The sequence below is a fragment of the Pomacea canaliculata genome, linkage group LG5 (genome assembly GCF_003073045.1).
Source record: "Pomacea canaliculata isolate SZHN2017 linkage group LG5, ASM307304v1, whole genome shotgun sequence".
In the NCBI taxonomy this organism is placed as follows: domain Eukaryota; kingdom Metazoa; phylum Mollusca; class Gastropoda; order Architaenioglossa; family Ampullariidae; genus Pomacea; species Pomacea canaliculata.
In genome coordinates this window covers 33,631,814-33,692,761 of record NC_037594.1, presented here as the reverse complement: position 1 = coordinate 33,692,761, position 60,948 = coordinate 33,631,814, and the positions used below count along the sequence as shown (strand labels likewise).

Genomic DNA, 60,948 nt, shown 5'->3' with positions numbered 1-60,948 from the left:
ATCATTTTGACAGACTTCAAAGAATTCAAAATAGCTCTTCACTTCATCTGAGATCGGCTAGGTCTGAACATATAGTGTTCACCATTTGCTTTCTTCGCTGGATGACCGTTGCTGACCTTATATATATATAAACTATCCACGTTGGACACATTCTGCTGTTTCTGGCACTGGCCATTGGTACCCTTTGAGGTCCTCGGCTGTTCGTTCTTCTTACGGCAAGTTTCTTGTAGTCCCATTAACTAAGGCAAAGACGATATTGGGGACCAGCTGGTAATAAAGTACCCGTCACTTACTCTTAGACCTAATACCACCCTTTCTTGTTCTTCAGGTGTGCTCGTGTAATGTGCATGTATGCTTTCTCTATACAGTGTCTGTTGTGTGTGTGAGAGACAGGACTTTAAATGTTTTATATGATATTGTTTTAATCAGTTCACGTTGTATTAGTGTATTTGAACATTTCCAATGAAACTAGTTGTTTAGTGTTAACGAAAGTGATTTTCATGGTGAAATACACATACATACAACTGACCGACTTAGGGATTGAGTCCGTGGACACTAGATCTTTTACTTCGCTTGGATTTCAACTGACAACTGCAGGTGCTGAGATGTTTTCAGTCAACGCATCCAGGAAAACAAGACGGCGAAGATCCACCATGCCAACAAACGACCACACGCCACACTCAAACACACACGCACACGCACGCCTAGACACTTGAAAGATAAAAGTCGAACTCGTTTTCTTAATGTGAAGTGCGTCCATTACGTTTATCTCTCTTGTGGAAAGACGCAACCCTGGAGACGCTTGGCGCCCTTTGTTGTGGCGGAACAATAATTTAGGGCCTCTTGTTGCGGAGAGCTCCAACCAGGTGGGTCACTCGACGCATTTCAAAGTCTGAGAATCTTCGAGATGTGAGGGCAGACAGATGAAACTGGTTTGTCTGTCCGCTCCCCTCGTCTGGACGTCGACCGGGAGGGCAGATCACCGACCTATCCGACCCGCTTGCACCCCTCCCTCGCCCCTCTCCTGCTGCGCACAAGTGAGGGCTGGTCTGTTTGTGCCAAGTCCTTAAGGAGCAGAGTCACTTTTCGACGATAATGCAAGCTGAAGACGTAATTTACTGGATGGACCTAGCAAAAACCTTCTCGCCATGCCGCAGACACCTATCTCTGTTGCGACTTGGTGATTTCCGTAACAGCCCCTTCCCCTCCGCTCACTCTACCTGCCAGTCGTCCCCTTTGTTGCTGTTTCTGGCTTGAGCTCATTGTGAGAGGTGAGGTGTCGCTCAAAGTCTGGAGCCAGCGCTGCTTTCTCCAGGCCTTTATGGTGCCCAGCATAAAATTTAATGTGTGGTCTAACATTCTGGCTATGTCAAAGAAGCATTTAACTGATTGTAGGACAACTGTATTAAATGTTCAGGCTCTAAAAAGACGAAAACAACTAGGACTACACCAAACGAACTAATGAAGACTTTCGAAACATACCAAAGTAGGAGAATTAGGGGCAGATTTATAAAAGAATGGAGAAAAATTATTGTCTGAGGAGGATTGGGGAGGACGAATACTAAAGTATGGTCCTATCAAACTCGCTTTAGGTTTTTCGGAAGAATGTTAACAAACAGTGGAAATGACTGTACCTGGTGGGAGGAGAGGGTAATTGTAAGCATCGTTACTATGGCAGGCTCGCTCTGATACACGCGCCACCTATCGGCTACAACCAAACGATGGTCTAAGAAAATACCTCGTTTTCTCCTATCCACAAATCATTCTTTTCTTGAATTTAAGGAGAAAAATAGTCAAAAACCCAGCTTTAGTATATATCCTACCACGATGTAGTGGGTTGGGATTTCGAGGAAAAGTCGTGAGCTGTCACTGGATAGTTTGATCGTCTGCCAACAACAAACTGACATGTTTTGAAGTTACTGTTGTTCTTGATAGCAAAGAAAGTTTTTATAGCAAAATTTATGTATTCTTTGTATTTACAATTGTTATTAAATTGCATCATAGTTTCGATCTTGCTTAAGGCCAACAAAAATCGTGAAACATTTCACTAGTTTAAAACAACAGTTAGTAATGACTACAGGATCAAAAATGCTCTATTTAATACTAAATACTAATTCGAATTTTGCACTTTACCTAAAGTAGTAACCTTATAGCGATGGTAGACACCATGCACCCTCGTGTGTGACAGATAATAACAACGCATAGAAGCTCGCGCGCACACACACACACATCACACACAGGCTACAGAGGCACTGCGCAGTTTCCGCTTCTAAGAAGAACTTCAGGATAAATTTATTTTGAAACGAAATTCTGTAACTATATATTCCTTTACATTTAGAGTATACTGATATGGAGGCGCACATTTTAAATTTGATTTTGAGGGGAAAAGTTTCAGACAGGAAGGATCAGGTAAAATAAAGACAGGGGAGAAAAGTAAAGGAGGCATATTCAGTGTCAGAGAGAGAGAGACAACCGACAATAAAATGCTCTACCAACCGTCTAGATGCAGACTTAAATTCTCAGCATAGTCAGTTTGAAAAAAATTATTGAAATTCAAGATCATTGCAGTAAACAGTTAAGAAATCAATGACGCCATTTTGGACCGCACCTCGGAACCTGCAACAAGACGACTGATCAGTAAGAGTTTGTCGATATTTGATATTTCACAATAATGAAACCTCGAAAGAGCATGAAGACTGTGGGGTGGGGAAACGAATACACTGAGGACATGTACAGGGTCTGCTTTTTTCCTCCCTTCGTCTCTAGCAATGACACGTCGTCGTCACCGTGACAATGCGCACGTGCAATGTGTTCGCGCATGCTCAGTGCGGACTATCGGCCATGTTGGCCTGACGTCTTTGGAAACGGTCTCGGAAAGCGCGGTTGGTCTGGTTTCCGGTGAGGAGCACCATGCGGCCCCAGACTTGGACAGGTCTACTTGTCTAGACGAAAGTTTATTTTAGACTCCACTCTTTGAGTCGACGCCAAGCTATGGCTACGGTTTCTACATTAGCTGCTCGACTGCTTGTTCGCGCGCTGCATCGAGGGATTTTAAGAAGAAAGTTTTTGAGGTCTGCGAGTGCATTGCCTACCTGAGCAGTGCCTGCAGGGTTTCGTGTGATTTTTTTTTTTTTGCATGTACACGTGTTTGAGCGCTTGTATGCAGAGGTAAGGTAGTTTACATTTTAAAAGCTACACACGATTATGGTTATTTTCTTACCTCAAGTAACATTAAATCTATTTCTGACATCGGTTCGGCTTTGACCTTCGGAACCAGACTTGAAAATGAAGCGATGTCTTGAGAATACGAAGTTAAGCTCTGACCCCCTCATCCACACACACACACAGTGAAAAACAAACAAAACATCCTAATACACGTGCGTTTTTTTTTTCAAAGGAGACTCAGTCTCGACGATCACGCGAATTAGCGGACAAATGTTCACTCAGGTAACATCTGATGTTGGTGGGCATGCTATGCACAAACGTCCATTTATGGAGGAAGAAACACGTTTTTCGCTTTATATTTTGCCCGTGCATTATTTAAAGGTGATAACACGTGTTTCCTATTGCAGCTTCCACTACCTCTTATGTTTCTTTGTGCTTCAGGGTGGTGATGTCTGGCTCTAGCAACATGTTAAAGGTCACAACCAATGAACTGTATCAAACAACAAGGACTGCATACCCTCCAGCACCAAGTCACGGGTCGCTGATTCACGTGGTGATTCTGTTGAGTCTCTGAGACAGTTGAAACCCATCTTAGGAGACAAATCCGGAGAAACGTTTGACTAAGTTTGACAAAGTTTATACATCTATGTACATACAACAGTCATGTAAACTTATTGCCAAGTTTGTAAACGGGTGAGAACTCGAACTTCTACTGAATAGGCCTGAGCCCATTTCAAGGTAAAAGTGAACGACAACAACTATTATCATTAACATCGTCATCATTATGATCCTTATAAAAAGTGGAATGTAAAAACTAAATTTAACTCGGATAGCACAATCACGTAAGATATACATCAACATTTTACATTAGAGAATCAACAGTAGCACAGAGAAATGTACTGAAATGTAAATGAACTCAGCGAGAGAGAAAACCACCCCGATATTTTTAATCTTCAAAGGTGATAAAAGAGAAATACTTTGTGTGCATAGGCTTATTAAGCATATTTGTTATGGCAAGAGACATTGTATTAAACTGAGCAATAAGCAGATAGGTCTTTGAGCATATTCACTCAGTCGTACAGGCAGAGTAGCAGAAGAAAGGAAAACGACACAGGTATACTTGCACCATAGTCAAATTTTACCCAGACTTCAAAACATTGCACCCTCCTTCTCTCTTCCACACCAACAACCACCAAAATACTACACTGAAGTGGAAGGGATCCGGAATCACTCAAAAATCGGTTAACATAACCCATTCACCGCCTTATTGCAATGGTTGGTGCGTCGCGGGGGCTGCCTCCCATTGCCAGCGGCCGATAACTCCAAAAGTGAAGGGGGAGGGAGGAATCAAAGCGACTCGCCGGGGGACGCGAGCAGAGGGTCTTCATCAACGGGGGGACGGACCACTCCACGGTGATAGTAGCTACGCATCACCCGTCCTGGGTGGTCGACCCTCGGAAAGCCGTTCACAAAAACTACGCGGAAGGCGAATATCTTGGACAGGGAGAGAGGATGGAGCCACCATCGACATCGCTGTCGGCGGCAACTCCTCGCCCCATTCATTCACAGCGACTCCCCGCGCGCAGTCTACTCACGATGACGTCACACACCTTTGGCGGGGAGGGAAAGCGCACCTTGCCAGCTGGAAGCAAGAGTTCTAGCCGCTTAATGTCTTATTTGACTAATGTGTTTTTTCTCCTATCCTACAGAGAGTCAAAATAAAAACTAATTATATATATTTTTATTTTAAGAATGTGTGCATTATTTTTAGATGTATTTTTTTGAAAAATAGTAAGCTTTACAATTTTATGGTTAGGATGTAACGACGATAAAATTTGACCTTTCATAAAATCAGAGACAACATTTCTAAATTTCACGACCTGCAGAGTTTCGTTCAGTCAGAGCAAGATACAATCTACTGAAGTCTTTTTCCACACCAAAAACAGAGCAACGCTCAGAGTTGCTTGGGAGTTTGACTGAGTATGATTCATCATCGTTTATGAGTAATGAATTTTAAATAAGTTTTCTTTAAACAACTACGTAATCTAGACTGGCCTTAATTCTAAGTGTTCAACTCACTGAGGGTCCCTGTTGCAGGTAATGCAAAAGCATTGAGCATAATCTAACGAGGCACTGACAAGTATTCCAGCCAAATTTTTGTAACGTACAAAATGAAGCTTTGACTTCTTTCCAAAGCCAACTTGAGAATGAACATGGTCAAAACACTTGAACCTCGCAAACAGAAAAGATTTTTAAAAACTGAGTTTTGCTCTTATGTCTGAATATGGTGTCTTAAAATAAATCAAAACCACTCATTTAAGAATTAATGGGATTAGCCTTTAAAGTTAAATAAAATGAGCTTTACTTCTGACTTAACATTTCCTTACGTAAAAGTGTGTGAACGAATATGTGTGTGTGTGTGATCAGAATACTTTACGAGAAAAGTTTAAATTTAGTAAATTTTTCCCACTGACAGTATCAATTCTACTCAAGCAATGACGGTGCTTATCAGGATCAGACAATGCGAGGATGAATCTGAGACACTTTACTCGCCATGCTGATGGTGTCTTCGGATCACAACGTGTGCTAGTCTAAGGTTACTCGATGACATTTTTCATGACATACCTGGTTACATCATACACCGACAGAAGCATACTGCAGACTATTCCAGTATCCTTCTTGACGTCATTGAAAAGTGATTCTTTACCATTGTCACTCTTCCACTTTTTTTTTTAAAGAAACAAAGTGTTGCACTAGAAAGCAGATGTTTGATGATCTCTAAACTTACCTAAATTAGAAGCAAAACTGGAAAATATTTCTGTATCGGACTAAAGCTATAAAATCCTTGTAATGTTTCTGTATGGCGCAACAGGATGCAGATCTCAGAGTAACGGATGTCAAGCAGCATGTTTGATGGAGTAGCTGAAAGCCGCGCAACGATGCGTTGTCTTTCATCTATTTTCTTCATGTCTTGCAGCTGCCAGATCATCGACCATCGTGTGGGTGTTGTTTCCAGACAAGAAACTCTTGTAGAAGAGGTTTGTTTGCCGAGGACAGGAAATGGCATCAAAGTTCTTGGTTCCCTTGTTACACTCCACGCAGAGCATCAACATTTATAAAATTCAGAAGTTGATAACATACTTATCTATAATGATGTTTTGTCAACGCGTTGCTTGATACAGATATAACTACTTCTTCCATTTAGAAGGTTTGCATTTCTTAGAGCAAATAGGTTTCCGTTAGACATAAACGTAGTGCTCAGAAATATAGCGAAGACTCCAGAACAAGCTAGCATAACTACGAGCATATATACCTATAGTTAAGGGTGGAATTATTCTTATTGACATTTAGCAGACAATACAATAGGATAACTACTTATAAAGTGATGAATATTGAAGTCCATATCTCTCAAATAATCTCTGTTTCTCTCTTTCGCTCACTTTCTCTAAGCACAAATCCGCATCCTGACTGTTCATTCTATTCATAAATAGAAGACGAGTTATGTTTCTTGTTCCACTGACCAGTATAAGACGACTTACTAGAGATATATATATATATGGAATTATTTACAGTTCTGTTGTACCACCATTTCAGTACATCTGTTTGTTTATTATACTATATTACGACCAGAAAGATTATGTATGCTGGTGCTAATGGTCTGTTTATGGTGCTTTATAGACATATATATATATACGGTTGCTTTTATTGTATAACCCTGTACCAATAGGCCTTGCAATAAATAATTCAATTCTCTCTCAATTGATATATATATATACTCTTTCTTTATATAGATACAAAGAGAGGAAGAATTGAATCTCTGTGTGTGTGTGTTCGCGTTCGCCTGTTTTGATGTAGGGAAAGACGCAGAAAAGATGTCCTCACAGAAAGTGAAATGGCAAACAAACTCGGTCACCCCTAACTATTCCCAACCCACTGGACACCTACACAATTATTTTCCAGGCAGTTGCTCCTACATCCCTCCATAAAATTATGTCCCCTGCCGGAAATAGGGTTAGGGGGCACTCCTACTGTAACTTTACATGCCTCGTGGTCAGTCGGCTGTGAAGCGTAGTACGTGCGGCAGCCATTTTCCGTGGACGTTCTTGATCTTCTCACACTTGAGCAGTCAACAAACGAAGGAAACAAAGTGTAATTTGTTTACAACAGCACTTCCGAAACGTCGACATTTCCCGAGAGTGGTCGATTAGATCAGGGTAGCAGATATAAGCTGCGTGTCCCTTTTCACCAAATTCCCCAGTGCATGGGGAAAGTGGTTTTCTGGCTCTCTGCCATGCATTACAAAATTAATAAGAGTCTGAAAAAAATATACATTAAAAATGCGCACACATCAAGCACGAAAACTTGGCTATCCAAAGGAAGCGGAAAACATGTTTCTCAGCAAAGAAAGAAAGAACGAAAAAATAAAAACCTAATATTCGAAAAATCATACGAGCTGGAAGAAAATTGTATCAGACAAGATTCCTGATCGTCTAGGAAGACATGGGTCATCCTTTCAAGAAACCGTGGCAGACGACATCGAGGGGCTGACGGAGGAGTTTACCTCGCTGAGTAGAAGTAGTCGCACACGAGGCTCTGTACTCATTAACACCTGCACATCCATGCTGCACGTGGTACACTGCTGGTGTCGACCTGACATCAGGTCAGGGATGAACAAGATTAATCTGGCATACTGGCATCTGCCAGAGTGTGAAGGAAAGAAAGGAAGAAAAATAAATGGAGAACGAGTAATAATTAAAGGATATTATAACAGCCGGAAATGTTTCTCAAAATATTTTATTTTTGCTGTGTCGCAATTATGGATGGTAATATGAGAAAGCAAAATTAACATTTTCGTATTGAAGACGGCGTGCAGTGCTTGGCTCGATCTTATTTCTTTTTCCCTTACTGTGATAATTTATTGTAAGCGTAGTTAATGATTTTCTGAGTTTACTGAGGTTATTTTCATTTGTGCCTTAGGAAATGTTTTAAAGTCGTCCTTCATTTTCTCCGTGTGCCTGTTCGCTGTCTGTCCGGATTTTCAATCGGTTTTTGTGGATGTTACGGCAGTGGTTGTACGGGATGGTGAAGTGTTCTACCTACAAGTGGCCAATAAATGATGTAAGCTTTACAAATATTGTTGAAGTTTCAAAGAAGTATCCTCTCCTCGCAATGCAAGTGTGTGCGCTTGGCTGTCCATTGAAGACTTTTCCACAAACAGATGGCGTACAGTGTACCACGACATCACTCTGACTAGTTTCGCGCTCTGTTCACAGTCGTAGCGAGCACACTAGGTCTACGCCATTCAGACATATAGCTTCACACACACACACCCCACACAAATATTATACTCTCTCTTGCTATTTGATGATGGCGATGATGTAAACCACAAAAACAAAGAGGGGGGCCAGAAGAGAAAGGGAGAAAGAGTCTTACAGTTAAGACAAAAATTTGAGACTTGACAAAGTTAAGATAACTATTTCAGGCTTAACAAATTAAAGATACAAATTTCAGACTTCGCAATGTTAAGACCTTTTTATTCATGTCGTACATGAGCGGTTTGGCGCGAAACTTTTGGCTTTACAGGTCCAGCTTTACTCGGAGACAATATCTTACTGTAGGAGGTACCGACGAAAGAGATGTCAGCAGGCCAGCCTTGAAAGCTTGGTCACTGTACAGCCAATGCATTCCAGACTGTGGGAGCCAGAGAAGCAAAAGGAGTGGCTCTCAGACACGTCTCGCCTTGTACAAGAAACATTCAGGAGGTCCGCATGAGTAGACCGCAGCAACCAACTTGGCTGTTAGGGCTTTAGCATCTCAGACAGGCATTCTGGGCCAGATCACTTCCTCCTTCAGCTCTTTGATTCCTCTGTCCACCCCGCTACGTCACTAGACGAGCCCATCCCCACCGGTGAAGAGAAAGTGCCGAACTTTCCGCCACAGGTGTAAAATAAAAACAACATTATGGGAGCAAGAGGCGAGGGTTCAGGTACACGTTGCACAGGATGCTGATGCAAGGCCCGGAGTAGATTAGGCAATGATTTCCATCAGAGTGTGCGGGTCTGGTCTCCAGCATCGCATCAGTAACCAATAGGATGTGGCAGTCGAGAGTGTTCGTAGTCGTTATGATAAGAGAATAGGTGTGGACGGTTTTTGCCGATTGCTGCTCTCTCTCTCCCATTGATAACTGCCTCAATTGCCTCCAGACGTCAGCAAAGCACGCAAATCTTAGAAACTCTCTTTCTTCATATGCTTAGATTTTCACGCATACGATAGGGTTCTCAAAGACAGACAGACAGAGGGCTTCTGCTAAGGCTAAATTCTTTGGGGTCCCAGGGACCCCTTCTTCAGATTTTTAAGGGGTCCCTGTTCTTCGCCCAAATTTGAAGAGGACCCCATTGACGAAAATTGAAGGGGTCCTCCGAACTTTTAATGCATACTGTACGCAATTTTTTGCGTAAGCAGAAGCCCTGAGACAGACAGACAGACAGACAGACAGACAAGTATCTATGTGTTGAGTATCGTTCATATATCTACGTAAGCAGAAAGACGATTTAAATGTTCGAGAAAATGAAAAATACTTCGACTTTAGTTATATTTTCATGCCAGCCTTGACGCCAATTATCAATGTCTTTGCTTAAACACTTGAGCACCACCCACGTCCTGATCTTCCAACACATACCCAAAACCATATAAAATAACTAAACACATTATATACCCATGTCCTTTTGTTATGTAGATGCACATTTAACATGTTACATTTTGGATTCGATCTGATTGCATTCGTAGGACCTGACGCTAGTAATGAATACAGTGAAATATAAATATTGGTATATTTTTCATTCGAAGGACCTGGATCCAGAAATAAATATATTGAGTATAAATATTGATACCAAGAAAGTCTCTCACCGTTTCTTCATATCTTTTAGAATCAAGCTTCCTCGACTTAACATTTAAAAATAAAAAACGTTTAAGGCAAATAAAGGAACACTTCTGTGATGCTCAAATCTGTCCCCCAGCTCTGAACCCAAACGCCACAATATGAGTACATAATTATGCTTAGTTTTAAAGATATAATTCTTCAAACATCTGCATTCTCGCCTGCCACTAGGCAATAGGAAGAAAGTTACTCTCCTACACTGGAGAGCTCCGTTGTATAGTTGTAACAGCAGGTCAGCAAATCTATATATATATATCTGTCTTCTAGGATCGCTAAGCTATCATGTTCAAGAAACAATCTTTTCCCGTGAAAATGAAACGGCTGATTTTGGAATACATCCCTACAGATGTAAACTTTATACAGAAGCTTTGATTGAAGTTAAAAAAAGGTGCAAACAGAAGACTGGTGAGTAGATCTCCAGATCAAAAATTAAAGGGTGACAATCAAGTGATTGCAGTCTACGTTGTAGTATTGCTTGTCTGTTACTAAGTGGATGCATTTGAGTTAATATTTTCCATGAGTATTATTGTTAACAATACAAACATATTTAAAATGTGCGTTTGCCTAAGGTAAACTCTTTTTCTAAAATCTTTTTCGTTAGATGGCTATTTTCCAGCATTGCATTTTTACTTTATAGTAACAACTTACTCCTGATAAAGACGTTTTAATATTACAATATAATAATATTTAAATTGTTTATGAACATCTATTGATTTAAAAACTTATTCTCTATTTCATTTACTTATTTATATGCATGCAAAATTTACTGTTTAACTTAATCGCACGTGTTCCCGTTTAAGCTTCTCATACGTTTGTCCCCCTCAATCAATTCTTTGTAGTATGCGCTTTGAACCCGCCTTTAATAGTGGGGAAAAAGTGTTATGCAAATAATAATAATAATAATAAGAAGAAGAAGAAGAAGTAGTAGTAGTATAATTAACCTGCGGTGCATACCTACCAACGTTCTCCTTACTTTACACTGATGATCAAACAACTCTCTTCATAACGATGTCAAACTGTTTTCAGGGCCTGATTAAACTTAAAAATTGTGATATCAGTATCAATATCAGCAGGGCATTAGGTTTCTTAAAATAAGCTTGAATAACATCTGACTTAATAAATTTCTTGAATGAAATTCATCTTTCTTGAAACTACGCAAATTTCTCTCTAAAACAAGTTGGCAGTTCAGCCAGCCATTGCCCGCACACTAGTACTCAGAGTAATGCCATAACTCCATAGACACGTCTCACTCACTATCTGAATGCCTGTGTATGTGTGTACTGGTACCTGTATGTTTTTGTTCTGCTTTTATTTGCATTTATATGTGTGGCCGTGCGCATGGCTTATGCATATTATATGTTTGTTTGTGTGTGTGTGTGCTATTAAGACAGATATTCCGCCCACAGTCACGTTTACACGTACCGCTAAGTTCCGGAGACAAGTGAGCGACCGCCTCATCCCCAAGCTCGCGCCCACTTACACCGTCGATGAGTTGGATGACCCCAGCGGGCTGGTACACTGTATGCATGAATTAGCCATCAGAAAACACTCCGGGATGCTGTTGGGACGAATCTCCGCGGCTTTGGGACGCTCTAGGGGACCCTGTAGGCGTTAGGAACGTTAAAAGCTACAGTTTGCTCGGTGCTGAGTTTGGCCCCGAGTAGGGTGATCGCGTGCAGAAATGCATGAGAGAACAAGCGAGTAGGGGCAAGCCACTGCTTGGCTTGTTACCATGTCGCACTGAAGCGTTGATAAGAGCAATTGGCTTGCCGGGCTCTACCCGGCGTCACCGCCAGGTTACCCGCACGTCTGCCGACACCCACGCAGCCATTCTCCGTCTTACGTCATGACAATCAGCAGGGGCAGTTCAACAGGAGAGGTCTTGCGGTTTCGCCTGACTATTTTTAAAATAAAGCGCCGGCTTGCAATAATAATATAAATAAGAAGAACTAATAATAATAATAATAAAAAAAAAAAGGGTTAATAATAATTATTAGTGATTTATTTTTATATTATTATTGCAATAGGGCACATTAACAATAGCTAAGCAAAACTGCAAGACCCCGTCTTTAGAAATGGTCATCAGCTTTAAATACGCATTTTCAGAGCAGAAGCAACCGATAGGTAATTTCATTTAACAAACAAATTAATGGAAAATGAAAATTTTAGGCTTTGGACAGGTTGGATGCTCTTGGTTTTTTTTATAGTTTTTTGCTTGTTTTTTTTTTTTTTTTTTTTTTTTTTTTTTTTGCGATCGCAGATTTGGGTACTACGAGTTCCATAGTTTCATCAGATGTGACATGCTGACAAGACTTAGGGACTGGATGGCTGTTGCTTTTTATACTTCATTAACGAAGCAAAACAAAATCGTTCGTCTTGTATACAAACAAACAGCTAGTGAGAACAACGATGTGATTACATGATTACTATATCCGTCATCAGAGCGTTATTATTAACGTTTATTTATGTAATGATTGTTGGTGTTAGTCATAATCTTAAAGCGTTAACTACAACTGACTTTCCATGATGATGATGATGATTGATTGATGGCGATTGATGATTTATTGATTGATTGATGACGACGACGATGATGATGATTTTAAACTAATCAATCCTACGTTTTATTTACCTGAATGCTGCTTAAGAATCATATCAAAGGGTTAATAAGCCCTGTCCTACAAAGAGTCTTCAGACTCAAGAAAAGAGTTTCGGTTACATTAATGACGGACTTGAATTTCGCTTACTTTGGGCAAAGAGATCAGTAGCTGTCTTTGCAGCGACGCACAGCCCACGTCCTGGAAAGCTGGCTTTAAAAGAAATATGCCAGAAATGTATCTGTGTCTTGCTGGTATCTAGTCGTAGCAAAGTAAAGAACATTGCTTAAAGGCGTTGACCACCACCACCACCTCCACCACCACTGCCACCACCACCACCCACCACAACCACCACCACCACTAATAAAATTTTCCCCTGACAGCATCATGACAACAGGCAAACAGCTTGATATAATTTCGTTCCTTCTTTTAGAACCAGGTCTGATCTCTGGCCGACAGTGCAATAAAGGCATCCTGACTTGTTTTAGCTGACAAGCAGGTGGCAAACTATTTTCAAATTGCGCGTACTCGATGACCTCACTTCCTGCCCGAGTCCCCACGTCCGCAGTAACATAACCTCCTCCCCCTCAGTTCTCGCAACCGGTACCACTCGGCAGACCAGAGCACTGCCTATCTCCCACTTTGGTTCGCAAAATGTTTTCATTGAAAGATCTGTTGGAAGAAATAAACATATGTAAACATATACCCAACGGAAACTGAGACGCCTGCTGGTATAAGTGCCACTTTTGTACGTGTACCTATACAGATATTCCCCCTTGTCCGTTTTCTCGAGCAAAGACAAGTTGTTTTGTTTCTAAAGCTTTTTCACGTTCAGACAGACACACACCACTCACAGGCAACTGTTCAAGTGCGGCGCTAACACTAAGGGGAGATATTACTGTACGAAGAGGTTGCACTTTTCGAAAAAGATACAGGAGAATAAAATACAAATTTGACAAAGTCATAATCCCAAATAAACAAACCAACACATAAATAGAATTAAATAGAATTAAATAGAATTAAATTTAATTAATTTGTAGAATGAATTGACCCTGATGGAGAAGGGCTCATTGCTTCGTGCATGAAGACTACAAATACCTATGTATGAAAAATAACATTTAAAGGGTTAAAGTGAACGGGTCGATACGTGACAGATTAATTCACTGATGAATTAGTTAATTAAAAGAATTCACTGATATTCCATTACACCATAACTTTGTTTGAAGGGGAGTTTAGACGTTTGTTTGTCGGCATGCTGCCTCGAAAAACGCAGTGAGGTCAGAACAAATCTACTCTTTGTGAACTTAAACTTTTACCCCAACTACAGTAACTGTGACACTTAATGAACAGGTAGTTGTTTACTACTCGCATGCGTTACATTAATAGTCATTAAAGGTTTACAGTCTTGTAATGAGTGCATTCAGACTGGAGTCTCACTGACTGCCACACTAAATGTATCTCAGAACTTTCAGAAACTTTGTTGTACCACGATCGTCTCGTCCAGTAAACCACACCAGCCATGCGCCATTACGAGAACACATTTCCAGCAAAGATGTGTTGAAATTATTCACATTTAATTACCTTCCATGTCTGACTGCAGACTACAGACAGAAAAGTGGATGTAAGTGTCGACACATGGAGGACAGTGGTGCAATAAATAATATTGAAATAAGTGCATCACCGTAGTACTATTACGAGAAACAAAATAAAACTTAAATGGCGAATTCATACAAGTCCCCGTGATAAAATCATTCATAGAAACAAAACAAAAATTGCCATTTTACACGCTGATACAGAGAGGGAGGGAATGTCACCAAAAATAAAAAGGAAACATTTTAAAAAGCTTGTCTTCAGTTTACTTTACTCGCCAACATGAAATGTTTGTCATTCCGCTACATACAATGTAACAGCATTCTACAGCACCATAACTTCTAATTGTTTTCTCTCTGTTAATAAAGATATATATATATGTACTACAAAAACTTGACTTCTAATTTCTCTCTCGATAAATAATATAGTATATATATATTTCTCCTAACAACCTTTCCCATAATGCCAGTCCTTTGTCACACCCTTCCTTTTGTATTATCATGTTACTCTCAGTCCTTGTTCTTGTTCTTGTTATTTGGTTCATCTCTGTGTTTTCTGTATTTGATTTTATTCTTCGTTAGTATGGTCGTTTATTCTTTTATAGCTCATATGTTATTTGTTTGTGTTCCTGTCCCTCGTGTGCTGTCGATGTTTCGTTTTTGTTCTTAGGCACTAAGAGCATGCTCCTTAGGAGTGTGAGTATGCGCTTTATAAATTTTGCAATTATCATTATATCCTCTTGATGCATTTGGTTCAAGAATTCTATATATATATTGGAGTTCTTTTATAATGAAGTTTTGGATGTTCTGTTTTATTTGTTTAAAGTGATACTTTGTAGTATAGGCACTAATATTTTTTCCGAACTTTATTTTGCAAGACAAACTTTGTATGCAATGGGATGCATGCAGAGCTAAAAATAGGAACAAAATATTCACAATTTTACAAGCATCACTGCAGCTTATTTAACATAATGGTAATGTAATAGTCTCGATATGCAATGTTGAAGATGGATAAGAATATTGCTTTATGAGCCCTTGGTGTTCGAAGATGTGTTTGAGGTAATAAAATATGTTTACCACGTTCGAAAAATTGCATTACGTACAGATCTGAAATGGTTTATTAGGAGAAAGTGTAAGGAAAGCTGAAAGACCACAAGATGCGAAATGTGCCAGCTGCAGTCTCGGTGGTCTTGACGAACTGAGCTCGAGCGTCCGTCCAAGCGCCATGATCGTGTTTGCAATACAGGCGACAAAAGAATTCACAGACGAGACACAAAATAACACTTCGTCTGTCGACGCTGGTGGAATTTGTTCCCCTTCCTCCAAACCACTACCTCCCTCCTCCAACATTCTCTCTTGTTAAGTGTTCAGCCTGATGGAAAAATCATTCAGGACACACACACACGCGCGCGCACGCACTCACGCACACACGCACATTAAGACCCTCCAGAAAGAGGCCATTTCGACAGACTAAACCCTAGACTTAATCTTTCTTTCCCAAAATAGTTAGACAAACAAGTTAAGTTCAAAGTGAGGGGGAACGTAAACACCTCATGTGCATGCGCGCGCACGCACACTCACACGCACTCGGTCGCAGGCACGCATGAGCTCGCAGGCGCCGCGCGTTGTCACGTGAGGGGAAAGTTTCCACTGCCTTTCCCCATCGCCACCCGGCGAGTGTCTCACCGCCTGCAGAGAAGTGGTGAATGAGTGGTATGAATGGTTTTGCAGCTTCAAAACTCCTGTTTCGAACGAACGAACGCGCACTCGCGCGCACGCACACACACACGCAGAGTCACACACACACACACACACACACACACACACACACACACAGAGACTTAATGCCCACATGTACACGCACGCACACACACACACACACACAGAGACTTAAAGCCCACATGTACACGCACGCACACACACACACACACACGTACACGAGACTACTCACACCACGCGTTGTGGTATGTGTGCGTGCGTGTGTGTGTGTGCGCGCGCGCTTGGGAACTGGCGATGCGCATCAAGCAGGAACCCAGACAGATAAATTCACGCACCGCCACCCCGTGTCTTGAGTGCTTTAAAAAGAAGGCAAGAGGGCCGCCACACCACTGATCCAGTTGCTTTGTGCAAGCGAAGGAGGACGAGAGCTGACGTCTGCCGACGTCAATGGTCAGCCACTGACTTCCCTGTCCCTGACGACACGTCCATGCGACAGCACATCCGACATTCCAAAACTCTTCTCCGAATTCTTCACTTCAAACCTGTGTGGAAGTAACAGCAAAAACTATGGACTTTACTGTCGTTAAAAAAATTATATTCGAACACAACGTTTGTTGATAAAAATTGTAAATAACAAGAAACCATTTCAGAAGAGAAAAAAATGCTGCAATAAGACAAGGGATAAAAAGAAGACAATTATTTGTGAACTCTAACAGAGGAAAAGATTGATTTCTTCGTTTTCCACTTGTGGAAACGGAGTTTAGGGTTACAATTAAAAGGAGAGAAAAAGTATAATCAGTTTTCACAACGATGTTGGACCGAAGAGTAGTCGTAGCAGGCGGAGCATCAGGACACGCTGTTGGAATTTTGCTGATGGTATTGTGGGCCCTGCGCTATGGCAACGCCCAAGTGGAGAGCACATCCTACAGCGACGGCAGCAACGACATGAGCAGTATGATGACACCATCGGTGACGCCGTCGACAATGGAAGGAGTCCTGTTGACGACTACGGCGAGAGAAGATCGTTTTCTTCAGCGTCGGAGGTATGTAACAGACGATAAGCAAATGTAGAAAAACAAACAAACAAGAATGAGTGAATGTTCAGAATAATAGTAATTATTTCAATGCAGTCGTGTTGTGGCGTTGTTTTCTAACGATTATACTGTCGTTTAGCTCAATAATTTTATCTTCCGTTGTTTGTGCTCCATCTTGTAAATATGTTCTGGTCTCTTTTAATACTGTCAGTACATGCTGTAGAACATGCGCAGGACGTACTCCCACAGATTGATAATCATTAACACGGAAAGTCGAAAAAAATGTCGATGACCCAGAGTTTTAGAAAACTTCCTCCATGTTACAGAGAAAATTTAATTTGCCAGGACGGCAAAGGCTCGCTGGTAGCAAAGTTTGCGAAACTTCAGGGTTATGCATACTTTCTGAAACCCAACTTGGTGTTCTGTGAAGAAGAAATAACAAATATACAGTAGTATCACAAGGACAGCAAATCATAACAAACCGTATCAGAGAGAAACATGCACGCGCCATATTTATATACACTATGTATATAAAAGAGAGAGAAAAATTAGTGCATGTGGGGCATGTAAAACAAAGAAATAGAAGGGTAAGATCGGGAAAGAAGAAAATAAATTTAATCACTCACTCTGCCTTGTGAGCTCAGGTCTTTGACTATATCTTGGAGACAGGAAAGCAACATGAAGGAATGAGATCTAAGGATAGACATAGGTTCCGCCAACAAATGCATCCACATCTTCTTCCAAACTCAGGTCTCGGCGCAGAAGAAGAAGTAATTAAATATGTATTTCGTAATACTGTCGAGTGGCATGAGATATATTTGTGACAGCATTGTTATTTACGAGGACGCCGACCACCTGCACACCTCCCCGAGAGAACTGCGCAGATTGAAGAGCAGGTGAAAGCAAAGCCTCCCACAGCATCCTGCTGAGAATGCAGAGCGAATGAGTGCGGCAGGGAGGTTACAGGGGACAGAGCTGTTAGTCGCAGCATTCGGATGCCACGTGTCTGTCAAAGAAGTGCAGACATTGTCAGTGTGTGACATAAGAGTTAGTATTTCTCTCTACATTGTGTTGAGACATGCTGGCCAGAGGGCAAGCGCACTTTATGAGTATTACTCTAATGCATATTTTGGAAACAGTATCGACTGGTGTTTGTTTTCAATTCTCATTTCATCAGAGGAGTCAATGATAACAAACTGATAATAACACACTGGATACTTAACAAGTAAGAGCAAGAATAAATAGCAATAAAGAAAAAATGAAAAAGAACGAAACAAAGAAAATACAGAATATTGGTGGAATTTGGGATTTGATAAAGGCTATACTTTATAGTTTTGGCTAAAGTTAGAGAAGAACTATAATAAAATGATAAGTATTTGATAAGAGGGAGTTTTCGTTAGTTTATAATTCTTTCAATAAACACCCATAGTGTAGTAAACTAGTTAAATGGCTGAAAGTTTTACAAGAAATAGTCAGAAGATACGACACATGTATTTTGCTCTGTTTGTAGGCAAGTTCTTGTGTTTTCCTTATGATGGCGTGGAGTCTATATCCTCAATATTCCATCTACGCCAAGGAGATATAATCCTCTACCCACAATTACAATTACAGCAAGAATATTTTATTACTACCAGCAGTTCTGTTGTAGCTGCTCTCGTTACACTTGTGGTGATGACGGAGAAACAAACACAGATACAGCAAAATAAACTACAAGGCTCCAAGCAAGCGGCGTCCCTCTTTGAAGTAAATATCACCCAGTGTGGTACAGAGGTCACCGAGGGCGTAACCCCTTTCAGCCACAACAAGCATTTATCCAGAGACGACCGAAACCGCGAAGCATGCCGGGAAGTCTGGGTTAGTGATGGGATGTCTATTCACCGCTCTATGTAGGTCAAGCGAGTTCTCAAACGTGGTATAATAGTGGGTGGTCTGCGCGACCAGACAACAAACCTTCAGTGAAGTCAAAGCATATGAATGGCTGCGGCTTTTTAGATTTCCTTTAGATATAATTCCCACAGCGCCTTCCCCAGCCCTTCTCTTTGGAAAGTTGTCTGTCAGTCAGAAACTTTTAGAAATGTTCTAGCGTGTTGCCAGCGCTACTGTACGCTCGACTGCGCCCACATTATTTGCCGAGATGGGGGTCCTGCTAACAGGATGTGTAAGGTCAACTAACAGGCGTAGTTCACGAGACCCTCAACGCTATTTCATCATCTCTTCTTCCGACCCCTCCCCTTCTCTTCACTGTTTACTGTGGTTACCGTGAACTGGAACAGCGAACTTCAGAAACAAGTTGTAGGGATGTGTTGGGTGCAGGTCTGCTGGCAATAATAACAACAGCTACTACTACTAGTGCGCCTTTTCACACCTTCGTGACGGGCTCAAATCGCTTCAAAACTACCAAAAGAACATGGGCAAATCCAAACTCTCGTCATGAAGAGGAAAATGTGGCAACGAATCACAAGGACCATAGATAAGAAAATTTTAAAATTGCAGAAACAAGAAATTATAATTGCAGAAAAATGGAGATAAGTAATCCATAAGGCGAAAAGAAAAACAACTTCGGACAAGATGTCCCAGACAATATACTGCAAAGCCTGTTCGTGGAAGAAGTGGTCTACACGTGGCAAGGACTTGGGGCAGCCATAAAGCAATGAAAAACAGAGGTGTGTGGCGCTTTAGAAAGCACGAGGTAGCAGAAGACACCAAAGTCAACGTAGATCGAGGGAGGAGAAGAGAAAGGGAAAGAGAGAAGGAGAAAGCAGTCCCTTTAAGCCGGGTAACGAGAAGGGACATCACTTTCATGTGCCTCTGTTTAAGAGGCTACAGTGTCATTGTTTAGGAAAAGTCTCTTATAAAACTGTGTACCAATAACACTAAAACAAAGAAATAAACTATATTTTCACAAGTCTTTGCGTTTCACAAGTAAAATTTAAATGCCCAGAGTTCAAAGAGCCGATTGGCTGATCCTAACGGGATGGTTAGGGTTAAAATGTTGGCACTAAACTTATAATCTAAGTTTATTAAAAGATTAAACGATGGTTAAAATCGATTGAACGATGCAATAAGATGTCGAGGACGATTGGCTGATGCAATCATAACACTATCTACTGGCTGATGCTCACGACTAACTAGCTCGACTGGCTGACTCTTTTGGCATGTGACAATGCCTACCGGAAAATGCCAAAAAGACCGCCAGAGAGATGAGGTGGTCGAGAGTGAAGCCTGTAGCTAGTGTAGCAGGACTGGATGATACCTAGAGTGGACTTGACATTACAAAGAACGATGAAAAGGAGAATCTGAGATGGGTTATCGGAGGGAAGTGTGTGGCTTGTTGGGGGACGTTGGTATTAACAAGCCGAAGATGGAGAAAAGGACAGCTCTTTAGAAATGACAAGGATTTTTGGCGAGAAATCAAAGTACCGCTTGCACAATGATACAGTGAATCGCTTATGAGATTGTGGAGTAAACAATCTTTGCCGATTGAATCCGTACAAGTAAAAAAAAAAAAACTACACGAGAAAAAGTCAAAAGTAAAATCATGCCGTTTTCTTTCGAGTGAATTTTCTTGTCGTGGGTGTGCGTTCTTCAAATATTTTGTAAAATGAGAAATGCTAAAAGGGGTTTAATTTGCATCTGAACAACTTTCTAAAGCCCACACAGCTCTACACCGTGGTTCTGCGCAGCTACACTCCAATGTGTTGCACCAGGATCTTAAAGTGCTGTCAAAACTCCTAAAAATCATCATTTCCATTTTTACAACGTTCCGCTCGATAAAATATTTTTCCGTAAAAGTGCAACCACACGATTATCATCGTAATATGTTAGCCTCATAATCGTGCTGATGACTTCACCACCTCGTGAGTTAGAGCATGTGTTACAGCTTTTTTTCCTTTCTGAGGAGGGGAGTAGACTCTGCAATATGCCGACATATGAACACAGACATAAAACACACAAAAAAACCAGACTATATTTATTTTCCGATGTCGACTTGACCGCTTAGACAGAAAGAGAGACAGAAAGATAGACAGAGCTTTTTCTTTGGTTAGGCAGTGAGAAATAACAGCTTTAACTTCCTTTTGCAAACGCAGCTAACTTCTTGAACAACATGAGGGTCCACTAAAGTTTCCAGAGAAACTTAGAGACACAAAGAAACTCAGATCATCTTAGGAGATAGCTGCTGTGAGCTGACAACAACCACAAACACACACACGAAGGAAGAGAGAGGTTTTCGTGGTTAATTACATGACCTCAGCAGTTGTATGAACCGGAAGTGGGTCTTAATGTTCTGCTCTCTCAATGAGTCGACTTGAAAGACTCCCACGCCAACCCATCCTTTAAAATATACGATGCGGCTAGAGTTTGGTGCGGCCAAATTGCTCCCATTCCTGGCGAAAAAGAAGCTTAGCAGCAAGGGGAGAGTGCCATTACGAAACTGCAAGAGGCGCGGAAGTAAGCATGAATTATCGCCTTTTCTCGCTTCTAGACGCAAAAGCATCAACGGATATGCCTCTGTTTATCACATATGGCAGACTAGCACTCAAATGCTGAACATGGACTTGACACACTTTGCTGCTTTCTCTATGTGGTTTGGTTACAACCAATAGTTTGCAGATCCCAGATTAGAACATCTGAAGCACCAGGCAAAGTCTCGAAAAGCAGGAGTAAAAAAAAACTATTTACAAATATAGTTCTTATTGTAAACGGATGATTACAGTCATCAAAACTAATCATGCTTTCAGTGTCGATACAGCAAGATTTGTAAAGAAACTCCATCTCCTCCGTGGAAGTTTTGTAGTCTTCAGGGAATTGCTTTGGAAACACTACACAGGAAAATGTGGAGACGATCATCTTTAAATTTAGACACAGCGAATACTTGGATAAGTTCATGGATCTGTTGGGTGCCTAATGCTAAATATACACAACACAAAACAACCGACATGTTTTCCACGTATATCAGAATGATTATTACGCAAAGCACGAGCCACTTAGCGGTACAACGAAGGCAATATATTTTCTTGTCCTCGTTTCGTGAACGCACTGTATGGGGGCATCGGTGTGTGAGGTCTGCATCAGTCGCACAGGTACGGAAAAAAGCCAGGTAGAAGCGTTGTACAGCGGCCAACCCTTTGGAAAAAAGAAATGTGTGGGGGAGGAGGATAGGAAGAGGGAGGGCACTTGAATGCTACAAGTGGTCGGAGAAGGGGAGCTGGGCCTAGATTGCACGATAATTGACATTCTGGCGGTTTTTCGTCCGTTTGGGACCAGACATTAAGAGAAGCCAGCGACATGACTTCTCACAGTGTAGCCGTCTAGACTGTGTTCTAGAGAACATCGTCAATCAACGCCTTGATGCTCCTTTAGCAGGTCTTCAATTTGCTCTCTCTCTCCTCTTGACCTTCTGAAAAATTTGATAATGACCTGATTCGCGGACATGTCCGTTAGTTCATGAATGAGGAAGTACGAAGTCTTACCAGTGAAAGATAACACAACAAATGTTTGTAGGTATGTGTGCGCGCGTGTGTAGAGTCATTATCAGAGAAACGAAATGAAGACCTGAATCATGCGAATAGGCAACGAGAGTAACGGAAAAGAGAGAACAACAAAATATGCAGTAAATTGAATCGAAGACTAGAATAATACAAAAAAAAAAAAGACTTAATCAGGGACTAATGTAGGGTTGTGGGGAAGTTGGAATCTGATTATGTGGCAGACAAACAGGCAGACATGTTAACGGATGGATAATGGAAGAAGGATGGTGCGATAGCGGAGAGAAGAAGAGAAAGTTTGTTTTTTCTCCACTTAGCTCTCCAAACTTCTCTCGTTTTTCTGCCATTTGCTCGTCATAAATCTTTTTTTTTTTTTTGCCCACACACAAGCGCAGCTGATTATTGTTAAAGAATGTACAGTGTTAACGCAACCCAGCTGTTTGGGACAATTTTTTTTCCTTTCTTATCTCTGGCAAACCATCAGTGCCGGTCTGCATGTGAAGCCTTAAGTCGGGCTCGAAGTTAAGCTAAGTTTTTCGCTTTCACTTCCAAAAATCGCATTTGGCAGGTGAACATGTGAGGCCTTAGGGCGCCTGATGAACTTTGCTATCGACTTTGTACCTGAGGCTGGCGATTTAAGACTTGTTTTTAGGACTTCGCATGCACTCGAGCCCAGAAGAGAAGGCTTAATGGGAAAAGGATCAAATGCCTCTCATGACGAGTTACTGTAGGTTAAACAAACACAACCAAGCAGGCGTGAAAAGCAAAACTATCATTAAAGCTTGCTTTTACAGTGTTTGGTTACTGTCTTGTTTGGCTTTGGGATAAACGCATAGTTTAACAGAGGATAATGTTCACAGATTTGGATAATCTTGTATTTTGAAGGTAAGGTATTCAAAGCAGACACTAACTTTAGGTGGCCATGTGCTGCTGCCAACGTGTTAATCTGTGTTAGTGAGTTCACGGCTTGCTCACATGTCGATAATAAACACTCTAGCTGTCTGAAACTTTCTCAACATTTTGTCATAAAACCTCAATTAAAACAGATTTTTCACTTCCCTTTGCAAGATTTATTTCTCCGCGCAACCCCTTGCCATACACGAAATGATTCAAGAAGAGGAGAACACCAGCGAACTACGCAGCTGGCGTGCAAAGACGTGGTCGCATGTTGCTGACAACATCAGAAAAAAACATTTTCATCATTTTTAAGAGCTTGCTTACCGAATTTCGAGTGAATTTCTGCTTCAGACAGTACTTTATTTAACTCCTCACATCCAGTCTAAGCTGACTCGTGTACTTTGATGAACTCTACAGATCCAGTCTTAGTTTCAGCCAGGTCTTTCTTTAACTCTTCAGATGCCAGCTTAGGTCTTTCTTTAATCACTCGTATGCCGTCTAAGCTTTAACCTGTCCGTTAGTAACCTCCTCCGGTCACGTCTAAGCTAAAGCTTTGACTTTATGTAACTTTTCAGAGACCGTCTGAGCAGACTGGAAGCTATACGTCTGAAGATTCTCGAGGAACTGAGAATTCCGGAGAACATCACACTGAGCCCCAATCGCACTAATGTTAGCGATGTCTTGGAGAGTTTTCCCAATCTAACAGTATTAGAGCCGACAACGGAACAGCACCACTGTTACTCAGCATCATGTAAGTGCAAAGTCTGTCTAAAAAGGTCTGAACCAGTTATAAAAATAAAACAATCAAAGTTTGAGGTTTGAAGTGATAAAACAGCATGACATCGGATAAGGACCTTTCCTAAAATTTCTAACGTTTTCTAACGTTCGGTGGTCTGGAAATTTGCTGTATTCTCGCATTCATGCATCAGACCCCAGAAATTAGGCGAAACCGAATAATAGTTGGTTGACCTTTAGTATCATTCATCTCACCCGTTTGACCCTTATCAGACTTCCTTTCATCTTGATTTAATTTCCATGGCTAAAATTGTTCATATGCTTTAAGTCAATACGTGAAGAGTTATATGTCACACCTGTTTAAAAGTAAACGTGTCTGCTACGGACATCTGCACACAGGTCACCCTCCACAGTCAGTCAACAGCACTCTGTGGAATGACCCCAACAACCTGGGACTCCGCCTCTACATCCCAGTGCCCCGAGAACCAGACACTGAAGCCGATGCCCTCTCGGCGACATTGCAACTGTTCCTGAAACCCAACCCACGTAAGTTCCTCAGGTTTTCCTTCACGTTCGTGGTGTTTAATCTTACTAAGCCTACTTTAAGCCTACTAAGCCTCACAGTTGTGAACAACCTCTTAAAAGTAATTTATTTATTATATAATACCTAATTAATTTATTTTGTTTAAAGAAGGTGTAAGTATACTGAGCATTAGAATTAAAAAGCGTCAGTAATAAAGGCGTCCTCTTGTTGATAATAAACGCTCTGGTCGTCATCACCATCACTAGATTGCTAGATCGCATCCACTTCTTTGGTTCGAAAAGGAAACCACGGGACATCACTGTAATATTTTGATGTGCGTTTGTAGTGTCCGCAAACTGCCCCTGCTTGGAAGGTGGAGAAGAGGAGGAAGAAGGACAGTCTACTCCCAATCTGTTGGTGTCTGTCTACAAGTTCACCAGGCCACTCATCACACGGAGACGTGGCAGAAGTAAGCAAAGACACGATCTACACTGTAGATGAAGACGGGTACAGGTTCGGTTCTCAGTCCGTGTAGATTTTTTTCTATTCCAAGAAAGTGACCAAGACTGCACAAGGCAGTCAGTGCAGGTAGATCAGGCCGGCATTACCTTATTTCAGATCGCCTACCCTCATATTCCGTACATGATTGCTGATGATTGAGCAGCGTCTTACTCATCATTAAAAGACAGTTGAAAAACAAAGTCAGACATGGGGAACTGCACTACCAATATCAGAAAATCACTGGCAGAACCCTTCCATTGTAAATAGTCTTAAGAACCCACCATCACCAAAAGGCAAATGAGTTTTCACCCTCCCATTTATTATAAAGATGATGATGATGGTGTAGAGGCGCACCTCTATTAAGTTCTCATGCACCCGGCACATGAGAACCGAAGACAATTTATCAGTGTGTGTGTGTGAGAGTGAGAGAGAGAGAGATGGTGTTTGCGGTGGCTTCTGAAATGATAAATCACAGCTTCCTTTCTTTACCATAGACTCTACATAGGGAGTAGTTAGGCACAGGACAAATGATATTAAGGTTGGGAACTAAAAGCAGAGTTAAGATTCGACCAGACTCTCCTCCTTTGTTTGAACTTTATTTGAACTCGAGGCTAACATTGGCTTCTTTATCTTCCCGTTGACAGTTGTAAACAGACGGAGACTTCTGGACGCACGAATCGCACGTTCTGCTGGCAGCGTCTGGGTGAGCCTCAACATCATCAGCGCCCTGCGAGATTGGCGCCGCAACCGCCGGAACTTCGGGTTAGAGGTCACCGTCAAGATGGACAACGACCGAGAAATTGATGCCAAGCAGCTCTTTGTGCAAGCCAGCTGCAACGCCGGCAGAGGTGTGTGGGTGTGGGTGTGGGGTGGATGTCAGCGTGGGTGTGACTGGGTGCACGACTCCCAACGCATCGAAGTAGAGGAGATGGACACCTCTCTCTCTCTTTCTCTCTCTCTCCCCTTCACACTAACTTGTTTCTGAGATAAATGGGGTAAATGAGGATAATTTCACTCCCCAAGGACTTCAAAGGTGTTGTTTTGTCTTTACCTTCATTTATGGAACAATTTTTCCTTCATTTTACTATTTATCACTTTGTTCCATATTTGCTTTAAAGTTTAAATTATTCCATTCATAATTGTTCTCATCTTGATTCTCTGGATTTTTCACTCACTTTTCATACACTGCTGCCAAATTGTTGATAGAAATGGTAGTTCCGCAATTGCAGGTGTCTTGTTTTTTTCAACTGCGTTTGCACTACAATTTTGAACAGTTGTGCCACCCATATAATGAAAGGGAGATTATAGATATAGTGAAATATATCTCGCGCGCGCACACACACACACACGTAAACAAGAGTTTCCACCTTCTGTGACTGGGAATCGTTTTGAAAGTTTACTCTGTACTTGCCGATGCTTATCTATTCTGTACGTCGTTCAGGAAGTAAGCCTAGTTTTCTAAAGCAAAAATTGCCATCACCACTACTATTATCATGATGACATCAGTTCTTTTCGACTGTGAGGAGTTTACTTATTTGCTATTATTCACATGCCTTTTAAAATGAAAATGAACATCAAAAACAAATCTTTATTTGTCTTAGATGTTCTTTAAGATGCATGTTTAAAGCGCATGACAGCCATAGGACACTTGCAGATGTTCTCATTATGAACACGTATCGATAGTATACGTCTTTTCTACAATCCTCCCGAAAAGCTCTTCATTTAGAATATAAACCTCAACAAAGTAGCCAAGAAAAATGTGATCACCAGGTGAATAGTTTACAGAAGCGCTGACACATGTGATCACTAGATATCTTCATTAAATTTCCGAATTTGGTTTGTCGCATTGGAACACTGATTGTGAGGACCAATGTGGCAGTTCAGGCAGATTTTGTGTTTGCTTTTCCTGTAGACTTCGCTTTATTGTACCTGAGGGACTTGCAAAATGACTCGTCATCAGGTAGTCTGCCAACGGCAGGATGAGCATGTTGTTGTGAAATGGTCCCGTTGCCTGATCTCAAGGAAAGGACCCATCATCTGATAAGCAGAGTGTCTGCTCTACAGATGGAGGTTGTACAAGCAGATTTTGGGTTAGGTTTTCCTCTTCTTTCCTGATCATTCAATTATAACGAACAGCCAGTTGAGGTAGAACCTCTGCGTCGGTGATAAGCTCGGTTCATATTGTTTACATGTCCTACCCCTCATTCTCATCCTCGCTGCCTTTATCAGATAATGGAGGAGTGTCCATCCAGGTTTGAACTGTCTTCTTCAAGTTGTCTGAGGACGCCATAGACTCTCACCTGTCGGGGACGTCTGAAAGAAAAGTGTACAGCTTAAAGCAGATTAACATTGTTTTGTACTGTGTATACATGTATGGGTCACTTGTGTGTATACAGATTTATGACTGAGCCTCCATCATTCAAAAACACATTTACACAAATGGGTGTATTCCTTAAAACAACTAGAAACAAAGTAAAGGTTTGTTTAATCTTAGCAATCCAAAGCCAGAAAATATGAACTTTGCGTTTCAAGGTAACAGACATGTCCCCCTGTTCTTCACTCAAAATTTGCATGGAACTTTCAGTGATTACAAGAATCAAGTCTAGCATTTCTCAAAAGCGATTCACATAAACTAACATTCATGCATTAGCAAAACCACTGTTATATAATGACCCTTACCTGAATTGACACGTTGACTTCAACACCACATATTTTGTTTGCGTCAAAATGATGAACTGCTTGCAAAAATTTGGACATGAGATACCAAAAACTACATTGAAAATGGAGACTAGACACTTGACAGCTGCTAAATATCAAAATCACAATGAATCTGCCTTTCACTTTTCTTACAGAGTCAAATTACTCAATGCACTCGTGAAGCGAACACGGTAGAAAATAGTTTGAAGCCAGATCTTGCACTGAGTGGTACAGACAGGACCAAACCGACACCAGTCGGCTAAAACTGCCTGAAGCTGCAAAGTTCCGCCCACGTAAGGCAGAGCTTGTGACCTCGGATACAGATTCACCCCGGGGACGACTCGACGTGCGCCATCATTTACCCTGCAATAACCTCCCTTGCCTCTAATGGCTGCTATTAGAAAACACCTATAAATAGCAGGGATGCTTCTGTCTGCCCCATGTCTTGGTTTTGACCTCGAAAAGGAGTTGAAATGTCGAGTACCACGTAATAACCCCTAATTTTGCAGGTTATATTTAAATATCCAGAATGTTTTGTGCTAGGTCGTTGCCAACAAAGTCTGCGGCTCATAGTTAAATACTCTATCGTGGTCATTGCAGCAGCAATGCCATCTTCTTTATTTTCTGTATTTGTATTCTCCGTTACAGAAATCGGCTGCCTGGAAGACGTGAGTGAAAGTGAAAGTACTAAGGCCCTGCCGTGGAACATTGACTATCTCGATAATCACCCTTACGTGGAAATCACTTCCAGACGGCGTCGAGTACGCAGGTCGGGGTCACAGCGGTCTCCTCTTGCCAGGAAGAACGCTCGAGCGGCCATCAGTTCTGCACGCGCTGCTCCAGATGCTGCTCCCCTGGCAAACCTGTCGTGCAGCGGAGAAAGCGTCAGAATCAAAATAAGAGGTACATTGTCGCAAGCTTTTTCCAAAACATATTGTCAAGTACAGAGGGTCGATTCTCTGTCTGTACCTGGAGGCTTCGGGTAGCCTCGTCTCTTAACCTTCCCTACCTTTTCACCCATCGTTCTCATCCGTAATTATTAAGTTTTTTTTCTCTGTTTCTTTTCAGATGAACGTTTAATCTGGCCAAAATATTTTCACTCGTACATCTGCCCACACAGCTGTTGGGACTGCAATGATGACAGAGAGGTAAAAACTTTTCGACAGAGTGTAATGATAAACATAAAATGCATGAATTGGTCTCTTTTGATGTACTTTGTTGTACTTTGATATTCTAAACAAATAATCGAGTAAAGAATAGAAATACAAAGCAGGAGACCGCGGAAAAAGACTCAGAAATCTTGTTTGAAAGCGTTCACGCCAGTCTGTTAGAACTTTGACTTTGCGCAAATTGACTATAATTTATTATGAACAACTATTACTCATAAGCAGACTGTTATAGAACTATACAGTATATAGACCAATATTTAGAGTAGTACCACTACAGCAATCTATCTATCTGTGTGTGTGTTTTATTTATAGGCTGACTCAGGAAGCTAACTGTAATGTTCACTTTTCTTGAATTTTTCTTTAAAAATTTAATTGTAATTAATGAAGCATGCATATTTCGTGAAAATTGGCTTCAGTCTTAGACGAAGCTTCATTGCCTACAGTTTCCCTCCTGCCATACATTTTAAACTAAGAAATGACCATCTGCAAATTAGGCTGTTTAGCCATACTCACTGTAGTACACAAATTATCACAGTAAAGAACTTTTAAATTAAGTTATATTTCTTTGCTGTCCAAACATATGATACCTCTAGATGTCCTCCAGGAATAAAATGAAATTGCGAGGATTTTAATCCACCCTGTGGTTTTAGCCTCAGGTGAAGACAGCATGTATAGACATATTTCTTTACAAGCGGGATTCGTTTCACTGCTGATTGGAAGAGCTACATTTTCTGGAATATGTCTTTCACAGTGCACACCACGGCCTTGCCAGCGTCCCAAGACGGAACCCCTGCGGGGACTCATCCGACCATCGGCGGAAGCAAAACCTCGATTAGCTGTGCTGCCTTTTGTAAGGGTCGTGGCGTGCGGGTGCTAGCGAGAAGGTTTAGAAGTGAGTGTAGCAGAAACTGTGCACAGTTTCTAACTTTGCCTACCAGATCTCTTCCTGCGAGAGGAAAACAAAAAATCCCCAAGAAGCTGTCACCCGTTGACTTCTCAGTGGACTCAAGGATCAAACGAATGTTTCCAGAAGAACTGTCCTTTCTGGAATCTTGTGTTTCTCTCTGTCTGCCCCTCTCCTCTTTCTTTCTCTTTCTCTATCTCTCTCTATCCCTAACGCGAGCGCACATTCTCCCTACCTTCAATTCCAGTCTCTTAAAAAAAATATATCTGTGTATGGGAAGGCAATGAGAAATCCAGGGTAGGACCTCGATTGTGATGCAGCTGGATGTTGAAAAGAAAAAAGATGGATGCAAATGACAAATGTTGCGGTCTAAGAGACACTTGTCTTCATTATCAGGATTGTAAGGCTTTGGGACTTTATAAATGAGAAACAGATATGTAGGACAGGTGCTAATGAATCTGAATGGATGCCGCTATCAAAACATTGCAAAGAACTCGTGACCCCAGTTGACGAGTGGAACTCTGCGATGTTAAAGGTCATAGTGCTGCGCTCTCTACATGTCGTTTGAAAATCTTGTCAGTGCGTTCACAAGAAAAACTGCTGTTAGTTTTTCCTTTTTTTTTGTCATTTTTTTTTTTGTCTAAACTATTAACGACTGCTGATATGACTTTCACGCATTGTATCAAAGCAGATATGACTGCATGCCAAATGGCCGTCGGGAATCTTGCAAGGAGCAACATCCACGAAGGACGCTGAATTTTAATGAAAGGACCATGACCATGTGACTGAATGTGGCTCGCAAAGCCATGTTTAGAATATGCCTCCATCTTTGAGACTTTCACTTTGAGAACAGTGTCTTTGGGGCGCTAACTGCGCTAACTGCGCTAACTGCGCTAACTGCGCTAACAGGTGAAGCTGAAACTTTGCTCTGATTCTTCAGACAAACAGCCATGACCTGGAGAAGAAAAGTACATACATGAGACTGTCACGGGTGATACCACTGGCACTGTAAGTGAAAGGACACCCCCATATGTGATGTATTCGTGGAAAACCCCTTTTTTCTGCCTATGAATGCCATTGGAGTTTGTTAACATGTTCTGGCGCCCTGCAATGTAAATAACAATTTTCTGTTTGTTGAAATGACAGCAGCCCCTCATATATGTTTGCACCAGTATTCGACAACATTAATTAATGAATCATTTTGAAGGTTGTAATTATTGCATTTTTCTTCTGTCACAATAGCTCCGTTATTATCGGGAAAAAATCCTATGTTGTGTTCTTGTGTTTCTATTGACAATAAATTATGAATGTGGCTTTAAGCTTAATACATACTTTTAGTTTTATCTCTTTAAAAAAAATGTTTTCGACGTTAGTATATTTTAGAAGCTGAGAAATCCAATTAGTAATTGACAGTGCTTTCAGAAGGTAAAATGTTTTTCTGTATATTTTGCATAGACCATGATAAATCGAGTGGAAGAATCTGTTTTCAAGTAACTTCTTTGGTAATGTTGCAATGCCCAGTAAAGTGGAACAAGAAAAAATACATAGTGATCGCATTCACTTATGTTTAAAACAATACGTTAAAAACATCTGAGGATATCGATGTTACAATGATTTATCTGTTATTATCAGGGGGCGGACTGGGCATTATTTACAGAGCGGCCCTTCTCACTAAAATAGCCCTATACTATTATTCTATAGAACAAAGTAGGCCCACCGGCCCACCGGGCATTGCCCAAATGTCCGACTGGCCAGTCCGCCACTGGTTATTATGCATAAATACCACAAATACTTAGAAGCATACAAAACAGAAAATATGCAGTGCTAACTGTCGCCACCTTGTAAGTGAGTAAAGGTTGTGTGTGGTTCTCAGACTGCGGTTCCTGTGCGTATGTGTGTGTGCATGTGTGTGTGTGTGAGAGAGAGGAAGAGTAACAGAAAAAAAAGAGTTTTAGAGAGCCAAGATCTCCTGATGTAAATGATTCATCTGCCCCGTCTTCACATTTAATTAATTTAATTTCTACTTCTAACTCCACGCCAGTTTTAGAAAATGCCACGTTGGCTGCAATTAGATTTCATGGAATGATTGATAATATGTAAATATGGTCACCCCCCAATCTCAGTACCCTGGCATGTCAAAAAGTGGCTGTCTTGTACTTGCATCCACCCCATTTCCCTGGCAGTGTACCCTGCATTTTCACAATATCCAATGTTTTCTTTGTGAGTAATCATTTATCGAGGCCTTTTCTCTGCTGGCTGTATATAATAAAGTACAGACAACTGTATGTGGTGTTCAGCTAATGTTGAAGTTGAAAGACGAGTAAGTGGGAGACATCGACTGACTGAATGTTTAGTTGATGGACGCATTCTAGTTACCAACCGTTTACAATAAACAATAATTGATCAATAAGTCGTTTGACTGCTTGAGGCGATGATCGATTGCATTCTTGTTTTCTTTACTGATCGATTACATTGAGATGCTTGGTTCAGCAATAAGGACTGACATCATCTAAATATATGTGTGTTAGAGAATAGTTTATAGATTACATAAAGTATTAATTAACTTAATAACTTACTTTAATAACTTAAATTGATTACATTATTTATAATCTATAATAGTACTTATTACATCAAGTATTACAAAATTTTAGATTCATTAATACTTCTACTTTTTAAGTGCACATTTTTTCATGATGAGTAATATTTGTAGCTCCTTCCCGTCAAAAAGTCAGTGCAGGTCACACACACCACAGAGTATACATTTACACTGCACTCATAGATCTGTCTGCTAGTTGTCTGCTGTTGACTGCAAACCCACTTGCTGCTAGCAGGCTCGGGCATCGCTGATGTGAGATGAACGCGAGCAAAGTAAATGTAGAGGATGAAGACACGAGAATCATTTGGACAGCACACACACACGTACTTATACAAACTCTCTGTCTCTCTTTCTCTCTCTTTCACACACACAGAGAGACAGATACACAAAACATTTTTTTTCTCTTTCACGCGCACGCACACACACAAAAATATATATTTTTCCGTATTTACACAGATCCTGCCAATACAATACCCTAGTTACCAAGTCTTCTGCAATGAAGACAGAGAGAGACCAGACCTAGTTGGCCAGGTGCTGGCCTACAGGGATGCGCACCGGACTGGCTCGGAGCCAACGGCTGTTTTTTGTTGACGAGTCTGTCGTCTGAGACCGCGAGGGCACCGCGACAAGTTCACGAGCGCCGTCTAGAAGGTGGCTAGTGTGGAAGAGCCAACAGCACCAGCACCACCAGCACCAGCATCAGCGACGTCATGTTGGCTGTAGTGCGAAGACCCGCGCAGGCGTAAACACCGGGGCTCACTGGAGTAACGCCCCCTTAGTCTTCTTCCTGCCAGACGAGACACATTCCCGGACAGCGGGGCGTGGTGTTTACCAGCCTGTGTCGAGACGTTGTCGGCAGAGGGCAATAAGGGTGGCCAGGGGAGATGGGGAGAAAGCCAGAGAGTACAGCTGTCTCGGTCCCCCCCCCTACCCCAACAGCCACCTTCCCCCTTATCTTCCTCTCCGACTCCTCGTTTTCTATTCTGACATCCGTAAAATCTTATCACGGCCGGTCAGGAATACTCCGTACCCGAAGGTCGTTAAAACGGTATCGATGTGTCTTTTCTTCGCCACTCCCTCTTTCTCATCTTTTTTTCCTTATCCCACCTTTATCATCTGAACCTGGCGTTACCATCGGTGATGGACGCCGTGTTAGTCCTCTTTGACCTACGTCTTGCTGTACTATTTTTTCAGTATTCCACGTGGCATGGATCGGCGATGAAATCGATGTACTTCTAAGGAAGGAGTCGGGTAAGTCACATCACAACCGGATCATCTTGTACCCCGCCGTCACAAGTCCTCATACTGAGCCGTGTCATCCTAACATTGTGCTATCATCATCATACTGGACCACCTCTCATCTTCCCACTGGGCCATCTCTCATTCTCAGACACCTGTTATTTTTCTTATTAGACTAAGTCTTCCATCACATATTTTCCTCACATTGAGCAACACTCTCTCCATCACGTTGGGCCAACTTTCGTTCTCTCAAGGGAGAGAGATTTTTTTGTAAATCTAGGTCGTCTTAAACTTCTCAGTTTGGCCGCCGTGCTGTTGCGGGTAGAACGTTTATAACGAAAGCCTTTGATGAGAAGCATCTACCGACTTTTGGATCTTGCAGCACGGACGCATGCACGTGAGCACACACACGGATGCAGGGAGGCGTGGTGGTGCTTTTCTCCCCAGGGTGGCCCATCACAGGGGAACAACAAGTGGCAGCTTTCAGTCTGGGAGCGTGTGGGTGGCGGGGTGCTTGGGTTCTGCTGGTGCAGGGACGTCTGGGGTAGAGTGCCCCGACAGGGAGAAACGATTTCCTCCTCCTTCACAAAAAAAAGAAAGAAAAGAAAGAAGGAGAAAAATGAGAAACAAAAATGCTTTTTAGGTCATATTCTCGTAGCGTGCCGAACACAAGTTCAGTGTGGAAGGAATGAAAAACAAAAAATCCACAAAGCTTTGACTGAAAAAAATCAGTCGACCATCTGTGTTCGAGCTGGCTTTTGCACATGCTGCCACCCTTCCGTCTTCTCCTCGCACCCATCCCTCGCGATGAGGGTGGCAACCCAAGATTTGTCGGCAGGGTCTTTTTCAGAAGAAAACTGGATCTAGTAGTTGATGCCCTATAGCAGACTTCTTGACCCTACCTGTGTCTTAGTGTCTGTTCGCACTTTTAGAAGTAGAGCGTTTTGCAGGTGTCGCGACAAACAGTGGACTCTGCAGGTGTATGTGCATACATGTGTGTGTGTGTGAGAGAGAGAGAAAAATGTGTGTGCTCGCATGCAGGTACAGGGGTGCGAGGTGTTGAGACCCTCTGTCTGTGGTTGCTATGCTGACCACAGGCTGCCGCCTAGGCGAGAAAGGGAGGTTATCAAACTGCGATTCCCGCGCTAGTTCCATGAACCTTTATCTACCATGGAAGTAGTAATATACCTCCAGTGCAAAAGTGACTTTCTATGGCGGTTCCTTCTTCTTTCAACACTTGAAACAAATTGTGGTTTGTGTAAACAAGCCTGTCAGTTAGTCCTTTGACTGCACCTGTGGTTGGGGGGAGTTGACAGGGTCCGCCACTCTTACTTTGGGCGACAGTGAGAAGGTCCTGTACCAGACGACCATCCCAATCTTTGACGTCAATTGTTCCTCTGGCTACAACGGCGATGACTACCCTCCAAGATGCCTTGAAAAATGGTCTTCGACAGGGTGCCGACAGATATCACGACGTCGGATAATCAATTTCTGATCAACATATATATTCCATTTTTAGCTGAAGACTCACCCCTGATGTTTTATATAAAGTGATGACTTAATTTTACAATCGGCAATTCCCTGAAAAAAAGATTACTGAAAATGTTTCCCTTGTATATCAGGAAAGAAAGTTTGTGTGGGGCTTTCTCTCTCTATATATATATTTTCTTTATCAAAGTTTATAAATATGTATATAAAGTGATAACTTTGCAAGAGAACTATGTCTTCTTATCATTCTCTGTAAAACATTAATAATATCAGCTAAATAGGAAATTAGAAGCTTGTTTCGTTTGATTTAGGAAAGAAAATAATCTCTTTTTTTTACATGTCATTATAAGCTCACAAACAAGCACGCACGCACAAACGCACAAACGCACGTACGCACACACACGCGCGCGCGTACAGAAAGGGACAGTACGGGTAGCTCCTTTCATTTCCAAAGCACGATCGTTGCACGTGTTTTCAGACATCACCCAGTCATCCAATGAAAGATGTCTGAGAGAAACCCTCTCACTTCTGTTTGCTTGCAGTCGGACTGGATTCATGCAGCAGAGACTCGCGGTCTAGGAAATGAGCGAGGAAAACAGAAAATACATCTAGCGCTACTCTGACGATATTATATAGTATACAAGCGAAAAACTCAAACCAAACAATCCGTACTCGTGTGTGTGTGTGTGTGTGTTTGTCAATTCACTTATTTTTTAAAGTAGCTAAATACAACTTTGTTTCTTTTTTTCTCTTTTGTTGTTGCTGTTTCTGCTGCTGCTGAGGATGATGATGATGATGATGATTTGGTTTATCTCTACCCTGCAACAAATAATAACTGACAGAAAAATAAACATTCCTCAGTCACAAACACACATATCAAAACATCCTATCACACACATGCAAACAGTCCAGCTAAATAAGTGTTTAAAATAAAGGCCATTTTAACATAAGGATGCCCTGCAGTGTGCACGAATAACACCATTATCCTAATCGAAATTTGTAAATATTTTATCTATTTCTAAATTCACTCAGGAATATATTTCCCTCGAGTGTCGCAGCACACACACACATGATTGAGATCTAGCAGCAAGTAGAATAAAGCCTTTACTGGGCTAGGTAGAAGAACATATCAAAAGCCCTAAAACTCAGCCTTATTCTTTATCTCAGTGAAACAAATGAAGTTAAAAATAGGAAACAGGGATGTTGTCAAAACCTGTTAACTTACTGAATTTGTGCAAAAGTTTGAAGCAGACGACTTACTTCTCTCAGAAACTGATGCTTGTGGCTCCCTACGTCAAAAAGGTATTAATCATCAGAACACTAGACGAATGACGTCATTGTTTCGACGATCAGTGACGTCAATTAGGTTTTGTTACGCATGGATCCAGAGTTGAGTGGAGAGGTTAGCAGACTGCAGTGAACAGCCGGCGCTGCTGCCCACACCACAGCATGTGACGGAGGGAAGGGTTGACGAGTCTCTTCACCTGGCTCTCCTTGTGCGCCTTTCGTCTTTTCCCCCGGCTTGGGCAGCAGCAACAGCGCCAAACGACATCGAAGATAATTGTGGAAGACGAAGAACTGAGGAAATCTGACTGCTTTGTTCCCCACGGGCCGCACTCCCGTTCATCGCCCTTTTGTGTAGAGGTCTTCAGGTGCTGTCGCTATTAGATGGAGATTTCGGACTCAGTGGACGTGACGGAGTTGGGTCATGGGCAGCAGCAGTTACAGCAGCACCCTCAGCAGCAGGAGGGTCCGGGGTTGATGGAGGGCACGCCAGTGAAGATGGATTTTAGTACCCATGCGTGTAGCGTGCTGTCCGACCTCAGAGAAGGGGGTCTTCTCTGCGATGCCGTCATCAAGGTGTGTTGTCTGACATTGTCCGCGCGCATTCATTCACAGTCTGAAATATTTCACACATGAGCACGTGCATGTATGTACATGTGCACACGTACACGTATACATATATATATATATATACTATTCACGTCGATTCACGTCTACTATGGTATAAATGTGAGCTCGTATTTGATAATCCAACAGTGCTCAGCTCATTCATCTATTATACAGCGCTTCGATGATTTGGAGAAAATTCTCTTTGATGGTGAATTTTTCGCATCACTTTTCATAGCCCTTGAGCCTGACTCTTTCAAAAATATTTTTCTTTTAAATTTATGAAGTTGTGCTAGACGATCCACTGATGTTCAGAGATGCTTGTCTATCAGGATGCAATAGGTAAAGATCAACTCTACTGGGCTTCTAACTGGTCTGAAGCCAGCATGTTCTGCAAGCAGATATTCAGCGATGGTACTTTTGATGTAGGGGAAGAGGAGAACCGGGTGGTTAGAGCGCTGACGTCCGACTTGAGAGCGCTGTGGTTCAATACTCGATTAGCGCAGCAAACGGGGGAAAGGAGAGGGGAACCGATCTCATGTAAAGCTGGCGCCGAGAAAAGTGCGGTCTTTAACACCCTTCCCCAACGACCTGAAAAAGTTAGGGGATGACTTTAACTTTACCTTAATGATATTTTGTATTACTTTCAGCGTGACTTTGATAAGACATTTTTCTGTATTTCTGACCCTTATTCTGCTTCCATTTTTATAAAGAAATGGAGACTGTGTGTATATATATATATTTAATTGTGTAATTATAGGTAACACAATAACACAGCAGTGACGTATACACACACACCCTCCTCTAATGACGTACGCTGCTTCGTGGTCTCACTCACTCATTGACTCAATCACTCATTCACCGTTCACTAGATACATTTTTTTTCTCACCCTCATTTCTCTGTGACTAACAGCTCATGGCCTCTTTCTCACGCCAGTCTGAAAAACAACAGGATACACCTGCCTTCAATACATCCAACCAATTCACAGCATGACACCTCAGTTGACCCGACATACGAATGCAGGAAGATCCGTTTCTTCACTTTCTGAACTTACCTATCTTCTTCTCCTTGTTGATGGGGACTCGCAAGTCACCCATGACGTCAATCTTTCAGGGGTGGGCCGAGGCTCTTCACTATCTCCTGAACATTTTCTTAATGGTGTTTGGATGCCGCGCCCGTAACGGTGGGGACGATAACGTTTAGTTTGATCAGCTTTATTATCAACGGCAGTAAAAGAGCCCTCTACCTTTTAAAAAAAGTTGTTTCCATTTCTGCCCACCCCCCGCAGGTGGAGAGCTGCACGTTTCCAATCCATCGGAACATCATGTCTGCCTGCAGTCCTTACTTCCGAGCGCTGTTCACCAACACTTCCTTTGAGACCAACCAGCGCGAGGTCACAGTGACCGGGGTCACTCCGCAGATCATGATGCTTATCATCGACTACGCTTACACCAGGTCAACCAAAGTAAGCTCACGTCTTCTTTTAGCACTGGTTTATCGCCCACGTGTGAAGCAGGGCGGGGCTATGAAAGTTCACAGGAAAGTGTCGGTGATTACTTGGTAATCAAGACAAATAAGGATCCCTTCAGATCTCTTTCTTCCTCTCACTCGCCTTGCGCAATTCTTTTTCTTGCCCTTCTGTCCATCTTTAATGAGTTATTTTTGTCGTTTGTGTGCTGTCTGATTTTTTTTTTTTTTTTTTACTATTTCTCTGTAACGCTTTGTAATTCTTCATGACGCTACTTTTCTTGATATTCGAAGACCAGACGAGTATCAGCAGAAAATGCTAATATAGATAGTTTAGGAAAAGTTTATTATCTCTTTTACTTCACCGCGGAAACGCTGCACACACACACCCACCTACACGCACACAACCCACCCAATATAACCATACACACTAGAGAGAGGACATGGGTGGAGGTAGATGTGACAGGACTAAAATCGTGCATGATGAATGAGAATCAACTGAGTTTGCGAGTCCGTCGCACGAGAGGGAACGTATAAAACGGGAGCAGCGACCAGTCAAGGTTTGGGAACGTATGACGTATACATTAACAAAAGAACAAAGGAACGATCGAGACGTCATAGCTAATCATGTCTGTCCGGCTACAGCAGACAACACGGCAGTTAATGTATGTCCGGACATGTGTTGCAGGTAACAGTAGACAACGTGGAGCAACTTCTGCCGGCAGCTGATCAGTTCCACGTCATAGGACTAGTCAAGGCCTGCTGCGACTTCCTGCAGCGCGAGCTGACACCTGCGAATTGTATTGGCATACGTAGGTTAGACTGTTGGTCTTACGTTGGCATGCAGAGGTTAGACCACGAACTTGTATTACTAGACTGCTTGAGGACGAGTTTTTAAGTTCATTACTAAAACGAGGCATGTGTATACAAATCTTGCAGTTTAGCCACGTTTCAGCTTAACTACTAGAACGAGGCTGGTGTATGCAAAGCTTCCGGTTTAGTCACATTCATTGTTTAGGCTCGCCGAGACTAACAGGAGAACTTCGCAAGAGGCTAAGCGTTGGTCTTGGCAGACAGACAGTAGTCCACCTATACACGTCCGTGGTTAGACTGTTGGCCTTAAGTTGGCATACGTAGGCTTTACACTGCATACACAGATAGAGATAAGGAGAGTAAAAGTGCAGGTAGTTTCTTTCATTTTCAAAGCACGATCGTTGCACGCGTCTTAAGACATCCAATGAAAGATGTCTGAGAGAAACCCTCTCACTACTGTTTGCTTGCAGTCGGACTAGATTCCAGCAGCAGAGACGCGCTGTCTAGGAAATGAGCGAAGAAAACGTAAACCATACCTAGCTGTATTCTGACGAAATTGTACAGTATAACAAGAGAAAAACTCAAACCAAACAATCCGTCACTCAAGCGTTTGAGTGTGTGTGTGTGTGTGTGTGTGTGTGTGTGTGTGTGTGTGTGTGTGTGTGTGTGTGTGTGTGTGTGTGTGTGTGTGTGTGTGTGTGTGTGTGTGTGTGTGTGTGTGTGTGTGTGTGTGTCCATTCACTTAATTTTTAAAATAACTCAACATAGTTTTATTACTTTTCTTCTGATATTGATGACGCTGATAATGATGACGATTTGGTTTATCTCTAGAGTCCAACTTCAACAGATAATAACAGACAGAAAATCAAACATTCCTCAGTCACAAACACACATATCAAAACATCCTATCACACACACATATGGAAACAGTTGAGCTAAATGAAAATTTAAATAAACATCATTTGAAACATAAGGATGCCACAAGCGTACACTAAGAAACACCATTATCCGAATCGAAATTTGTAAATATTTTATCTATTTGTTTATTCAGTCAGGAAAATATTTCACTCGAGTGTCCCAGTCGAGTGTCTGCCTGCGAGCGTGTTTCCATTCGTGTCCGAGATAGCTTCATTCCCTCACCAATGAGATTTAGGAAGAAAACTGTTACCCAGTAATAGTCCCTTTCAAAAAGCTGAGTTCCTCGATAGCTCTTTCACTCGTTATTTTTTTGCTCTTTTAGAAGGACTGAGTGGCGTCGTTAACGTCTGGTGTCGTTGGTGTGACCTGCAGGTTTGCTCAGACCTTCTTCTGCCACGGGCTGGAGCGAGCAGCCATGCGGTTCCTGCTGCAGAATTTTCAGACTGTGCACACCACCAGCAATGAATTCCTGCAGCTGGACATCGAAGAGGTGACGTAGCTACTGCAGCAGACCCGTGGGGCTAGATGCACATGTCTCTAGGTATTATAGCCACCCGGGCAGCGCCAAGCAGTCCACCCGGCTGCTGTGTGTTGCGAGTCTTAGCAGACTGTTGCCCCATAGACATGTATCTAGCGACATCGTGGGGACTGCAACCTTTGTTCTTTCTCCTGCACACCAAAAATATTGCTGGATATGTCAATCCCTTAAACACACACACACGCACGTAAGCACAGGCACACACACACACACACACAACTATGCAGGCAAGGGTTATTTCTTGATCTCGTCACACACCTTCGTTTACGACACCTGTAACAGAATGAGGGCAGCCATAATAGATTCTACTATCAGACGAAATGTCACGGACCAGTCTGTTGGGAACGGGTGGTTGTTGCCCCTGTCTTTTGTTTAAAGATTTAAGATTGTTGCGCTTGCCAGTCGACATGTGAGTGTTTTTGCGGCGTCGTGGTTTTGCGTCATTTTTAGGACGGAGTTTTTGATTTTTATGACGTGGTTTTGGGGGAGAGAAGAGATAGAAGAAGAAAGAAGGACGTTAGAGAAGAGATAAAAGAAGAATTAAGGACGTTAGAGAGCAGAGTGAGTGGATTATCCGTTTTGGGAAACTAGAAGATCTGTGGACTGTGTATTTATTTAACGTTAATTGATTTAAAGTTTTTGATTCTCCAGGGCAAATCTTTTGTGATAACTGATTGGAAGAACACGCAAGGGGACGCGTGCAGGTAGAGTGAGAAAGAGCGATTTTAAAAAAACAGCGTTCCTGACACGATACCATACAGTACAGACTCTCAGTCGCTCTCACTCTCAGGGACATGCCTCTTGTAGTCTTGCTGTTAAGGAAACTATTAACTGCGTTATGTCCTCTTCTACTTGTATTGAGTACATAAAATAAAGTAAAAGAGTACGTAATACAGTTAACATAGTGTATTATACTTCAGGACCCTTCATTCCTTAAAGAGCAGGCGCATGATTTCTCCTCTTCTGATGGCTGAACACATACGCCGCCTGGGCGAGCATCACCGTTACTTATTTTTGTGCACGTGCATAGATAAACAAGTTTAAAAACCCAATAAATGTAACAAGATAAAATTGCTAGACAGAGTTCTAGATCTGATTACACAAGCTGATGATTATTTTTCTCGGTTTTATAACATGGGAGGTATACTGTGCATTATACCTTATTGCCGACAAGAAACTTTTTTTTTTCGCATACCACTTTTAAGGATTTAAAAAAAAATATTTCCAGACGAATGCTCTCTCTATGACAGCGTAATCATCACAAAAAGTCATGTAGAGTTCTCGGCGCAACTGTTTTCACGATCTCGTTTTGTGTTTGCATTATTTCTTCTTCGGAATAAAGTATTATCAACAGGCTTGCAGTCCTTCAGACTTCGTAAGTGCTGGCATGGAGTAATACATGTAATGTGTCGTTGGTTTGTAGCTCTGGGTTTGTGCCAGGTCATGTTTCACGTGCAGGGCATTAGTGGCACACACTCTGACTCAGTCTCGGTCTTGCAGGTCAGCGAGGTGCTGGAGTCAGATCAACTCAACGTCCGCAACGAGGAACTCGTCTTCGATGCCGTTTGTCGTTGGATCGACTTCGACCGCGAGCGACGCAAAGGTCACATAGCGCGCTTGCTGAAGACCATCCGCCTCGGCCTCCTGACCACTCAGTTCTTTGTGGAGAAGGTCAGCAAGTGCCCGGGTCCTCTGTCTTATCAGACAGGCTTTCAATAAGCGAGTTGCAAGAATCTTTGCACCGGGACTTTTACTGAGAAATCATATCTCAAGAAAGGGATGGAGCATTAAACAAGAGCTAAAAAGAATTTAAATAAAACTTTATAAAAAAAGAAAGGTTTTGAAAAAGAAAGTACTACTTTTCTCGATTTGTTGGAAACAAAGGCTGGGAACAAAAGTATAGTTGTATATTACATAGCACTGCGTCACTTTATAATCAGACAGCTAGAACTTTGCATGAACTCTCGTAAATCTGGAAATGGAATGGCCCTTGCCCTTCCAAATGCTTGGTGTAGCAAGTGTATTATTATTTTCTCTACATGTGTAGAGGTTGTCTAGGGGTTAGTGTGTGTACTTGGTTTCAAAATTTTCACTTTAGCTTTAGTGGGACACAACACAAAATAACATCATTCTCTTGTATATATGTGTGTGTGGTGTATGTGGTGTGTGTATGTGTGTTGTGTGTGTGTGGTGTGTGTGTGTGATGTGTGTGTGGTGTGTATATGTGTGTGGTGTGTGTGTGGGGTGTCTGTGGTGTGGATGTGAGTGTGGGTGTGTGTGGTGTGTCTGTGGTGTGTGTGTGGTGATGATGCTGCTGGTGTGCAGGTCAAATCCCACCCGTATGTACGCGAGAGCGAGCCGGCCAAGCCGATAGTGATCGAGACGCTCAAGTTCCTGTACGACCTGGACATGGACGACAAGAAGGAGGTGGACATGAACAATCCCATCGCCCGCCCACGCGTCCCTTACGAAGTTCTTTTCGTCATCGGGGGCTGGAGCGGCGGATCGCCCACCAACATGGTGGAAACCTATGACACGCGCGCTGACCGTTGGGTTGTGTGCGAGAACCCGGATTCCGGTCAGTTGTCCCTCAACTTTTTTTTCCTCCCGATTTTCTCATCTCACTTCCTGTTTTTTCTTTGTTTGTTTTTTTTTCCGCTCTCTTATTCTTTCTTCATTTCTTTCTTTCTTGGTGTCATATCTTAAAGTCTTATGTTCATCTTAAACTCAGACATCGTCGTTATAGTAAGAAACAACTTTGTGTAAATAAAATATTAAATATTCTGCATATTCTGAAGATGATAGCAGCAGCAATGATTATGGTTGATGTTGCTTCAGATACAACTATTGAGCAGAGGAATATAGTTTATGCAGTGGAAATAGCATGGCACTTGTCTCAACCTACTTGTATACAAATTCAGCAGTGTCCGACTATAAAATGATATGGCCAGGTGCACAACGCGTCCTTAGCACTGAGGGTTACAGCAAAGCAGTCAGTTAAGAATGTTTATAAGCTATAAACCGTCTAGCTGACTGTTCTGCACTAAACATCAGCTAGTGCCAAGCTACCTTTGGCCACCTGGATCTTAATTTTATTTGTTGCCAGGCACACGAACTTCGCTTCTAAACACTTTTTTCAGAGCTGCAATTATACCATTGAACTTTCCACCCTGTCCTGTACTTTTGTAAACGTTTGTGCAGGTCCCAGGGCGTATCACGGCACCGTTGCTGTCGGCTTTAAAATTTACGTCATAGGAGGCTTTGACGGCGTGGAGTACTTCAACAACTGTCGGGTTTTTGATCCAGTCCTCAAGGTGTGGCAGGAAGCGGCCCCCATGCATGCCAAAGGTAGGCACTGGTTCAGTCTGCCCCAGCCGCAACAAATGCACTTGGCACAAACGCAGAAAAGCTACTGAATATGACTTGTCATTTGGCATGTACTTGTCTTCAGGGTTACTGCAGGGATGATGCATCAAGTGTATAGACAGCATATGCTTCCTTGCACTCGTGTGTGTGTATGTGAATGATGATACAGTGAACTTATATAGCGCCATATCTCGGTTCTATGGGCAGACATGGTGTTTTACACAAAAAAGACACAGACATACACGGACGCACGCAACATAACTAGCATAGATTGCCAGTATGAGATGAAAGATGTAGCCAGAAGCTGCTCCCATCGTGCACATTTTATTTGAAAAGCTGTAATCCGGGCTTCAAATGCACCGCTCCACACCACAGGTCCATCGCAACATTCATTTGATTTATATGTGCTCATGCACTTTCGATGCTTATAGAGGTCTTAAAGGACCTCGGATCCACCTTACTTTATCAATAAAAATAAACAATTATTAACAAATAATCGTGATTGGAATGTCGGTAGGAAAGTTGTTTAATTTTGTAGGAAAACGTTTCTACACAGAGACAAATTTCGCTATTTGGAAAGGGGAAAACCAACTTCTAGTTGTTAACTTTGCATACATTTCCAAAGAAAAACATGCATGCTCGAAACGATATCTGAACCGTAATCCACACAGTTCTCTCTGACTCTAGAGTGAAGACGATCATTTTACCACAACGCTATCTCACACTGAAAAAAATAGTACATTATATTCGTCAAAGCAATATATAAAGTAATTAAACAAACAAACAACAACAACAACAACAGCAACAACAGTTTTGCACTCTTAAATATGAAACAATACTGGTAAAATCTCTTCCTTGCTGTTGGCTTTTGAACTGTCTGCCACTGGCCCTGATTTTATTCAAAAAGAGTGTCATCAACAGTCGTACAATGATACAAGGGAAATAATTAAATCCTGGTAGCGCTGTTGTTCTCAGTTCTTCCCCCTTTCCATCTGCTTTTCGAGATGTAATAGTTTTCCTGCCAGAGTTCGTAGAAATAAACATAGAAGACCATGCAAGGGGAGAAGTTAGTAATTTTAAAGCTATTTACAGAGAAATTGATATTTTTCAGAGCAGAAAACAATTTGCAACTCGCTCGCAGGAGAGTTGTTCTACACTTCAGGCGACACGGTCCGCTACTCCTTCCATTAGATGGTGTGCTCTCCCTTGTTCCCATTGCCACGCTCCCTTGCCTTGCCGGATATTTTTCATGCCAACTGCCAAGCGTTGACCCTAGTAAAAACAGCAGGCAGGCGGAAACAGAGCTGTCATGATGGATAGGACGTCATTCAATTAACTAGGACAACTTTGACATTTACACACCCGCCATCTACCCACCCTCAGCGTACCCAGTCAAACTTCAACGTAAAAACAATATTGACCTTTTGACATTCGCTGTACTGCAGTCATTTTTTTTCTTAAACAAAGTGAAGCAGACAGAGCATTTTCAAAGAAAAAAACAGGAAATTGTCCTGAAACAGTTAAATTGTCGACCACCCCCCCCCCTACACACAATTACTGAAGAAAAGAAAAATGCAGAAGCTACAAAGCCTGCTCTTAAATACTGGAAACTATACTGAAGTGTAGGAACAAGGCGACAGGTTTTTACGTCTGCAAAAAAACAAAAACAAAAACAAAAGACAACAACAACAACAAAAAAAACAACAACAACACAAAAACAACTCTTCAAAGAAAATAATAAAAAACAAGCAAAAATATAAAAAACAGCTTTCGAGCAGAGGCTTTAGGCGACTTCTCCAAAGAAGTAAGAACGCAGCGAGCAATGTGACCATTGCGAACATACTAGAGTTTATTAATGAACATACTGGTCCCCCCCCCCCCCAAACAACCCCCTAAATATTTGTTTTCCAATTTGTTATATTTAGCAGGCGAATTTAAATTTCATTGTTTTGTTTTAAACTACTAGCATGAACGTGCTACCGATGCACAAAAGTGTACAATTATAAGCACACACCAGAAAGAAAGTAATAAATAAAGTATTGTAATACATTATTCATATGTATGCTAACCATACAAATCAGGCGACTCATACAAGTCACGATCTGAATGCAGATGCTACGTCAGTGTGGCGCTGCTGAATGATTTCATCTACGCCATGGGAGGTTTCGACGGCCATGTACGGCAGAACTCCGTGGAGCGGTACAACCCCGCCACCAACCAGTGGAGCCTGGTGCAGCCCATGAATCATCAGCGCAGCGATGCCAGGGCCACCACTCTAGAAGGTAAGTTGGCATCGGCATCAGGGCACGTGACGTGCGGAGGGCAAGCACTACACCTGGTGAGTTGGCAGGATGGTTTATGGGGTTGCCAAGAAAATATACTCTAGATCGTGAGTTCGTAGTCAAGCGCCTGGGAGTCGCTATGGTAGCTGTCACGTACATGGACTTGCTGCAAGGAGTTGCTCTTGGTCACTTCCACGAACGAACGACACAAATGTGAACCAGACAACCATCTTTGCCAATGACCAGGCACTATTAATGGTCCAGTCCATGGCAATCCTGGACTCTTGTCAAGAATGAGAAGAGTGATTTGATGAGTGGAAACTGTGATCTTATGGTTGTGTGTCGTAATATATTCAGATTTAAAATACCTCATCTATATAAACTCAGCATGTACGTAGGCTTTGTAGGTACATATTATTATTGCACTGCCTGTGTTTGACTATGATTTAAGTGTTTCTATACACACACGCATGACTCTGTCTTCCGTCTGATGGCATGTCACACATATCTCGGGCTTGAAAACGGGCTTGACAATGGGTTTGATATTACTGGATTTGTTTAAACGTTGTAGTGGCGAACATCAGTGAAACATGGGCCTGGATTTGTAAAGAACACCAAAGCTTCCATCTCTTGATGGCAGTGATTAATCATTTTCACGTGTGTTTGGATGTTTACGTGGTGCATGATCATTCACACGTGTGGCAAACTTTCCCACTTTATAACTTAAAGACCAACAGTGGTGACAAATGGCCTGTCGAAGCTATTTTTATGAAGTAAATGTGTAAATCTGGTAGTCCGGAGGTCTTAAGCGTGGTTCACGGTGTCTGGGGCGTGACATGCGAGAGAGTAGGAGCTTATTGATCATCCTCCAGCTTGTTTCACCTCCCTCTCACCTCCCTGACCCTCACTTCCTACACCGGGGGCACTAACCCCGTAGCTATAGAATATCCTCATCGAAATCAAAAACTAATTCGGACAGACAGCCACTGATGGGAGATTAACAAAATCAAAACAAAGTCAGAATAAAATCAAAACCGAAACAGTTCAATTTTCCGTCAGTGACGGTGTACACCAAGGCACTTCTGTCACCTGCCAAAGCCCACCTGTCAAAATGCAGACAATAATTTGCCGCCCAGAAGGCATATGCAGCAGTCTGTCAGTTCTTCTCACCCACTAGACATTTTGTGTCATCTGTCGAGACAACGAATGAAATGAAAACGAGGGTTGAAAACAGCCCGTCAAGCGCAGTTGCTGTTTACTGAAATAAGACATAATAAATAGAACCAATGACAGCCTTGTACAGCTAGTTCTATCTTTTCAACTAACAAAATGTTGTCATGCATTAGGACAATGTTATTGCAGAAGATTACGTTACCTTAGATTAACTGTAGGAACAGTTTAGTTAAATCCTCTCGAGGCAAAGCGGACAGTCGACTCACCTGTGAAACCTGACTCCTATGAATGAGTAAGGTAAGGCAGCAAGGGAGTAACGAATGATTAGAGAACTTTCTTTTTTCCACTCACATGATGAACTGTCTAGCTAGAGACTTACGGGAATGAAGTGTTTATTTTTCAAAGATTTGTAATTAGTTCCTTACCGGAAGCGATTTCTTATAAAATCAATCCAGCCAGCCAACCAGGCAACCAGACAACATACCCATCTACCTGCCTTTATTTTGGAATCCGCAATATCAAAGCTAAATAAGCTGCTGTGAACATAGATTCTAAAATACGATTAATACCTGTACTTAAAAACATCTTTTTGACAGTCCCTTACCAGGACAGTAGTTCTGAACACGAGTATTTCGTCACCTTGTCGTGTTATGGCCTCTGTTCCTGGCGCGGCGTAAAAGAATATCAAAACTCTCCCCCCTCCCATCATTCTGAATTGCTTCAAATCCACTGCTACATCCGCAGGTTTTAAGATAAAAGTTTTTTTTATTGCATTGCGCAAAGACCCGATTGTACATCGTTCGCTCGTTTTCTGCAGTGACACGTGACAAAGGTCGTGCACAGGTCTATCTGGGAGGGGGAAGAGCTGGTCAATGTCAGATGATTACACTTCGATTACTAAGGCATTTAGTTTTAGTTCAGGCTCAGCACGCACGATGATTTAGCTTGTAAGTGGGACGGAGGGAGAGAGGAAGGGAGGGGAGAAAAAGCCCGGAAAGCTGTGGTTAAGTTGGCACTTTACCAGCAGCAGGTTAATACCGCATGAAATACACTTGATACCGGTAATCACCATCCATTCAAGTCACTAACAGCTCAAATTGAAAGACTAGATTTCGCTTACACATTCGTCACGTCGACACTTTAGCGCCTCACTTAACAGAAATGAATTTGTCCTGAAAATACCTGCTCGCACTTTATACCTTTAGCCACAAACTCGATTGGCAGGCCGGCCTCCAGGCTGATGCCACGACCTCAGCATTCTTGCTCAGACACGACGACCACAATAGTTGCGACAAATCATGGTGGCGAGTGGTGGAAGATGGCAATGTAGATAAACTCATTGCTCCTGAATAAAAACTCTTTGTAGCTCAGTGAGCACTTTGTGGTGACTTATCCAGAAAATGACAGTGAATATGAAATATGCTGGTATTTTAATTGTTTCAAACAGTAGTAAGCTTAGCAGTTTGTGGTACGAGTATCCCATAGCCTAGTGGTCGAAAGGGCACTAAACTGTTAAGTGGCTCACCGGGCTTAAAGAAAGGTGAAGGCCAGTTGTATTTTTCTGCCGTCGTCTGCTTTATCCTTTTGCACAGAATCTGTTGAAGCCTATAAAACCAGTTTCTATTCGAAACGTTACGAATATCGGCCACCTTCTTTTCAGAGATGTCAGGATTACTGGTCAGATTTGAGCCACGGAAACGAACAGCGAACGACAAAAAATAAAACTGAAAAAAATTAAAACGTTCGAGTCACATTTAACGTAATATCCGCAGAAGAAAACGAAACCTTAACTAGCTACAAGGACACGATTTTGCACTATTGTAGTCAGCGCTGACTGACAACGGGGAAACGGAATCCTGGGATTATGTTCCTAAGTCACGCAGGTAACTTCACACGCACACACGCACGCACGCGCCAGAGGTGCACGCACCCACCCACACACACACGCACACACACGCACACACACCCACACACGCACCCACACACACACACACGCACGCACTCACACACGACCACAAACCTCTGACAGCCTGACTCATCGATACGCCGCTGAAAGAAAAACTCATTTTGACGTCGAACCTAAATCTGTCTGGAAGTGACGAGGGCAGGTAAACAGACCTTCCCCACCCCTCCTTGCACCCACTTACCCACCCACCCGAGTCGGGAGCAGCATTCGGATGCGCAAAAATATCAAGTTGCCAGCAAACAGGTTGTTGCCTGAATTTAAGAGCTTCATTGAAGTAGGATTTTCATGTTGACTTCCATAAAGTTGTCTCTTGGCCCGACACTTGCCGATCTATAGAGCTACTAGCTAGCGATGATGATGATGATGATGATGATGATGATGATGAGGAGGAGGGAGGAGGAGGAGGAGTGGGAGAGAAGCCTTTTGTGAATACTCAATACCAACGGAGGGATCAAATGGGAGCAAGGGGATGATATCGCACTGCCTTTTCTCTCGGTTCGGTCGTCAGTCCTCTAGCCACTCAGTCCTCCACAATTCTCTCATGGGAAAGGAATAGAAAAGAGAAGCTGGAAGAGGGAAATATATGGTTTAAGGTTGAGCTTGATAAACAGACGCATGCCAAACACAACAAAAAGAAGAACAAAAACAGATGCAGACTCTGCATGTCTGTCTTGCTCTTTCCTGAGTCACGTGATCTTCTGATCTCAGAAGCTGAGAGGGATATCCTTTTGCGTAATTGATGTGCATTTATCACTGATTAATACTGACTTTGTAGGTCTGAAAATGAGCTGGAGATCAGTACATCTTAATTGTGAAAAGATGCTACTCTATTGCATTTGACATTATTTTTTTCTACCTATTGTTAATTGATTAAGTGCCCTTGCATTCATGCAGTAGAAGGTTAAATCCGTTAAGGTTAAATCCATGATTTGGGCAAAACTTGAAGAACAAAACAAAAACAAAACGAAAACAAACAAACAAACAAAAACAATCAAACAAAAACAAAACAAACCAAAAAAAACATGTATCAAGGTCAACATATTTTTCAGGTAAGATCTACATCTGTGGAGGCTTCAACGGTCAAGAGTGTCTCAGCTCCGCGGAGATGTACGACCCCGACACGCGCCAGTGGACGTTGCTCAATCCTATGCGCAACCGTCGGTCGGGTATCGGCGTCATCGCCTACCACGGGTGTATCTACGCGCTGGGCGGCTTCAACGGCATCACACGCATGAACACGGGGGAACGCTACTGCCCCCAGACCCGCCAGTGGACCCCTATCCCCGAGATGTACAGTCCACGGAGCAACTTCGCTACGGAGGTATAACCCTGTGGAATACTTTTATGTGTGTTGTGTTATATGTTTATGTGTTGTGTGGGTACGATTATCTCTCCGTTTTTCTCTTTTAATGCATCCATATTACGTGTCATGTGCATCAGTCGTGTGTGGGTGTGTCACAGCGAGCGAGAGATGCATGAAGGTAGAAACAGATAAACATAAAGAAAGGCAGCAGTCAGAAGAACTTCAGAGGACCGCCACTGAATGGCCTCTGTCATCTCAAAACACAATTTTGATGTGGACTGTTGAAAGAGTTCATGGCAATGGCTTTTAGACCCTTAAGCTGCTCTGCCTTTCCTTTTTTTTTTTTTTGCTCATCAATACTGTATTCTTTGCTCGCTTTCACACCATCTTAGTTGTGTGGGCTTCTTCCCTGACAGTGTGTCTGAATTTAAATCTCTTGGTGGATTTTTTAAAAAAGAGAGTGTTGCTGTTTTTTTCTTCAATTCTAATTTGCATTTGTGTGTCACCATTTGACTCATGAGATTCGTGCCAGATGTCAGTGGTGGTAGCAGTTGTTTATTATTTTCTTCTATTATTATTACATACAAAAAGATCATCGATGACATGCTGTTCGCTATTGGAGGATTCAACGGAGTGACAACGATCTTCAACGTCGAGTGTTACGACATCAACGCCGATGAATGGTGAGTGCACTCATGCACACGCATGCAGGCATACACAAAGTCTGACACAGAAGTTTTTCATGCATTGATAGTCAAATGATAGTCAAATGGTCTTTCAAAAGGTACATGTACTCTGTTTGTTATGTTTTTGTCTCATGACGTACCACGCACATTTTGTGAATAGCTTTTATGTTCACGACGCAGTTGTATTCAATTTTCTGAAACAAAAAGGTAGACAACGCCTCACCTGTGATCACAGGTGCATCAAACTTTGCGGAAAACGTTCGCTTCAGTGAACGTGCCATTACGTTGATTCGGTCATCAGCCAAAGTGAAGAAAGGTCGGGCAGTTCAAGACGGAACAGCAATTTGCAGCTCGCCCGAACAGTGTAATTGTCGAGTCTATCGATGTGTCCATTGTGGACCTCATCTGTCATGCGGTGCAGTGAAGTCAAAGGAGTCTGGATAGCTGTGGTTTTTTCTGCTCTATTAAAGCCCGTCCTCCCTCTATTTTACTGCACTAGGTCCTCATTAGAAAAGATTAAAAAAGAAGTGAGATGTTGCGGGCTCGTAATTGTTGAAAGCAGCGTTAGCGAGAGAAGTTCCACTTGTCATCAGATGCTAGAGACTCCACTTTAAGGCATTCATGTCGACCCTACAATGAAGAAGAAAAGTCAATTCGTTAGCTGGTATTAAACCTCAGACATCCGTTCACCCAGCTCCCATTGATGTTAGAAGCTTTTGGGGTCCGATAAACATTTCGGTCAGCTTTCTACTCTTCCCGTGGGGCTGAAGCAGACATTAGGATGTCCCAGAACCGTTGATGCGGTGTTCATGGCAGAGGACCTCCAGGAGACTGGCATGGCCGCAATGTAACGGAACCGTTGTAAGCCCAAGGGTGGCACCATGTCATGTCTTGTCATGAGCAGATACAAGTAAACATGCGCCTGCATTCATGCCATATGCGAGAAGAAGTGAAATTAAAGAGCAAGATTAGAGCAAATTTACTAATTAAAAAACAAAACAAAATGAGACAAACAAATAATTGTAAAATAAAACAAGCCTCAGGGGTTTCAATACAGACCTACCAATTTATCTCTAAAAAGAGGATTAAAACGTGAATACTACTAATAATAACCATAATTGTATAGCACATTTTCCCATGTAAATAGGAGCTCAGTCTGCTACACATAAAATGCCCCGAACCGAAGATGCAATAAATATAATTGTCAGCAAACAGATAAACTATGACAATAACAGTGCATTAAGGAGCGATTGGAACAATACTCTTAATGCACAATGATTCTTAAAGAGATGGCGTTTTAGGACGGATTTAAAGGCTTGAAATGTAGACACAGTAAAGGAAGAACATCTGAAATTCCAAACAGCTCGAAAGGTTGGTCATTAAAATGCTGCGAAAGGGGTGTTAGAACAAAACCTCGAGAAATGCGGGCTAAGGATTTAACGATTTGCGGGATGGAAAAGAGAGGTAATAGTAGTTTAGTTTACATCTCTTTCCAAACACGTACATTTCCAATTCAGTCCACTTTCCCAGACCCTGCTCTGTCCTCTGTCTTCATTTCTGATACAGTACTCTGTAGACGCACAGGATCATATGCCTACGTATCACGTGGTCACCTGGGTAACACCTACGCACGTGAATTTCCTAGACACATACAAGTACACTAGAAGCACGAAGCACAGAAGTGCAGCCATTGCCAGCCTGATTATGGCGACTTTAAGTTCTTCCCTCAACATTAGGTCGACTTGATCTGCTTCTTCATGTCTGACAAAAGCTTTGGCGTACCAAGGATTCGGGAAGATTTCTACCAATGTGTCTTGATTAGTGAACTAGCTACAACACGTCGATGGGACTTAACAAGAACTCGTGTGACATTTAAGTATGTGACAATTAACTTAATTAAAGCTTTCCACGAAATCTCACGACAAGACAGACTGCGCGTGCAGTGCGTTTTACGTCATATGCAAGTTTGACCAATGATCTGTTACAAACGCACGCGCACATATGAAAGAGTAGGCTAAAGAAGTGAAGTGAGAAGAAAGAAAAAAACCTCAGTTTAAGTTAAAAGGCCTTTTAATGTTTGCCGGCGATAAAAGATACATAATTTGAGTGGTAAAACAATTTAAGGGAATATTTACGCGCACGTTCGCAGGCACACATACACAGAGTGTCAAGATATCTACACGTGTGTGTGTGTGTGGTCTGAAGGCAAATGAAAAGCAAACTAAAAATTTTCCCTCTGGGATTCATTCGTTTACGGAGGATCGCAGACTTTGCAAAACAAACAAAAAAGATGGGAAGACCCACCGTTTTTTTGTAAAGCACTTTGACCCTGCTTTTGATGATGGTATAAAATGTTATGTAAATCAACTTTATTATTATTATCATTGGCTCTGACCAGGTGTTTTGTGACTGATCTGCAGGTACGATGCCACAGACATGAGTCTGTACAGGAGTGCCCTGAGCGCATGCGTGGTCCGAGGACTCCCCAACATCCAGGACTACATCTACCAGCCGCCACAGCGTGAGAGCAACAGCGGGCAGTCCAGCTCCACGTCGCCACCACCTCCTCTCGTCTCCAATACCACCATCACAATCCACCCCGGAGAGTCGGAAGCTTGATGACAGATTCTGTTCACCACAGCAGGTGACAAGGTCAGTGACCTTTATTGACACTTACTCAGGAACATCTGGAGTACGAAACCACCTTTCATGTCGCCAGCAGCATTAGCAAAGAGCTCGCCAGATGGCGCGATTCTGGTACCACGAGAAGTGATGGCTGAACAACTACAACCATCGTGACTGGTCACTTTTGCCAAAGCCACCTTGAAATATCACATTTGTGAGCAGATCGTTCTTCAGTTCTACGCCTGCCAAAAAGCAAAACAAACAAACCTAGAGTGCTATACGTATTTTCTGTAGTCGCCAAACAAATACTAACTATATTCCAGCAAAAGATGCGTCAGGATCTGGGGAGTTTTGCAGTTAAAGATGGTGGTTGAATATTAACAGGCAGGCAAGACAAACACATTCACATCTCATTCACATTAAAATGCATGTGTCACGCACTCACGCACTCACGCAGCCACCCCCATTACCAATGCAACACAATCCACAACTCATGTGCGAACACGAACACAGAGGACAAAGAAGACAATAGCCTTTTAACTATTAAAGGTCGTAGTTTATTAATGTGACTGAGAATTATTGTTAACTAATCATTACACCTCAATCCAAACGAAGTAAGAAACACATAGTACTGATAGAGGGGTGGCCAAGCCAAGTAGTTTGAAATAAGCATGAGTCACAAGAGCATGGAATTAGGCCTAAAACACATCCCAATGGTCCTGAACTTCAGGACGCCCAAAGCAGAATCTAGATTTACACGAAGTGCATTTCACACAATACATTGTCCGCTGCAAGTGCAGTGCGACTGCGTGCGTCTGTGTGCATGCTCTTTCTTTGTTGATGGTAGTCTGCATCTGAGTCGCTTCTTCCTTCGGTCGGTCTGTCTGTCGTCGTCTGCTGGACCTTATTTCTGCCTCCACTCCTCCATCCTATTCCTCAGTCTTTTTATCTGTATTTTTTTCGTTTCTTCTGTGGATATGCTTATGTGTCTCGTAATATTGCCTTTTAATTCACCCATTCCCTCATGTCTTTAGCGATACTGTATAACCACAATCAACTCACGCACAAATTGCTGTAAATATATTTTTCAAACAACCTTCTCTTACTACAGCGTAGTTCAAAGTCGTTTGTGTGGCTCTGATCTGGGATGTGCATTTATATGTTTGTATTTTGTCCCCGCAATAATTCTTCTCAACTATGGCGTTTTTCGATTTGTTAGAGAGAGGATTTCGGGACAATCTTAAACTAAGATTTCATTTGAGGCTCAGAAGATTACATGAATTAATTTTTTATGAATCTCTGGTGTTGTTTGGTCGAATGTTGTTTGTGGTGGAATAACCAAATGGCGAAATCTCATTCAACCTCGTGAGAGGTAAAATCAAACAAAAATAAACGAAAAGTGTGTGTCTAATTTCTTTTATCAGGTTCGATCGTTTGATTCGGTGTTTCATGTGAGTTAATCAACTCGGTTAGCTTAAGATATAGTGTCTGGGGTTGAATGAGTGCAAGATAATAAAGTGTTTGAATTTAATTGTCTTCTGACAAAACTTTTATTTTTATTATTTTTATCCTGGTTTTATGTAAAGATGTACTTTAGAAATGCTTCCATAGTGCCGGTAAGGGACAATGAGATTTATCATTCATTGTGGAAGCTGTAAACGATCTACTCCTCCGTGCTGACGATGACAAAGTGTCCTTTCTGCATTGTTAACTTGTCAGCTGCCTTTGATAATGTTGATCATTCTATACTTTTACTCAGACCATGATGTTTCTTTGATTAAATCGTAAATCAGCACCATTTTCATTATTACCACAGATGCAACAAAACTCTAATCTGTGCCTTTGTGCTTCTTGTGTACTTGTTCATGATGTAGTTATGTTGGTGAATGAGCGTCTGATTATACGAAGGGGAAAGAATGGTGTGTGGTGTAAGTGATTTTAGTTTATGTATGATTTATGTAACTCTTGAGATAATCTTTGAGACGCTAAACAAATCAAATCCTCATTAATAATAAAACACACAATACACGAATAACAAAACTATAACAACATAATAACAATACAACTTCTTGTCTGTCTGTTTGCCTAGTCATCACTGAATACACACTGTTGAAGACACATTTCCTTCAACATCTGCAACTGCGTTCACTTAGATGTTTCGATGTGAGTCACTCTTCAGCGTTGTTTCTTTGCATGCAAAAGTTTGTAACAGAGATAGAATCATTTTTAGAACCTATGCTCACAAAATTTTAGAAAGACCTACAGAAACCAATGCGCCATAACTTATTTCCATACCAATGTAATTGCACGACTGGTTTGTCCGACCACCGTGTCATAATACAAGTGAGAGAAAGCTATTTAATATTAAGTATGTGTTGTCTACTTCACCCTTTCCACATTAAATGTAGCACAGCTTCTCTATGTAAGCAACACACACAATGTACAAATATAAAATCAAATAGTATGTGGGCAACAGAGGCAAAACATAGACAACTAATATTAAGACAACACATAGCATCAAATAAAGAAGAAAAAATCTGCAGTCATAAGCTTGAGGACAAAAGTTAGTTTAAATTTGTGGTCTGAAGTTTTGTTTTGAATGAGTTTCCTGGCAACAGCTGTCAGTCTAGTAAGATCGAACATCGTAATAAAAACAGAGAGCTAGAAAGTTAGAATCTTACAGATGTTTAATAACAGAAAAATATTGCCTTCTAATGGATACACGTGAAGTCAACTGCATCTTTCAACTACTTGTCAAGATTTAACTACTACTACTAGCTACTACTACTACTACTACTAATAATAATAATAATAAACTAAGGCATGAAACAAAAGTAAAAAACTGCGAGGAAAGCCCACCGCAGAGCGAAGATAATAAAAAGTAAATGAGGATAGCCTTGAGACGTGTTGAATTCCAGAAAGTCAGTTAAAAAAAATTCTAAATAAAATATAGTAATTTAATAAACTTACTTACTCCATACCCAAAGTACTGAAAACTTGAACACTACCGCCCCTTCTAGAAATAAACAAAAAAATGCTTTAATGAACCTCTTATAACTAAGTACAGACTGCTTGCTTGGACGAGAAAGTACAAATCAACTTTAAAACACAGCAGCTACTGGACAGCAGTGTGTTCAGTGTAAGAGCAGTTATGTGGTCACGAGACGAACGATCAACGTCACTGTCGGGCCCTCTGTGACAGTCACGCAGAGGATCATGAAAGGCGCAACACGAAATGCCGAAATTTCACTCACAGGCATGGTGCATCCAAAGGCAGAACATGAAATGAGATGTCAGAATGCTGTCAACACTGCATTTGTCAAGCTGACAGCAAAGCGGCAGATGGCGCTTTCTCCCCCGAAGACGAAGTCAAATCTATGTTGCCCATAACTGCAATATAATAAATCATTCAGTCATCAGCAAAATTCAATCAGGCATATCAGCAATCATCATGTGTATGTGTTATTTTTGGATGCTTAGAGTGTTCTAAGCCGGTCGAGCCGAGATGGTGATTATGTTATTTTGTCTCCAAAAATAGACACGCAGCCCGATGTTATTAAAAAAATAATGCGTGATCTCAAAATTCTAATTCTGGTACTCAACAGAATCTTAAAGAAATAATGTACACATTTAAGCTAAAGTGCGGGCCCTTTGTGCTTTCCCAAAGAAGCTTGTGGAAATGTACCATTCTCCGTCCATCTACACTTCGATTGTTTATTTTCAAAAATACACAACAAAACAAAAACAGAATTATATGTACGTTCGAAATAAAACAAATACAATAAGAAATTTATTATGCGGGAGCACTACCATATTTCCGTATCAGAAGTGTCTTACAAAAACAAAGCACAACAACAAAACTAGAATCTTTGATCTTTGATAGCTTTAGATCAATATGGATGTCCAAAGTGCGAATCGTTTATGCTTTTCGATTTTACTCTCAATAAAAATGAAACTTTTGAGATGAGGTTCAGCCCTCAGAGCTCTAAGCAGTTAGAAAAGGCTATTGGCTTTATTTTCTTTTAAAATATGGTTTTGATGAGCTTTTAGCGCATTCCTTTTTTTCGCTTGCCGTCGAGATAAATAAAATTAAAAAAAGGAAAGAAAACTAAAAACAAAGAGAAAGAAAAGAAAAGAAATAACTTCTTTTTTCTGACAAAATGCTTAGAGTAAGAACGTGTCTGACGAGAAACATTCAAATATATCATGGATACTAAGGCTCTTTAGATATCAGTTTTTCTTTGGATAGATGCATCGCTCATATTCCTTTAGTATGTAAATACTGGTTCTGTTACTTCAAAGAAGATTAAATACCAGGTCTATTGACCAACGTGATCCTAAAATGTAAAAAAGCATTGTTCTTGTTGTGTGTTGATACGGATTTTCTGACCATTGCTTCTCATGATATTTTGAATAAAAGTTGTCAGCACAAAATCAATGCACAATCTTGGAAATTTATTTCCCTCGATCGATGTCTATTTTTTAGTCATGAATGCATGATAGAAGATTTGAAAGGAGTCAGTTTGTTAAAGATGATTGTATAATGCAGTCGTTCAGACATCGTGTGTGCGCAGTGTTTTCTGTCTGTAAACGTTGCGAGATCTCGTGAGAACTACCTCGCTTTTTTATCGCTGTTTCCATTTGCCACTGAGTCTAATGCTGTTACCTGAAAGGATAAACACTTCTATCAAATGACATTCAAAATTAAACACAGTTTAAATGTATGTAATGGTACTTGGGAAGTAGTTTTCTAATATTTCCGTTTGTTAGATCATGGGTTAGAAATGTTGGAGTTCAAATTTCAGGGTGATCAGGGAGAGAAGCTGATCACGTCCTATAGTTGGACGAGACATCGACTTTGATATTTGTTTGCTTTCAAAATAGTAAGAGTTATTATTTTTGGTAACTGCATTGCGTGTTTTCATTAGCATTTCAGCAAAAATAAGCTATTTATTTGTATGTATAAGCATCTAGTTCAAGATGGTATTTCACTACCAAGTTTTACGGTTAATGCTAACGTTCATAGCGAGTTTCACATTATTAAACAATCTCATAGTTAAGTTGGCTTATATTCTATAATTTGGATTTCATAGTCATTATTTCTTCATACGCAAGTTAGAGAACATTTTTCTAGTACTAATTTAGATGTAGCATATTTCTTTGTGCATCATTCACATCACCAATATTCCCTGATAGAATTGGAAATGAAAGATGTTAGAAAAGTGTTAATATTTGTCTGCTTATTGTTTATCTGTTTTAGCAGGAATATACATTACAAACTCTACAAAATAAAAAGTGATGTTCTTGAGCTCGATACATGTTCCGATCCGAAAAATCATTACAGAAGTAAATAAGAGTGAATTAGCTAAATTTCAATAACCAAAAACTCTGAGGCAAATTTGATTTCTTCCAGTGGAACAAAAAGACAATTGAGATTTTTATGATTGCATTGAGTATTCCGGAAGGTGAAGTTACAGTCGTCCCCCCTAAATTTCTGAGTCGTTGGTCTGAGATTAGAACCTGGCTTTTCAGGATCTCTTTAAGGAGGATGTGCCTTCTCTCTCCCCTCGCTATCGGACCTTTTCCAACCCACTCATGGAGTCACGCTACTCTTCTGCCAGCTGAGTCGACTGTGTGAATTTTATGCGTCTGGGTATCAACACCAGCCAGCCTTTAGTTCTGACACGGTCTGACCACTTAGTTTACCACTTCTCCTCTTCATGTGCAAACGTGTGCGTGTTACTATATGTGTGTTTGTGTGTGCGCATTGTGTATGCATGAGTTATTATGTGCAGACCTTCAACTTTAATCATTATTGACACGATTAGTTCATATCAGTAATATGTGCAAAGATATTATAAGAGAGAGAGAGAGAGGAAGAGAGAGAGAGAGAGAGAATACGTGTAGTGTTAGCATATGAAGTACAGTTAAGATAGGTATTTTAAATGGTAAACAGGAGTGGTGTTGTACTGCAATCACGGAAAAAATAACTAGAGTAGAAACACACACAACACAACACCAACACACACACACCACACACCAAGCACACACACACACACCCAACACACACCATATAAAAGAACAGATCCTCATACTACATGCAGAATGTAACTTGTAACAGTTACCTGTTGAAACATAAAGCTGCTGATCTGGGAGAAAGTAGAGTTTTGAGTTTTGCATTGGCAGAACGTCTCCCGCCACGTCACCCTTGCGCAAAGATTAGCTCAGCATGCCTCCAGCACGCGCGGCCAATGTGTCCAGCCTGCCTCACACGTGACTTTCCCTGTACAACATACATGGGCGCCACAGAGCAGAGCAGGCCACACCACACACACACACGCACGTACAACACCACTACACACACCACACACACAACACACAGCACACACACCACACACAACACACAATACACACACACACACACACACAACACACAACACAACGCAAACAACACATATACAAATGAGCAAGTGATTCGGTTGACAGTCCAAGTTTTATTATGGAAGCAAAAAGAAAACAACAAGACAGTTTACGCACAGACAGTAATGACGATTTTCAGAAGAGATATAGCTATCTTCTTGACATAAAGCTGTGCTAATGGAGCTGCTTCAGTGACTTCAGATGTTCGTCTTGACTTGACAGCTGTT

At 41.6% G+C, this 60,948-nt stretch overlaps 2 protein-coding genes and 1 long non-coding RNA gene across 3 annotated transcripts; 2 read left to right on the top strand and 1 right to left on the bottom strand.

Moving 5' to 3' along the window:
• Positions 1 to 15,607: 15,607 nt before the first annotated feature.
• LOC112565044 lies at positions 15,608 to 16,401 on the bottom strand. The gene is made up of 3 exons (XR_003099327.1): positions 16,340 to 16,401; positions 15,867 to 15,974; positions 15,608 to 15,657 (listed from the first exon to the last, which is right to left on the bottom strand). It is a non-coding gene; the product is annotated as an uncharacterized LOC112565044 (long non-coding RNA).
• Positions 16,370 to 32,235, top strand: LOC112565043. The gene is made up of 8 exons (XM_025240278.1): positions 16,370 to 17,047; positions 23,997 to 24,172; positions 24,556 to 24,702; positions 25,026 to 25,148; positions 25,825 to 26,028; positions 28,526 to 28,780; positions 28,946 to 29,025; positions 29,798 to 32,235. Exons 1-8 carry the CDS (start codon positions 16,815 to 16,817, stop codon positions 29,921 to 29,923), a joined length of 1,344 nt encoding a protein of 447 aa, XP_025096063.1. The 5' UTR covers positions 16,370 to 16,814; the 3' UTR covers positions 29,924 to 32,235.
• Positions 32,236 to 36,634: 4,399 nt separating this feature from the next.
• On the top strand, positions 36,635 to 54,652 carry LOC112565091 (kelch-like protein 10). Its single transcript, XM_025240347.1, has 11 exons — positions 36,635 to 37,133; positions 38,453 to 38,629; positions 39,320 to 39,447; positions 40,735 to 40,852; positions 42,401 to 42,571; positions 43,226 to 43,478; positions 44,102 to 44,247; positions 46,377 to 46,548; positions 50,737 to 51,008; positions 51,582 to 51,673; positions 54,097 to 54,652. Exons 1-11 carry the CDS (start codon positions 36,942 to 36,944, stop codon positions 54,293 to 54,295), a joined length of 1,920 nt encoding a protein of 639 aa, XP_025096132.1. The 5' UTR covers positions 36,635 to 36,941; the 3' UTR covers positions 54,296 to 54,652.
• Positions 54,653 to 60,948: the final 6,296 nt, after the last annotated feature.

What these genes read in the sequence shown, in the direction of transcription:
- LOC112565043 (XM_025240278.1), top strand. Translation starts at nt 16,815, where the DNA reads ATGTTGGACCGAAGAGTAGTCGTAGCAGGCGGAGCATCAGGACACGCT. An exon ending in CGTTTTCTTCAGCGTCGGAG is followed by an intron (nt 17,048 to 23,996) that starts GTATGTAACAGA and finishes GTAACTTTTCAG; the next exon opens with AGACCGTCTGAGCAGACTGG. An exon ending in CGTCAGAATCAAAATAAGAG is followed by an intron (nt 28,781 to 28,945) that starts GTACATTGTCGC and finishes GTTTCTTTTCAG; the next exon opens with ATGAACGTTTAATCTGGCCA.
- LOC112565091 (XM_025240347.1), top strand. Translation starts at nt 36,942, where the DNA reads ATGGAGATTTCGGACTCAGTGGACGTGACGGAGTTGGGTCATGGGCAG. An exon ending in AATTGTATTGGCATACGTAG is followed by an intron (nt 39,448 to 40,734) that starts GTTAGACTGTTG and finishes TGTGACCTGCAG; the next exon opens with GTTTGCTCAGACCTTCTTCT. An exon ending in CTCAGTTCTTTGTGGAGAAG is followed by an intron (nt 42,572 to 43,225) that starts GTCAGCAAGTGC and finishes GCTGGTGTGCAG; the next exon opens with GTCAAATCCCACCCGTATGT.